Genomic DNA, 72,089 nt, shown 5'->3' with positions numbered 1-72,089 from the left:
TGAAATTTCTTGCAAGGAAACACCAACTAGAAATGCAAGCCAGCAGCTTTTTTCCCCTTCAGAGCTGTCTAAGGAATTGAGAGGTTACTTGACTTGTGCAGGGTGACACAGTCAGTATATGTCAGAGGAAGGACTTGAACCTAGGTCTTCCTGACTTTGAGTAAATCAACAAATCAGACAACTAGCCAATGTACCAATCAACCAACAAGAATTTCTTAAGTCCCTACTATGTGCTAGGCACTATGTTAAACACTGGGAATACAAAAAAAAGGAAACATCTTGGCCTTCAGGGAATTTACATTCTAAAGGGAGGAGACAACACATATTTATAAAAGTTCATACATAACATATATAAAATGAATCACAACTGTCAAATGGTGTAAAATAACAGCACCTACTTCCTAGGTTTTTTTTTTAAGTGAGGCAATTGGGGTTAAGTGACTTGTCCAGGGTCACACAGCTAGTAAGTGTTAAGTGTCTGAGGCCGGATTTGAACTCAGGTCCTCCTGACTCCAGGGCCGGTGCTCTATCCACTGCGCCACCTAGCTGCCCCCTTCCCAGGGTTTTTATAAAAAATAAATCAGATGGGGCAGCTAGGTGGTACAGAGGATAGAGCACTGGCTCTGGATTTAGGAGGACTTGAGTTCAAATCCGGCCTCAGACACTTGACACTAGCTGTGTGACCTTGTGCAAGTCACTTAACCCCCACTGCCTCACACACACACACACACACACACACACACACACACGCACAGACACACACAATCAAAAAACCCCAAATGAGATAATATTTTATTCTTTTCTCTTATTTATTTATCTATCTATCTATCTATCTATCTATCTATCTATCTATCTATCTATCTATCTATCTATCTATTTATTTGCTGGGTAGTGAGGGTTAAGTGACTTGCCCAGAGTCACACAGCTAGTACGTGTCAAGTGTCTGAGTCCAGATTTGAGCTTAAGTCTTCCTGGATCCAGTGCCGGTGTTTTATTCATTGCACCACCTAGCTGCCTGAGATAATATTTTAAAGTGTTTTGTAAACTTTGAAGCACCATATAAATAAATACTCAGGCTGATGCTGATGCTGATGAATAGTTTTGGGAGGGAAGAAACTACCTGCTGGCTTTATGAAAAAAGGGTTTATATAAAAGGTGGCATTTGGAGTATCTTAAAGGAAATCATGGATTTTGAGGGGAAACTAGGAGAAGGGAATTCCAGCATGGTAGGTGGGCAGGACAGCAAGCACAAAGAAACAGAGATGAAGGATGGGATATTGTCTGTAGAGAATAGCAAACAGGCCAGTATGGCTAGAATGTAGAGTATGTGGAAGTAAGTAATATGTAAGAAGTCTGGAAAAATAGCAAATAAGGTTGTCATGACATTGAAATGCCAAATAGAAGAGTTTATAAGGCAGCTAGGTAGTGCAGTAGATAAGGTGCTGGGCCTGGAGTTAGGAAGACCTGAGTTCAAATCTGGCCTCAAACACTTACTAGCTGTGTAACCCTGGGCAAGTTACTTATTCCTTTTTCCCTCAGTTTCTTCATCTGTAAAAGGAAATGGCAACCCCCCACCAATATCTTTACAAAAAATAAAACCTGAAAGGGGTAATGAAGAGTTGGACATGAATGAAACAACTGAACGACAATAGAGGTAATAGGGAATCATTGGAGTTTATTGAGTAGGAGGGTGGTATGGTCTGACTTACACTTTAGGAAAATTACTTTGATCGTTGTATGGCAGATGGATTATAGTGGGGAGTGACTTCAGATAGGGAGATAAAATGATATTCAGGTCAAGTTAATTCAATAGATATTTATTAAATGCCTATTATAATCCAGGCATTATACTAAATTCTAGAAGAATAGTCTAGGTATAAGGTGATAAAACTTGAACTAGGGTAGTGGCTACGTGAATGGAGAGAAGAAAATGTATGATTGACATATGGAGTTAGAAATGTAAAGATTAGCAACTTATTGGCAAGTTGGGCAAGTATAAGTGAGGAATCAGTGAAGGCTCTAAAGTTTTGAAGATAGGTTACCAGAAAAATGGTGGTACCATTGACAGTGATAAGGAAGTTTGGGAGATGGGTAGATTTTGAAAGAAGAATGAGTTCTGTTTGGGATATGTTGAATGTGATATGCCTATTGTCTATCAAGTGTCCAGTAGACAGTAGGTGATGCAGGACTGGAGCATTGGAGAGAGATTAGGTATGAGGGTATTAATGTGTGAGTCATCATTGTAAAGATTTTAATTGAATCCATGGGAGCTGATGATACTACCAATGTATAGAGAAAATGTATAGAGATAAGAGAAGGCCCAGGACACAGCCTTAGAGAGCACCCATAGTTAGTATGTAAAACATGGATGATAAATGAGCAAAGGAGACTGGAAAGTGGTGAGACAGGGATGAGGAGAACCAAGAAATAGAGTCATGTCATTAAAATCCCAGATAGTAGAGAGTCATCAATAGTTTCAAATGCTAAAGAAAGGTCAAAAAGGATAACAACTGAGAAAAGTCCATTTGATTTGACAATTCAGAAGTCATAAACAACTTTGGAGAAAGCAATTTCAGTTCAATTATTCAAGTTAGAGTATTTAGAAGAGAGTGAAAGGACCATCTGGGTCCAGTGGCAAGATATACATCAGGATAACTGGACATGGCCCAGATACAGTGGAAGACCTTGGCCTTTTTCAAAAATGTATATGCACATAGATTTGTAATGTACAAATATACATACACACATATATTTATTGAGAATAAAGACTATTTATATAGAAGTATCTAACACTCCAATAGAGGAATGGAACAGTTAAAAATACCTATAAAAATTTTAGGCAATGATTAAATACATAGGAAAAGTAAAAAAGAATGACTATAAAATTTCAAAAGAAGAGGTATTATTTCTAGCTGTGGAGATCCAGTAAAGCTTCAAGGAAGAGACAGAATCCAAGTTAGGCTCTAAAGAAGGCAAAGGACATCAACAGTCAGAGATGGAGGGAACAGTGTTTTAGGTGTGGGAGATAGCTTACATAAAGTGAAAGAAGTAGGAACTCAGTTTTCCTTGCAAAAGTGAAAGGTGAAGTCATCCATTAAGAGAAAGGGAGAAGGGCTTGAATTGGGAACCTAAAAACAAGGAAGAATGTTTAGAACAGTTGCTGTGGGAAGTATGAGAGAGTTAATCTGAGATGAATTAAAGGATTGTCAAGATAGGTTGAGGATTTAGTTGAGATTAGAGAGTATGGACATATAGTAGACCCATGGATACTTGAGAAAATACTCAGAAGCCCTTGGCAGTTTAGGCACACTTGAGAAGGCATATGGTAGAGACAAACAAATTGGAGAGTAGCATAGTGGGAAAAGCCAAAAGATAAGGGAGAAATGGATTCAATGTTGGATAGAAGTGAATATATGAAATAACTGAATGGTAAAGGTTGTAAAGAGATATGTATGAAGTCAGAACAGGAGTTGTAGATTAGAAAGACATGGAGAAGCTGAATAGACCATTATGAAAATTACAAGCACATTAAGAAGGAATGAAATCATGAAAAAAGTGGAGAAAAGACTGGTCAGAGAAAGGGATTTGAGAGTTCAGGATCTTGAAGGTGGAGCATTTGGGGGTGATGGTGAGGTTGAAAGTGTGACGACCTCTATGGATAATAGAGAGTGGAGGAAAGATGGGTTACAGAAGTTGATGTGATGAAAGATTAGGTTTTTAGAAGACTCATCAACTTGAATATTGGAGTAATTGAGGGTTGTGTTGGTGATTGAGAGGAAAACTATGAGCTAGATACTGAAGTCATTGAGGAAGGTGGAGAAATATCTTGGAAATTAATGGGTAGAAGTGACAAGAATGGGGACGTGGATGGTGTGAACTCTTTAGGAGTAGTGGTTGTTGAGTGATGATGATCAAAGGAAGGTCTGGTAGTGACACAGAAAGGAATATGCCTGTCAGTACCCTGGACAGGGATGATAGACAAGGAGCAGGGTTAGCACTTGACTTGTGACAGCACCAAAATATGCATATATCAAACCTATTTAATTATCCAAAATGTGTGTGTGTGTGTGTGTGTGTGTGTGTGTGTGTGTGTGTGTGTTTAGGTCAAGGAGTTGGGAAAGAAGGAAGAATGTCGCCAGAGATTCAAGGAGGAAAAGTAAGAGTAGATTTCCCTTATTCAATAGGTTTTTAGAAACTGACTGCTATTGTGAAGTTTTATAGTCCTAAGGAATTACATTTGCAAGGGAACTCAGGCCCAGACTTGAGAGTGAGTGCTAGGAAGGGGATAGATGAACTGTTTAGATAACCCAGAAGACTTTCCTGATGGAGATGTATTCCCATGTGTGCTCCCAATTGTCTTCTCATAGATGTCAACCTCTGCATAAGTGACCAGGGCAACAAGATTTGTTTGTTACTTTCTGATTTTGGCATCCAATGTGACTTCCAAAGTTGACAGGAGGATATTTTCTGGACTTAGTTGATTCCTTGATGATAGAAGGATATCTAGTGCTGCATTTTTGATATGACATTTTAATATTGGACTCTCCCTTTTCTTTTTTTTCCTTAATTTTAATTTTAATTTTGGGTGAGGCAATTGGGGTTAAGTGACTTGTCCAGGGTCACACAGTTAGTAAGTGTCAAGTGTCTAAGGCCGAATTTGAACTCAGTTCCTCCTGAATCCAGGACCTGTGCTTTATCCACTGTGCCACCTAGCTGCCCTGGACTCTCCCTTTTCTTGAGTCAATCTTAGATATAACAATACTACAGGTACCATGGATTGTACTTCTCCTCCCTCCTATCTTTACTCATAGTAGATTGTCTGGCTCAGATTCTGAAAATGCTGTATGAGCATCAGGGTGTCACTGAGTACTACTGCAGGAGGACTAGCCCTTTAATATTGGGCTGTGTTGGGATTATCCTCTCCAACCTGTTCCACCAGTCCCCTTGGGAATGCAAATAGCTATAGCCTTATCCTTGCATCAGAATGTTTTTCTAGCATCCCTAATCTTAAAGGTGGCAAAAACAGACATTGGACTTTCTGAGCCAGAGTGAATTAATTTGTAAAACACAATCTCTCACCCTAACAACAGATCAGAGAAAGATAGCTTTTGTGATGGTGAAACTGGATAGAGACACTCTTGAATAGGCAGCGTTTCTGAGGGAAGAAGGAACATCCATTGGGGATATTATAGAAACTACTAATATTAAATCTTAGTATTCTTTGAGTATCCCTCCTGAAGAATGAGTCATCAACTATAGCATTAGGAGCCTGATCTCTAGATATTTGTGATCAGGAAGCTTCAACAATTATGGATCATTTGGGGTTGGAAAGAGGTAACACTGGTGAAAAATTTGGGAAGGAGTAAAGAGTTAATAGAACTTAATGTTCAGCTTAATGATTGGCTTATGGGAGAAGAGGGAAAACTGAGGCTTATGAGTTGTGGGAAAGAACATCTAGGAAATAGGGCTCTGTATTTGCAGACACAATCAGGGGATTGGTGGGTGAGATTTGGTTGATTGGATAGACCTATTCCTTCCAATGACTGCACCAGCAATCTTAGTGAGCATGCCCATGTCCCTTCCTAGCTAGGAAGTTTCACTAGAGACATTCAAAGAGAATCTGGCAGTGCTCCATAGTAAGGCGTGATAGAGAGGAGGAAGGAGGTTATAGAAGGCAGTTATTGTTAGCACTCTGAATGGTGATGATGGAGAGGCTGTGAATTGTGACACATTGACATTTGAAAAGTACATCACTAAGCCACTTCCTGCTGAACAGTACTGTGCTATCATTATATGTAGACTAAGGTGTTTTGAGACAGAGAACTTAGGGGAGAGGAAGAACAGATTTCCCCTCCTGATATTTGGAGAATGGCCCTTATTGTGTTACTTTGTAATCTTTCTTATTGCCTTCAAAAGACAATTCAGATCTAAATGATTGTCTAGAATATGAGAAGGATGTAGTTACACTGCTTACAACTTTGGGGCATTTCCCAGCTGTGGTTGTGATCCCTGTGTAAGCCCAGATGGCAGAAGCAGGACAAGTGGATAGAAGTTGCAAAGGGGCATACTTAGGTTTGATGACAGGGAAAAGAAACTTCATTACAATTAGCACTACCCAAAAGTGAAATGGATTGCCTCAGGAAGTGATAGGTTCCCCCTCATTGGAGGTTTTCAAATAGAGGCTGAATGACCACTTGCTTAGTATGTTCTAGTGGGAAATCCTTTAGGCTAGGGGTTGTTCTAGGTTGCTACTGAGGTACTTTCTAACTCTAAAGTTCTGTTATTCTGGGATTCTGCATTTTCCCCACTGGTAACAACCCTTGGGAAGGTAATTAAGAGAGTCATGTTTAAAACAGGGTTTCTTGTGTTCTGTGACTATATTTGGCTTCTCTCCAAGGCTGGGCACAATATTAAGTGAGCAAATGATGATAATAACTTCCTGAGATAGTCTAAAGTTGCATCTTCTGATACAATTAACTCCATCTACCTTGGGGATGGTTTGTGAGCTCTAATCTTAATGACCCCTCTTGACTTAATTTCAGAACAAGAGAGAAGCATCTAGAACTGAAATGGATGAAGAACAATGTGGTATCTTTAGGAGAAAGAAATGAAAAAAATTGTTCAGATATTTAAAAAATAACTGTATTATCAACAATAGGTACCCCATTTCAGTTTTAATGTGGCTGCACAGCATTTTTTTAGAAATATACATGGGGCAGCTAGATGGTGCAGTGAATAAAGCACCGGCCCTGGATTCAGGAGTACCTGAGTTCAAATCTGGCCTCAGACCCTACTAGCTGTGTGACTCTGGGCAAGCCACTTAACCCCCATTGCCTCACAAAAAAAGAAATATACACATAGGTATACAGTATACATAGAAATGATGTGGGTTGGATTGACTGAAAAAAAGTTTAATTTTTTATTAAGGATCTATTTCTACTCTGCCTATGACTAGTTGTACATGGTGATTCAATGTGGTTATTAAGGTGATAGGAAATATGTGATGGACTATTTTTGGAACTACTGTTTTTCATTATATAGATACAGCCATAGCTACTCTCTACTATGTACCAGAACACTTATTCGAGGACCATCTGGGAAGTACTTAATTTGTCACTAGGGAACAATGAATAAGCCATAATATATCATGAACATGTGGATCAATAACCTTTTCCCCCAGAATTGCAACATAATTCTTAGACCTTTGCCCTTAGTATGTCTCATGTACTTTTACACTTTACTTTGTACCATAATTACTTGTCATCATGTCTTGTCACTATATCTAGGTTGCAAACTTGAGGACAGGAACCATGTTTTAATTATTTTTGTACGTCCCTCACTTCCTCTCACAATGCTTTGCTCATAGTAGGCATTCTATAAACATTGAATCAAATAGAATTAATTAGAGTTTCCAAAGTTAAATCAGCAATACAAAAATAATGTGAATAGACCTAGGCCTCAAACTATTTGGATGATTGAGTCAAGAGAATGAATAATTTGACTTGGTTGTCTTTTCTACCTGAATCCAGCAGACAGTTGCTGAACATCTGCCTTACTTTCTACATGCTTTCTAAGGGAGGTATCCCCTCAATCATAAGGTTAGGGACTAACCATCCATTTATTTTAGTAGAAACAATGAAAGGGACACAGAATGGAAAGCTTCTGGGAGCTGGCAAGAAAAATTAGTATTTGTTGTAGGAATAACATTCTTGCAAACATTTTAGACTTTGTAAGTTTCCTCATGAGCAATCAGATTTTATCTAAATATTGACATGGAAAAGGTCACAAAACTCTACAACTTCAACATAATAATCTCCTGGAGATATGGTTGTGGACCATGGAATCCCATAATCTCAGAAGAATCAAGAATTCCATGATGGAATGGGATCCCATAATTTCAGAAATAAGTGAATATCACCTAAAGGGTAATGGAGAGATACATGAGGGGTTTGTAAATAAGCTGCTACATGCTCTCAGCAATGAACTGCCTGTGAGAAGTGATGTAAAAGAGATCATCAAAGGTATTGCAATACTGGAAATGGAGGTGGACCAGGCATATGGTGAAGATCTGAGATAACAGATGGAAGACCTCAATGTGATCAAATACGTATGAAATATTAAAAGTAGAGAAGGAGGATGATGTCATTGGGTAGATCTTTGGAAGAGCTTTGGAATGTCATGGATAAAAACAGCACAGACAAATGGATACCTTTGCTATCCATACCAATGAAGAGAATGCTCACATCTTTGAGATTACAGATAAATGATGCAGCTAGACTTAATGCCCAAGTACTCTAAAATACTCAAATGGATTTGTGATATTTTCAGTTAGGATGGTACCTTAGGTGATGCAGATTGCCTGTCATCCTTGCTTGTCGCTCCTATGGAACTCTTGTCCCAGTCTTCTCATCAGTTTGCTAAAGAAGCCCACTCACCATGTTGGGGAGAGGGAGATTTACTGTATTTCTCCTGATATCATGATGCTATCAATAGAGAACTGAGGTTGTTTGCCTGTTATCCTTTGCCTTCTTCATAGGACCAGCCCATTTCTTTTCTTCCTTTTTTTTTTAGTGAGTCAATTGGTGTTAAGTGACTTGCCCAGAGTCATACAGCTAGTAAGTATTAAATGTCTGAGGTCGGATTTGAACTCAGGTACTCCTGACTCCAGGGCTGGTGCTCTATCCACTGCACCACCTAGCTGCCCCCCCCCATTTCTTTCAATCATACAATTTTCTGATGACATCCTTTTCTCCAGTTTTTCTTTAAAGATTCTTATTTGTTCCATGTTGCAAACTCTTTACACCCATCACTAGCCTCCCCATTGTTCTCAGTTTGATAAAATTTTCAGTTTCTTAGGGATTGCTCTATTCTATGTCTTATAGCCACATAACACCAGTAGTACATTAGTATATAAAAGGTGGTCTTTTAGGGGGCAGCTAGGTGACACAGTGGATAAAGCATTGGCTCTGAATTCAGGAGGACCTGGGTTCAAATCCAGCCTCAGACACTTGACACTTACTAGCTGTGTGACCCTGGGCAAGTCACTTAAACCCCATTGCCCCACAAAAAAGGTGGTCTTTTGTTTCTGGGTGAATTTTGTGATTTTTTTCTTTCTTTTTTTTTTTTTTTAAGTGAGGCAAGTGGGGTTAAGTGACTTGCCCAGGGTCACACAGCCAGTAAATGTTATGTGTCTGAGGTCGGATTTGAACTCAGGTCCTCCTGACTCCAGGGCCGGTGCTCTATCCAATGTGCCATCTACCTGCCCCAAATTTTGTGATTTTTAAGGGGCTTTTCAGTTTTTGGAAGACAGTCTAGCCCGCTACCCTCTTTCTGTTTAATTCTGGACCCAGCTTACTGTCCATTAGTACTGTCTGGCTTAGAGAAAGAAAGACAAGTTACATAGTTTGGCAATCTCACTATATGCCAAAAAAGATATTTTTCAATCACTTGCTTTTTTCACTGTGATCAATCATGTTAAGTTCTTTTGAGTTGTTATAGCTCTCTTCCAGGTGGCTCTGAAACAGGCTTGATGCAATAAGGATGATTCCATTCCCATACAGCATCTTTGGGAGGACCCTAAAATCCATAGGAAATCTACCTTCACTGTGGACTCTGTGCTGGGTTTCCCCCAGCATGGTGGTGAGCTCCTTGCTAAGCTTATCTCAGTGTTTCTTCTTTTGCCTAAAATTTATGGTTAGAGGATCTTTGAATAGCATAATTTCTGTTATTATATCTTTCAAGGAATCTATAATAATTTTGCTTTATACATACGAGACAACTTGTTAAAAGAGAATCTTTAAGATAGTTTCTGGATTGAATTGTTTCAGAATTGGTGACATATAATTAAACACATACATAGAAAACTAGAATCTATTTCATCAATGAGCAAATACAACGCATGACACAACACTCAACATATATTCCCCTCTGTACTTGACTAATAAATCAAGTGATTTAAAAATTATGAATAAACAATAGTGATCTTGCATTTTCTTTCAGTCAATTATGTAATGGAAAAAATATAGTCTTCTGTGGACTGTCACTATGTTCCCATGTAATACCCTTGTCAAGGATGTCTTCAGTGTGTGTGCAGATAAAAAAATTCATATAGATGGGAAAGTAGGTATATAGGTCAGCAGTTTTGCCATCTCTCACTTGTCCTTTTCGGTATCAATAAATCTGAGTTTTCTCCCATGTTTTTGGTGTTGGCCTCTCCACATATTTTGTTGATTGATATCTTAGTACTCTCACAATTCTATCTCTTCAATGTGTGTATCTCCTTTACATATACTTAGTTTTATCCAGCTTAATTGAGACAAACATGAAATGTGTGCATTCATAATAGCTCAAGTATCTAACATATGTGCACATATACATATACATACACACATCCATCCATCCATCCTATATATGTGAACTTTTTCATTTCTGTTTTTGTTTGCCAATAACACAGCTTATGACTCATCTTTAGCTCTCTAATTCTGTCTCAACAAGAACTTTTAAATATTTAAAATTGGTCAGATGAAAGCTATTTAATGACTGGATCCATCCTGAATTGGTGAGCTATAAATAAGCACAAAAAACTGGAATCCATTTCATTAGTGAGTAAACACAATGCACATCACACAGCAGTCCACATAAATTCCCTGTCAAGCAAGGACTCCAGAAATGCTTGTCTCTGCAAGTAACACCAAGGCTCATAAATTGCTCCACAGAATGAGGAAATATTCAATAAACACAGACAATTAATAACCACAATCCCTAGTGACTGAAACCAAATTCTCAAATATTCTGAGCCCAAAGACTTAGACTTAGGCAACCTGGAGCATTACTGTAGCCCTTCCCCTTGGAAGTACGGCCACAGGACCATCATTTAAATGATGCTTCCTTGCAACTGATATTTCAGTACCTAAATCCTTTTGGAGTCTGCCAAAACCAGACCAGTCCGATGCTTAATTTTACTCTATACTGAATAACATTATAGTGAGAGAGATGTAGCCTACTTCTAGCAGGGATTCTTAATCTTGCATGAACTTAATTATTATTTCAATAATTGGACTTCATTACAATTAATTTCTTTTGTAATTTAATATATTTTCTTTTCTTTTTCTTTTTTTTTTAGTGAGGCAATTGGGATTAAGTGACTTGCCCAGGGTCACACAGCTAGTAAGTGTTAAGTGTCTGAGGCCGGAATTGAACTCAGGTACTCCTGACTCCAGGGCCGGTGCTCTATCCACTGCGCCACCTAGCTGCCCCTAATATATTTTCTTTTATTAATTTGAAACATTTTGAGATTGGGTCCATAGACTTTGCCAAACTGCCAAAGAGTCCATCACACAAAAAAATGATGAGGACCCCTTGTGCCAGAGGAATATCCAATTTAGGAGCTCAACCAGGACAGACAATATCATAGGAAGTGATTCTAAAGTCAAACCAATGAATGACTAAGGGAGTAAATACAGTCCCCTGCATCCTCCCTTCCGCAAACAACCACTTCATTCCTTTATCTGTTTGCCTTTGCTGACTCTGTACAAGGAACACCAAGTAGACCAGTTTGATTGGGGAACATACTACGTTTCAGGTATTAGATTTGAGCCAGCAAAAGTACTACCATATTCATCATTAATCATTCCAATCAAGCGATTTATTGGGTGAAAGATATCAGGCAGGGCCAAGTTCCAAGCTGTGTCCCAGTACCTCTAGGTCCCAGGATTTTCCTTCTAGGAAGTAGAACAGATGCCATGGAAACATCTACCAACCAGGAGATGGTCTGGTGTCATTCAAGACAGCTAACCCTGATAGGGATGACCTAATTAGTTACCTGGTGACCTGGAAGAGTTGTGAGCTTCCTAAACAGTAGAGGGTCAACAGAAATCTTAAATGAATCAGTTCAAAACAGTGAGGAATGGATCTTGGCAATCAAGTATTGTAGGTTACCAATAATACATTTATTAAGTACCTACTATGTGCCAGGAATCTTGGATACAGAGGAAAAAATCAAATAGTTAATTTTCTCAAGGAACTTTTATTCCATGGGAAAGGGGTGGGAACAATACATTCCTAAGCAACCAAGTATAAAATATATACAAAACAACTTAGATCGTGGTGGGGTGTGGGAAGCAGTAACACCTGAAGAGATCAGGAGAGGCCTTGTGTAGGATGGTAGAAATTGGCACTTGAGCTGAATAATGAAGCAAGATAGGGTATCAAAGAGGTGAAGGTGAGGAAGGAGAGAACTCCAGACATGAGGGACAACCTGAACAGAGGTGCTGAATTATGAGATTTGCTGTTGTGTACAAGGAAGACTAAGTAGACCAGTTTGATTGGAGAGCACAAGAAAAAGTAATATATGAAATCATCCTGGAAACAGGTTGGATCCAGTTTGTTAGAGGCTTTAAATAACAAATAAAGGAGTTTGTACTTTATCTTCGTGGCAATAGGGAGCCTTTGAAAATTCTTAAATAGGGGAATAACACACTCAGATCTGTTCTTTAGTAATGCCAATTTGGAAGCTGTGGGGAGGATGGATTTGAGAAGGTATAATATTCAATAGTTCAATACACTGGGTTTATGATAGTTTATGAGGAACTGAATTAAGATGGTGGCTTTGTGAATTGAGAAAAGATATATATATATATATATATATATATATATATATATATATATATATATATATGAGAAACCTTGCGCAGATAGAGTTGACAGGATGTAGCAATTGATTGGACATAGAAAGATGGTGGTTAGGAGAAGTTGGGGAAAAGAATGAATTTTGTTTAGGATACTGGAGTCTGAGATGGAAATTTCCAGCAGTTTCGCAAAGCTAAACTGGGGAATCAGGTATCTATTTAGGACTAGCTTAGGGGAACATCTGAGTCTACAAATATGGAAAGAAACAATTACATCAAAATAAGATGAGGGCAAGGCTAATGATTAATTCAAAGCTAAGATATGGGACAGTCTTTAGAAAACTCATTTAATAGGCCTTAATGACTTATGTTTGTTGGGTCCTTAGGAAAGCTATACTCCCATTGTTTCCTATTCCAGATTATAGATCTAGAGTTGGAAGCAACCTAAGGGGTTATTGAGTCTTACCCCTTCATTGTACAGGTGAGGGAGATGAGGCACAAAGAGATTAAGTGACTTGTCCAGGATCACAAAGCTAGTAGAGTTTGATGTAGCACTTAAACCCAGGTGTCACAGGGAAATTGGTTAGCGTGAGGGTCCTTAGGTATTCCTCTTTAAAGAATTGTACCCTCTTGCACACAAATCTAATTAGAATAAAATAATATTTTATTTGAGCTCTAGAGAAAGGATACCTTTAGAGGAGTCTCAAGGGGAGATAGTTCTAGAGATGTAGTTCTCTGAGATACCTATCTTCCTGAACAGGAGAAAGGCAAAAACTTTTATAGTTGGCAGATGGGGTGATCACCACCTGACAATGGAAAGTTCCCTTTGGGGGTGAGGATAGCTTGAGTGAGGGCTTGAATGAGAGGATTTCTGGAGTTATCTCTGTCCCCTTGGTGCCACTCAGGCAGCAGCTGAACCTAATAGGGTTATCTTCCCAAGGGGTGGGGGAGACTGGCTTCTTTAGGTGTGTCTGTCCTCTCAAGGAGAGTTACCCCCAGACCTGTGTCCTTTAGTTTAGCTTGGCCAGTTTAAATTTTAATAGTCCTAATCCTGGTGTTATGACACCAGGTCTTCTTAACTCTAAGTCCAGGGTTCTATCTTCTCTGTCATACTATTAATATATTATTCTCTTCATCTATTAAATCCCTACTCCTCCTTTAAAGCCCAAATAAAATGCTGCTTCCTCCATGAAGCCTTCCTTCATCCCTGTGAAATAACGCCCTTTCTACCTCTAACTTCACATAACACTTTGTCATGGGGTGCAGAGCACCCCAGAAGTTCTCTGGGGCACATCAAGGAATCTTCTCCTTGAGAACCTAAACCAGAGGACAGATACCCTAGAGAGATAATCGGAACCAGTTTGGACTGAGCTAGCTTTGGGACTTCCACCCTTTATTCTGGTCTCCCTTACCCCTGGGGAGATAAATTTGGGTGTGGCTGTGGCCTTTGTGTCCTGAAGAGAGATCCGTAGCCACCCCTCACCCAATTCCTCTAGTCACTACCAGTGGGGGATGGTCCTCCACTCCTCACCCAATTCCTCCAGCTACCACCAGTGGGGGATGGTTCTCCCTCACTTAAGGAACTTTCCACAGTCAAATGGTCACCCCTCCCCCCATCAGTCCTCTATAAAAGTACCTGTCAGTCTCTTGCTCGAGGAGATTGGTACCTCTGAGCCACGTGCTTTGTGCCTGTCTCCCCATGAGAAGTCAGAGAAGTCCAAGGATTTCTTTCATGGTTTCCCTTCCCTCTCCCATTCCCTTCCTTTGCCCCTAAATAAACTACCATCTTATTTTAACTGCTTTTGTGTGCAAGAGGGTGTAATTCTTTAAAGAGGAATTCTTAAGAACCCCAACCCTTAAGCCAACCCCTAAACCAACCCCATAACCCATCTTCCCCCGCATAACAACTTTATAATTTTACAAATGCAAGACCCTTCACTGTGGATGTTTTATTCCTCTTCTGGAGTGTAAATTCCAAAATAAAGGAACACTTTTATCTAATTTTGCATCTCTCCCAGTACTCTGTATACAGTAGGCGCTTACTAATGTTTATTGTATTACTGTGCTCTGCTTTAGAGAATTGATTTTACTTCAGTATAGTGTTTTCTTTTTCACCAATTTCTGTTCATTGATTTTTCTCAAGGTATGCTTCAAATAGAATATCTTTCATGGAGACTTTCCTTAGAAGTTCCTCAGCCTTGACAGGCACGTATTCTTTGCCTTAGGACTTCTCTGCCCCTAGACAGGCATTCCCATTTGAGTATCCTCATTGATTTATCTAGGTAGTCTCTCACTTTCCCTGGAGCATAGTGTCAACAATCCCACAACCCAGACTTGGAAGACAACCCCCAAATGATTTAATGTATGCAAGGTACTTTGTACCTTGTACTTTGTACTTAGAGTGCTGTTCATCCTTCCTTTTCCCAGAGGAACAATGTCATCATGATGTTGGGGTAAAATAGCTGATGAGTGATGTCTTAATTTGAGAGTAATTGGACTTAAGTGAGGTAGAATTGCAACAAATTGTCAGTCTCACTCTCTCTTCCAGAGTCATCAAAGTCCAATGGCAAGACAAAAATCAAGATTATTGGAGACTCCAAAGGTGGATAAGTAGCCCTGAAAAGGGCTAGGTAAACTCTCCTACAGGAGGTGCTAGTCCTCCTTAATCACCCCTTAAAGTACTATGTAAATTGAGGCTATTTGTATTATCAGTAGGACTGAAAAAGAAAACAAATCCCAACCTCCAAAGGCATGATAATATTGTTTAATGGAACCTATCTGTATTTTAATCCTAGCTCTGTTACTTACAATCCAGGTTATTTTGGGCAAGTCATTTAACTTTTCTGAGCTTCTGTTGCCTTGTTTGTAAATGAAAAAATTAGATTTAGGTGGTCTATCTCTAAATTCCCTTTAAGCTCTAAATTGATGATCCCTAGTTTCAGAGTCCCTCCTTTACAGGATAACAATAATAACAGATAAGTCATTATAATTATATATATATATATATATATGTAATTATAAAGGTTTATAAGACACTTTCCTCAAAATAGTCCTGGGAGGTGGGCAATGTAAGTATTATTCTATTTACTGGTGGGAAAAATATGCCTCAAAAATGTTAAAGGACTTACCCTGGGACACACAGGTATCAGAACGAGGCTTTGAATACAACTCTCTTGGGTCAAATTCTAGAGCTCTTTCAGTTCCAGTGCATTCTTTTCCTCACACGTGTTAGGGCTAATCACAAGACTTATTCAATTGCTATCCATCTTCTTAAGGATCCTGTTGCTAACCAGTAGTGATACTATTGAAGACTGTAAAAGTCTAAGATGGACTGTCACTTTGGAGTCCTTTGTGGGTTTTGTATGTTACCTCTTCCTTTTTAAACTTATGGTGATAGGTGAATGAGCTTTGTTTATTTTTTGCTAAATATGAGAAATGATTTTTAGTAGGCTCTCAGCCCTGACAAAGACTGTAAACTATTTTCTCTCACTATATAAAAGAAGCAAAAAGTCACTGGATTCCACAGGGAAACATTGCCTGGCTCAGGGTACTCTTAATCGGATGTGAATCATGTATGCTTCCTTGAGGTCACTGCTTCAAACCTGACCTGAGGCCATAAGAACCACCCTCTGACAGCTCTCTGGCTACTTCTATCAAATGAGTTATGGGTCTCAGTCCTTTCCCTAGTGGACATGAATCCACTTCAGAACAGCCATTCTGGAGTTACTGCCAGCAAGGGAGTACTAACTTGAAAGGCCAAGGAATAAATGGAAGCCGAGCTTTCTCATCCACCTGTCAAAGCCATTTCCCAGAAGTCACCTGGAGGCCCACTGGGTTAGGGGCCAGGAAAAGAGCGTTAGTTGGTAAAATGATAGAGTCAATAGAATTGGCAGATTTCTTTTCCTTGTTGGTTCTGAGAGGCAGTTTTCTGGAACATAGAATTTCATGGGGCTCTGGAGTTCTGGGAAAGGGATTGTAACACTAGATAGCAGAGAGGAACTGAATTTTGCCAGTTTCATTGTATTCTTCTATGATAAAGCATCTCTGGAATCACATAAATTTAAAAGCCAATGGAAAAACATATGTATATATATTTTCTCTCTGAAGTGAAGCATCAAACTGGGGAAGAACTTGGCTTCTAAATGCAAAGAATATTTCAGGGACTTGCATGCTATGGAGAGAGCAGTCTAGGTCTTAGTAAAGTGCTGCTTTTGCAGTTATATTGTGCCCTTGTTTTTATCATAAAAGTATTTTATTATTTTCCAGTAACATGTAAAGATAGTTTCCAACATTTTTTCATAAGATTTTTAATTCCAAATTTTTCTCCCTCCCTTCCCTCCTCCTTCCCCAAGATAGAAAGCAATCTGATATAGGTTATTTATGTACAATAACATTAAACATATTTCTGCATTAGTCATGTTGTGAAAGAAGAATCAGAACATAAGGGAAAAACCTCAAAAAAGAAACAAAAAACATCAAAACAGTAGAAACAGTATGGTTCAATCTGCATTCAGAATCCATAGTTCTTTTTCTGGATGTGGAGAACATTTTCCATCATGAGTTTTTTGGAATTGTCTTGGATCATTGCACTGCTGAGAAGAGCCAAGTCTCTCACAGTTGATCATCACACAATGTTCTTGTTACTGTGTACAGTGTTCTCCTGGTTCTTTTAACTTCACTTACCATCAGTCCACTTAAGTCTTTCTAGGCTTTTCTGAAATCTGCCTGTTCATCATTTCTTACAGCACAATAGTATTCCATTACATTCATATACCACAACTTGTTCAGCCATTCCCCAATTGATGGACAACCCCTCAATTTCCAATACTTTTCCGCCACAAAGAGAGCTGTTATAAATATTTTTGTACATGTGGGTCCTTTCCCCTTTTCTATGATCCCTTAAGGATACAGACCCAGTAGTGGTATTACTGGGTAAAAGGGTATGCACAGCTTTATAGCCCTTTGGGCATAGTTCCAAATTGCCCTTCAGAGGAGTTGGATCAGTTCTATGTTGTGCCCTTGTGACCAGAAGAGTTGGACTGGGAAAAATTTACACCGAATAGCTGGACTATGAGTGGCTGCCCATATAATCAAATTCAGTTGGCTCCAATCTAGAAAGATAGGAGAAATGTAAGTTGATCAGCAGCACCAGAAACAGTGAAGAAGTTCAAATGACTATGCAACTGATAGTCTGCAAGTCCATAGAGAGACTTATTTAACTCTGTATCAGTTTGTATAAATATTTCTGTGCTTTTTTTGGAAATTATCTATTCATTTCTCAGAGCAAAATAAGTTCCATCACTTTCATATGGCACATATAATCACCACCAAGGATTTACTACAAATATTTTTGTGCATTTAAGGCCATTTCCATTTTCTTTGAGTTCTTTGGGGTACAAACCTGGCAAGAGTAAAATGGGAAACTAACATCCATTGTATACCCTTTCCCAGTAGATTGTCGATATTTTTCCATTCCTTCTAATCAAAAGTTCAAAGTGCTGTTGTCCTCCCCTTCTATCCTTTCTTCCACTCCACTAGAAAGTATTCAAATTGGAGGGGAGCACAAACTTGAATCCTGGCTGTTACTGAAATAACTTCCTCTCTCTAGGCTGGATATTCCTTATCTATTTTTTAAAAGTAAGTTGTAATAGGCTATGTGTAAAGTCTCTTCTTCCAGCTCTAAATCTGTGATCTCATGAGAGTCACATGGCTTGACCAAAAGACTCTCCTAAATAATTTCACCTGCGATTTTAACAACATTGTGAAACCAAAGTTTCAGTTGGGTAGGTCCTGCTCCTTGTTTCTGTATCCTCTCTCATTCCTATTGATCCATTCTTTATTGACTTAGATACCTCCTGGCTTTTCTGCACCTGTGTCATCATTGGAAAGCAGCCCACTCAGAAATAAAAATGACCAGCTGTCAGTGTCTTTTTGCATGGAATTGTATCCCTATCACTGCAGGGGAAAGAACCTCCCCTGTTAAGATTTGTTTACTGGGGGCATAAATGCCATATATTGATCTACACTGGGGTTAAATGAGCATCAAAGTTGGAAAAAGTTATTTAGGACCTGAGTTCATATTCTAATGGGGGAAATAATACATATGTAAAGTTTCAGCTGCAAATCAGATGGAAAGGTCCCATGGTTCTTAGGATGCAGTGGCAAAGCAGATGGTAAATCCTCTTCTTTAATGTCATTTCCAAATCTTATCATTTCTGGGATTAAATCATTTGACAGTGCCAAGGACTTCTGTGGCAAGAAACCCTTTTCTGGGTCTTCAGTAGCAGTGGTTATAGTTTCCAGGCTGCATATTCATAGGGGCCAATTCCCAAGATGACGTCTGAGGGCCTTCGGCTAGAAGAACACTATTCCAAAGACTCTTTAGGTTCAGAATCCTGGACTGTTTCCATTAGGATCTGAGGAAAGATGGTGGTTTGATCTAGATAGAGCATGTTATAGCCTGTCTTTATCTTAGAGTAGTTTTCTGCTTATGCAAAGCTAACTTGCCTGCCTTAAGCCATATTTGGTTGGCATTTGGTGAGGATGGCTAGTCTCTTGTCCATAGGAATTGCTTCTCCATTGCTTCTGTGAGGGCTGGGCTGGAAGCAAAACCAGTGGTATGGGAGTAGCTGCCACTCCAAGACCAGTAGTCTGCGGGTTCCCATGTTCATCTGCACATTGGTGGCAGGTAGTCAGCAGTTGTATAGGTGGTGGTAGTGAGGAAGGTGAGTTCCTTTGGCACAATGATTTCTCCCCTTGATTATGGTTTTTGTTTTTGTTTTTTTGTTTTTGCAGGGCACTGAGGGTTAAGTGATTTACCCAGGGTCACACAGCTAGTAAGTGTGTCAAGTGTCTGAGGCCAGATTTTAACTCGGGTCCTCCTGAATCCAAGGCTGGTGCTTTATCCACTGTGCCAACTAGCTGTCCCCTCTATCCTTGATTATGATTATAAGGGCTGGGCTGGAAACATCTGGTACTTTAGTGGGTACCACTATTCCAAAGCTTTTGAGTTCAGGGTCCTGGGTTGCCTTCATCAGTCTCTGAGGGCAGATGATGGTCAAGGTGATATTGGTAGTTTTGCTTCTCTGGAACATGCTGCCTCCTGTCTCTCCCTCCAATTGTCCTGCTGCTTTAACCAGATGTATCACTTACTGTCACTTGGCAGAAATACATATACAGAGGATCAGAGAAGGCAAAATAAAGCAGAGGCTTACAGAACAATATTCTTTAAGGTCTAGCTCAAATGCCACCACTTCCTTCACTGAAAACCTGCAAAAACACATACTGACAAGGAAGAAGTAATTTTTTCCCCACTGAAGTTTCAAAGTACTTGATTTGTTTCACTCAAATTTTTACCACTGTTGACTTAGTTTTACAGTTATTATATATGTCTCACTTGTTCCTACTCCTTGTGGATAAAGATTTGTCTTATGCTTATTTTTAATCTCCACTATAAATAACATAGTATTTTATGTGTCATGGGGACTAAATAAATATTTGTTTGAATGGCCAAATGATATTGGCTTTGACATTTGGTATCTTCACCACTGAAAATAGGGGACGGATTTATAAGGGGGACATGTCCTTGACTAAGAACAATGATATTCTTTTTTGGACTACACACTCCAAGATTATGTATGAGAGTTAATTAGGTGATGGTGTCACCCATCAATTTGCACAGGAAAACAGAAAATAAGAAATGGGAAATTTTAGAAAGAGGTGTGCAGTGGTGGTAAGGGCATGGCATGGCTTTTCAATGATGCTATCTGATATTGTTGATAGTGGTGGGAAAAAAGTCAACACACATTTATTAAGACTCTACTACAGGCCAGACAAGCTGCTAAATACTGGGAATACAAAAAAAGGCAAAATTCATCACTGTTCTCAAGGAACTTAAAGCCTAATGGAGGAGAAATAATGAAAGCAATTCTATAAGCAAAATATATACAGGATAAGTTGGAGAAATCAAGGGAGAACATTAAAGGAGATTGGTAAAGGGTTTTTTTGCAGAACTTGGGATTTTAGGTGAGATTTGAAGGAAGTCAGGGAGGGCAAGAGATGGATATGAGGAGGGAAAGAATTCTAGGCATGGGAAGAGTCAGCAAAAATGGAGTCAGGAGATACAGTGTTATGGGATGATATGGTTAGACTTGTACCCTAGGAAGATTAATTTGATAGCTGAATAAGTGGAGAATAAAATGGAGTGGGGAAAGACTTATGGCAGAGAGATCAACCAGCAGGCTATTGAAATAATTCAGGTGTGAGGTGATGAGGACCTATACTAAGATGGTAGCAGTGTCAGAGGACAGAAAGGAGTGTGTAAGAGAAGGGGATGTATGTTATGAAAATAAAATCCGCAGGACTTGGCAACAGATTGGATTTTGAGGATTAGAGAGAGTGAGGAATTAAGAATGACATTTAGGTTACAAACCTGAATGACTGGGAGGAAGGTGGTACCCTTGACATTAATAGGGAAGTTGGAAAAGGGGGAAGAATTTTGGAGAAAGATAATAAATTCAATTTTGGGCTTGTTGAATATAAGTTTCCTACAGGACAACCAGTTTGAGATCTTCAACAGACAATTGAAGATATGAGACTGAGGTTATCGGGAAGGTTCAGGCAAAATAAGTAGATTAAGAATTGTTAGTCATGAGAACAAATCCTAAAGTATGAAATAGTTTTAGAGAGAAATTAGTTTGTTTGGTAGGGAGACAGCTGGAAAGAAAGATGTGGTTCCCTTTATGAGTCCTTGTGAGGTTATATTTTTTTTGCAGCCCAGACAAGGGCATAAGGACATATGTCTGATTGGCCCCACAAAGAGGATAGTGAGGAGAGAAAGTGAAGGTACCTTTGGTAGATGACTTTTTCAAGGAATTTAGCCACAAAAGGGAGGAGAGAATTAGGAAAATAGCTAGTGGGGATGGACAGATCAAGTGAGGGTTTTTGAGGATGGGAGAGACCTAAGGATATTTGTAGGCAGTAGGAAACATCCATAGAAAAGGAGAGATTAAAAATAAATGATAGAATGGGGGAAGTATGGAAGGAGCAATCTGCTGGAGAACACAGAATAGAATACGATCATTTATGAAGGTAGTGAGGGTTGCTTGACAAGGAGAAAGGTTATCTCTTCATGTGAGACAAGGAGGAAGGACGAAAAGGTATCTGGCTGATGTGAGAAAAGAAGGGGTGAAGAGGTAGATCTCTGTGAATAGTCTCACTTTTTTTTCAGTGAAAAATGATGCAAGGTTCTCAGCTGAGAGGGTAGGGGGCAAGGCAACCATGGGAGGTTTGAGGAGGATGATATAATTTGGAAGAGCTGATGCGGTCAGTGGGATGTGAGTTAACTAAGCAGATATAAAAGGATTGCATTGCCACAGTGAGGGTCCCAGTGAGATTATGTAACATAAATGTGTAGTGGACCCAGCCAGTTTGTTTTTGTGATTTTCACCAGCTTTGTTCAACAGTGCATGAGTAGGAATGAAGACAGCAGATAGTGGGAATAAGCCAGGTTTGGCAGGGCAAAATCAGCAATAGGACAAGGAGGTAAGGGACTTGAAAGAAGAGGGTAGCATGGGGTCTTATGATCATTTGGTTCCCATGCTGAGAAATCCACTACACCTAATGCTGCTGCTAAGGGCACTTCCTTAAGATATAACCTGCTGTGGTGATGAGCCAGTAGGCTCAGGGATGTGTGAAGCCACCTAAAGTGGAAGCTGTGAAAGTTATTTGAGAAAACGAGTGGTGCAAATGCTCTCTGTTTGACTGAACCCTTTATGTTTACCTTGAATTCCATTTAAAGCAAATGTACTTTTGCCTTGCCTGATACTGTGTACATGTGACTCTGGATGGTTGTCAGGTTGTTGGGGGGAAATAGGTGCTCATAGGCAAGAGAATATGGCTATATCCACACAAGTTCTAGGGACTTTTGTTAACTTTGAGTCAGAATTTAATATATGAAATTTTCATCCTTGATTCTCCTTTTATGCAAGTAATATTTTGATAAAAATGTTTTTTGTTTACTGTCCATATATGAAAATGGAGAGGCAACATGGTATATTATATGAAAAAAACAACCGTTTGAGCTTGGAGTCAAAAGACTGGTATTGAATTCTGCCTCTTCCATCGAAGGGCCAGCCAAATCCAAATTTCACCTCAGTTTTTTATCTATAAAATGGGGGTGTTAATGATTCTCACAATATTTACCTCACAGTATTGCTGTATCAAATAAGGAAATGCATATAAAGCATTTTGTATACCTCAGAAGTATTGAAGTATTATCTTAAAATATTTTAAATTATATTGATGTCTTTTGTTTTTACATTACATTAATTCTGAATATATAGCCCTCCATTTGTAACAAAGATGAAAAACCTAACAGTTCAGCAAAAGTAGTCAACAAATCTACTGCACCTGACAGCATATGCAATAGTAAATGTATTATGATTATTTTAACAACAATTCTCAGTAGTCCTTTGTGCTCCAAAGTGTTTGTTTTCTTCCTTCTATTCTACTGCCCCTCTGCATTTTCAATTCTGAAGATTCATGTTGTTAAAAGGAAAACTTAAGCTGTTGCCCAAGGGTTACTTAGCATAGCACTAAATTATATAGTAGCTTGTTGGCACCAACCATCCTTATATTGGTTCAGGCATTCATGAAGTCTTTATTTCAAGAAGTCCTTCTGTGGGTTTGAAAGCACTGCTTTTAGAGATTCAGCCATCAGTTCAACATGTTCTCACCATGCTGTCCCAACAGACATTAGAAAAAACAGATTTCCCTCTTAAATGCATTTTGAAGTCTGCTTCACCTGTGCTATGAGACCTAGCTTCTTAAAATGTGGGTCATGACCCCATATGGGGTCGCATATCTAAATGTGGGGGGTCATGAAAAATTTGGCAACAGTGAAAGATTATGTATACCTATTTTATATACCCATATATCTGGGGTCATGTAAAAATTTTTTCGGCAAAAAGGGATTGAAAATGGAAAAAGTTTTAAGAAGACCTTCTATGAGAGATAGTAGGGTATAGTGCATAGGATAGTCAAATCAAGTCAAGTTAACAGGTATTTATTAAACACTTAACTATGTACCAGGCATTGTGCTAAGTGCTAGGAATAAAAATCCAAGCAGAAAGACAATCCCTGCCCTCAAGGAATTTATATTTTAGTGGGGGAAGACAGCTAATAAAAGGGAGCTGTAAAGTAGATAAATCAATGAAGGTGCAGGGGAATTATAGGAAAAAAAATACATGAAAGTCAAGAGTGCAGCATGGAGAGCATGAAGATCTGGCTGGCCTGGGCCTTTTACTTAGCATAAAGGTTCTGAGATGAACCAGCCAATCACAGAAAGAGGCCTCAGAAGTAGAAGGTAATTGCTGTTTCTAAGGTCCAGGGGTTGAGTGAGCTTCCAGGATGAAGAAGTTTCTATAGCATGGTAAAGAATGTCAAGGAGAATCAATAGGGCAGTCTGGAGAGGAATGAAGGATAGAGGGCCTGCTTCAAATCAGGAAAAGCTCGGTATCAGTCCTGCCTCTGAAACATTTTAGCTGGGTTACCCTGGGCAGATCACTTGGCCTTCCTCAGTCCCCTAGATAACATTGGAGAATATTTTGTTCTCTAACAGGTAATGTTGCAGAGCAACTGCCAATATGCATGAGGAGTTTTTCCATTCAGAATTCTATTTCCTCAGTGGATGAAATCTCAGATCTGGACTGAAACAAACAAAACACCAGAACAGAGGCAGTATGACCAAAGAATTGAATGCTGAGCTTGGAATCAGGAACACCTGGGTTTGAGTCCCATCTCTGACACTATCAGCGTGATTTTGGGCAATTACCTTCACCTCTGTATGCCTCTGGTAGCTCCCTAAGGGTTTGTTGACCAAGGAGTAGAAGAAGGGCTGCTTCATTGGTAGAGGGAATTCCCATATGAGGAGTCCTGCTGAGAGAATCACAGTTTCTTCATGTTGACATATTTTTCTTATGTGACAAAGTGCACATAAAGAAGAGAAACTGAGGAATGCTTTAGGTAGATCAGCGGAGGAAAAGAGAGCACACATTCTTTGCTAATCAGAAGTGACTTTGAGGAGCATCATAGAGATAGAAGAAATCTTGAAGTTCTACCTAGTTGCTCCAAAAGGGAGCTTGGAGCATATGTAATCCCATCCCCTCATTTTATAGCTGAAGAAAGTGAACTGCATTTTGTTTCATTGTGCCCTTCCATTCCCAGGGACTATTCCACTTGCCCTTCCCACATTCTTTTCTTTTCTTTTTAGGTATGGAATGACCCTGTGCTTCCCCACTCTCCCCAAGAAGCCACTGAAGGGACTAGAAAAAACGGTAGCGGATGATGACTATGGACTTCTGGGGACTAGACTAGTTTAGCACATGTAACACTTGAGTTTAAGAAGGTATCCAAGGACCTCAATTCTATTGAAAAAAAGAGGCATTTTTGAAAGCAGTTTGGGAGTCACTATAAGGCAAAAAGTTTGCCCCGTGCTTTCTGGGTTTGTCCTTATTCAGTCTCCTTACTTTCTGTTTGTATTTCCTGGCCCGTTACGGGTGCACACTGCCACTGACTGACAGAGAAGCCTTGATGTGTACTGTTGTACTCACTGTCCTCCATCCCTTGTACAACAGGTGTATTTCACTCTCCTTTACATATATAGGTCACTGTATGAATGAGATGTAGCTTTAAAAGCAGGGTATGAGCTGTGTTTTTACAAATGGGAACTCTAAAAGGCACTCCTGCTAAATCCTTTTGTAAAGCAAAGAATGTTTTTTTTGTTCTGAATATTCTTCTCCATTCCCTAATAGACTTGTTTCTTTAGTTAGCATTTTTGCTGGTCAGGTCTCTGGAGTATATAGTGCAAAGTGTAACAGTCTGGTCTTGTCATCTCTGTAGGACAGGCTATTGTGTGGCAAGTACAAAGAGTAGTGGGCAAACAGGAGAGCTGGATTCTAGTTTTGGTTCTGCAGCTTATTCACTGTGTGACTTTGGGCAAATCACTTAACCTTTCTGTGTTTCATTTTCCTCATCTGTCAAATGGGAATAATACCGACCGTACCTTGTCCTGGGGTCATGGATAATGGATGTGAAGATCCTCCTCTGTCAAATGGGGATAAAACCTGTCCCACCTCTTCCCAGGGTGACTCATAATGAATGAATGTGAAAGAGCTTTGGAAATCCAAAGTACTAGACAGGCAAGGGATGGTGCTATTATGTTCTGGCTTTTTTATATTTTGCAAAATGGAAAATAGCAGAAACCATTTCAAAAGGTTATGCTTTGTGAGCCCCATAGTCTGTGTTGAAACAAAGGGCAATGGGGTGTTTCTGAAGTGTGGTCTTTTTGCTTTTCCTTCTTTTTGGTGAAAGTGACCCCTGCTTACAACATAAAGGTCCAATTAAATGATGCCATTCACCCAACACATGCAGTTGAAGGAGTTTCTAGTGGGCTCTTGGACACATTAGTTTGACAGGCTATGAAAGGAGGTTGACATTCTCCTGAGCCATGGCAATTATTATTTGCACTTCTTAATGTTAATGAAAAGCATAATTTTAAGACTTTTCCCCCCTGAATTATACCATCTAGAAAAATCAATAGTGCATTTTTATAAAGCCAGCTAGCACATGCCACAGTATAAGAACAGTGGTGTCAAATTCAAATAGAAAGGGGGCCGTTAACAAGTATAACTTATATTGAATTGCTTGAGTTCTTAAGGGGGCGTGGGGAGGGAGGGAGGAAGAGAATTTGGAGCACGAAGTTTTCAAAATCTATGTGCACATTTCTTTATACATGTAACTTGGGGAAAATTCTAAATAAATAAATAAAAGAAAAAAAAGAAATGGGGGTGGGGAGCAGCTAGGTGGCACAGTGGATAAAGCACCAGCCCTGGATTCAGGAGGACCTGAGTTCAAATCCGGCCTCAGACACTTGACACTTACTAGCTGTGTGACCCTGGGCAAGTCACTTAACCCTCATTGCCCTACAAAAATGAATAGATAAAGTAAAAATAAAAAAATTTTATTGTTAAAATGTTAGCGGATGATGACTATGGACTTCTGGGGACTAGACTAGTTTAATGTTAAAAAATAGAAATGGGGCCATTAAACCATATACAAGGATCCTTACTGGCAGTCTATTGACTTAGAAAATTATATTTAAAATATCTATATTCTATTGTATTTTTATTTATTTCATTCAATATTTACTAATTACATTTTAATTTGGCTTTGGCTTCATTTGGTGGTGTTATAGGCCTGATACCTCTGGTACAAGAGGATCCTAAATACTGAGCTGATTCTCTAGTTCTTAGGACAATTTCTGTTGGGTAGTCGTCCTGAAGAAGTTGAGTCTTCAGGGAAAGAGGTCAGTCTAGTGGATCAAGTGCTTGCCTTTGGAGTCGGAAAATCTGAGTTTGATATTTAAGAACCTTACAAATTCATACAAACTTGTGGATTATGTGATTTGGGGAAGCCACATAACTTTTCTTAGCTCTAGTTTCCTCATTTATAAAATGGGTAAAATAATCGCATCAACCTCACATGGGTATTATGAGGATCAGAGGAGATCTGAAACATTTTGTGCTATGCAAATCTAGAAGTACAATATGAATATGATGTATTATTATTATTAGAGGCAGCATTATGTAGTCATTAGAGTGCTGATCTGAAGTCCTGCTTCTGAAACATACTATGTTACTGTGTGACCCTTAACCTCTCATGATTCTAGGAAATTATCTACGACTATAATAAATTGCAGAGGATGTGCTGACCTTCAGAATCAGAGAGGTTTTTCATGGAACAATTTCCTATAGCAAGGAAACCATTGTTCCAGGCACAGTTTCCATTTTATTATTATTGTCATGGGGTCCAGAGTACCCCAGAAGTTCTCTGGGGTACATCAAGGAATCTTCTCTTTGAGAAACTAAACCAGAGGACAGATATGCCTTCGGGACCTCCACACTTCATTCTGGTCTCCCTTACCCCTGGGGAAATAAGATTAGGTGTGGCTGCTTCTTTTGTGTTCTGAGGAGATGGCTTGAGAGATCAGCAGCCACCCCTCACCCAACTCCTCTAGCCACCACCAGAGAGGGATGGTCCTCTCTCACTAAAGGAACTTTCCACAGGCAGATGGTCACTCCCATCAGTCCCCTATAAAAGTACCTCCCAGCCTCCTGCTCGAGGAGATAGGTACCTCAGAGCCACGTGCTTTGTTCCATACCTCTCTCCCTATGTGAAGTCCAAGGATTTCTTTCATGGTTTTCCCTTTCCTTCCCCCTCCCTTCCCTTGCCCCTAAATAAATTATCATCTTATTCTAACTGCTTTTGTGTGCAAGAGGGTGTAATTCTTTAAAGAGGAATTCCTAAGAACCCCATCCCCTTCCCCAAACCCCATATCCCATATTCTCCCCATTCTTGCCCATTATTAAATGAGCAATGAAGTAATTTTAAGAAGTGGATGGGACAGCTAGGTGGTGCAGTGGATGAAGCACCAGCCCTGGATTCAGGAGGACCTGAATTAAAATCCGACCTCAGACACTTGACACTAGCTGTGTGACCCTGGGCAAGTCACTTAACCCTCATTGCCCCGCAAAAAAAGAAAAAAAAAGAAAGAAAAAAGAAAAAAGAGAAGTAGATGACAAAGCAGAGTGAGGGGCTACTTATTACTCATTTCTTCTTATTCTGACTTGGATGATATTTATTTTTCATTTGCACAGAAAACAATGCTTTGTATAAGGGAAGCGGAGAAGGGCTGCTATGGGATATTATGGATAGAATTGAATATTATGGATAGAATTTTAAGCCTCAAACTAAAAGATCTTAGTTTGTTAGTGTTCCTTATCTGTAAAATGGGCCATTGTCCATCTGGATGAAAGGGGTTTAAGGATTTTTAAAAATGTGTTACGTAATGCACAAATCAAATTAAAGCTTAAAAGCTGCCCCAAGATTTTTGGGACAGCCTTTATAGTCTTCCCTCCCTTTTCTCCTGCCCCATGTGACTGTTTTCTTTTACTTCACAATATGTATTCCCATCTTTGCTCAGGTATACTCATATAGCACTGGGTCAAGTGCTTAGGATCTAAGTCTTAATCTTCAAGGTTTTGAACATGTACTTTGTGTTTATAAAGAATAGAAAATAGAGGCAAAGTGTTTTACTGAGTATATACAGCCAGTTATAGAGAATGCTGAGGTAAGGACTCAGATATGTTGAAATTCTTTTAAAAATGTTTTACTGATGCTTTTATATGGAATAGGATTTGATACATTTTTTTTTGGTGAGGCAATTGGGGTTAAGTGACTTGCCCAGGGTCACACAGCTAGTAAGTGTCAAGTATCTGAGGCCGGATTTGAACTCAGGTCCTCCTGAATCCAGGGCCAGTGCTTTATCCACTGTGCCACCTAGCTGCTCCACTGATGCTTTTAAAAAAATGAACATTTATAGATTTAAATCTGGAAGAAATTGTAGAGATCATTTAGTCTAACCCCCTAAATTTACACAGGAAAAAAACAAACCCTGAGGCCCAGAATGATTGTGATTTACCTAAGGTCACATAGGTAGTAAGTGTCAGAGCAGGAATTCAAATTCAGGTTCTGTGTTATCAAGTTCAAAGTTCTTTTCATTGTACCATGATACTTTCTTACCATATTGTAACTTCCCAATAATGAACTAATCCAGGGTGGCTAGGTGGCGCAGTGGATAAAGCCCTGGCCCTGGATTCAGGAATACCTGGGCTCAAATCCGGCCTTAGACACTTGACACTTAATAGCTGTGTAACCCTGGGCAAGTCACTTAATCCCCCTTGCCCAGCAAAAAACCAAAAAAAAAAACCCAAACAAAATCCTACTACTTTAAGGGCAGCTAGGTGGCACAATGCAGGGCAGCTATGTGGCACAGTGGATAGAGCAATGGCCCTGGATTCAGGAGTACCTGAGTTCAAATCTGGCCTCAGACACTTAACACTTACTAGCTGTGTGACCCTGAGCAAGTCACTTAACCCCATTTGCCTCACCACAAAAAAAAAAAGAAAAAAAATAACGAACTAATCCCCTGCAAGAGGACCCTCTCTTATAATTAAGAAATACAGTCATTGTTGAGTCTGTTAAGGGCTAAAATTATAGCTAAACTGTCTAAAATATCTAATGAGGGGTCGCCAGCAAATTATAAGCTTTAGCAAGAGTTAGACTTTTAAGCATTTATTAAGGAGAATAAGAGTTTGGTAAAGAGAGAAGAAAAGGCCTAGATTCCTATCTATTAAAGGGAGAGCACATTTCTAGCTCTGCTCTCCACCAGTCCAAAGGAAAGAGAGTGAGAGCAAGCACCAGTCGCTTCCTTCCTCCTCCCTCTAGCCCGCGTCACTTTCTGACGCCAAAGAAAAGACTCCTGGTCTTGCCCTCAAAGACCTTTGCTTCATGGGCGGAACTCTTCTACAGTAAGCCTCCAGCAGGTGGCATCATTCCAATCGTTACAAGTCATTTTCAGTCATGTCTGACTCTTTATGACTCCATTTGGGGTTTTCTTGGCAGAGATACTGCAATGGTTTGCCATTTCCTTTTCCAGCTCACTTTACAGATGAGAAAACTGAGGCAAACAGGGTTAAGTGAATTTCCCAGGGTCACACAGCTATTAAATGTCTGAGTCCAGATTTGAATTCAGGAAGATGAGTCTAACTCCAGACCTGTCATTCTACCCATTGTATCACCTCGCTGTCCATAGAAATATAGTTAAAGTAGACCAAATTTGACTGACAGCATATATCACATTTCTTAACTATAGTCTACCACATCTCTGCCTAGAGGAGAGGAATATTTCATCATTGGTCCTCTTGAACCAAATAGTCATTGAATTTATTCTGAATTCTGATACCTTTTATTGTTGGATTTTTTTTTTTTGCGGGGCAATGGGGGTTAAGTGACTTGCCCAGGGTCACACAGCTAGTAAGTGTCAAGTGTCTGAGGCCAGATTTGAACTCAGGTATTCCTGAATCCAGGGCCGGTGCTTTATCCACTGCACCACCTAGCTGCCCCCTGGATTTTTTTAAATATTACTGTGTTCATGGTGCATAATTCTCTTGGTTCTACTTTCCTTGCTTTGCATTAGTTCCCACTTCCCATGTCTCTATGATTTCTTTATATTTAGTATTTTGTTGCAATACTACTACTTTATATTCACATACCACAACTCGTTTAGTTTTTCCCCATTAGATAGGCACCCACTTCATTTCCAGTTTTTGACTGAATTAGGATGCTACACTTCTCTTTTGTGGTGTGGTCCACTGAAGCATACCCACTATTCCATATATTTGGTGAACCTTGGAAATCTGGCAGATTCCAGGCTATCCTTGGCTTCTGCTAAGGTCTGGTTTTTACAGAACACTGCCCATTGGGTGTCATCTGTGATCACATAAATGAAACAAATGAAGAAGTGCTCTCTCGAGCTGTCAGTCCACAAAAAGGGAGGGAAGTAGAATACATTGGGTAAGATAACCTGCCCAAAGTAAGTCAGGCAAAATCCCATGAGGCTAGTGGGGAGGGAGAATTTCTGAGGGGTATAGAGGAGGTGATGGTCAAGGAGAATGCTTCCTGCTTTCCATCTCACCTGCAGGAAACATTTAAGACCTTAAAGTGACTCTCACTCAGGGGAATTAGGGAGAAATGCCTCTAAGTTCTTATTCACATTCATGTGAGGGAAAAGGGGGCTTTCTGGGTCCACTTCTCTCTTTTGAAGAAATAACAACCATCTCTAGGATACCTGGGAAGAGATGCCACAGACAAAAAGCTAAAGAATTTACGTATAACTTATTTCATTGTGCATCTCTCCTTTCTCTTTTCCCTCCTTTAATCTTTCCTTTTCACCGGCTATGGAATTTGTAATCATATCCAATTTAAAGAGCAAGAATCCCACCCTTGTACATTAATGCTAATGGAGACACAATCACCTTGTGCTAACTGTAAATATTCCAGAACCAGCTCTGTCCCTGGCCACGTGAGTTATTGAGGAAGAAGCAGCTCCCTGCCAAGGGATTCTAGCACCAAACTTCTAAAGCCTTCTGCAAATAGCAAGTGGCATCATCAACCAAGTCTCTTACCTGATGGAAGGCTTAAATATTATATCATTAAATCGGAGAGGAGACTGGATTGACAGCCTTGGACTAGAGAAAACTTGGGGGGTATAACATGGCACCTGGATACCCGGCTGAGGTCAGCAATGGCTCGCTTGAAACGATTTCATGTGTCAGGAGACCAAGATGCAATTGTTTTAGTGCATGTGTCTCTGGCTCTAACCAACCCTGACAGTTCTGGGTTAGCTCAGTGTGGGACGTTTTTCAGAAAGGCCTCCAGATGGCAGAAGCAATGCATCTTACCTGGGCCCACCCCTCCGTGGCCTCCTACTTCATCCTGCTGCCTCTTCTTTTTTAGCTGCAATTTGCTTTCTTGGCACTGAGTTCTTTAGTAATTACCTTGTTTCCCTTTCCCCCACTCTCCCTAAGCCCCAGAATGCACTCCTCATTATCCTTTAGATTCTCTCTGTTCTTGCAGTTTAATTCAGACTAAAGATACCTTCTAGAGTGTTTCTATTCAGGGGATCAGTTTTCTTTCCCAAAATTTCAAATGTGGTGCAAAGATATGAGTGATGTCATATGTTCTCTGCACCAAGGTTTTCTGTCTGGGAGAGTCTAATTTATTTGGTCTTGACTTAGTTCACTTGCTACCCCTTCAGAAAATCAAACAAAACAATAAGCAGCAAAATTTTATCAAGGAGTCTACTACGTGCACTGGGTTATAAAGATGAATTCCCTGCCACCCCCACCCCCCGCCTCCAATCTCTTCCCTCAGAGATCTTGCATTCTATTCAGGGGGGTATAATATATGCAAAGATACATATAATGAAATATATGTAGTTATGAGGCAAAGGAGAGAATCAGACAAAGGGCCCCAAGAGTTTCTATAGGAGCAAAGAATACTTCTACTTGGGGAACCAGGGAAAGCTTCAAGGAGAAGGTGGTACTTGAACTGTTTCCTGAAGGATGATGAGGCTCTGAAAGGTGGAGATGTGGAAGGACTCCATTGTAGGCTTTCAAATGTAGAAATATGTTGAGTTCTAGTCCATTTTGGCTAAAAGGTAGAATGCATGAAGGAGAGTAATGAGGAATAAAGCTGGAATGGAAGATTCTTACCAGATTGTGGAAGGCTTTACATGCATAAGGCTAAGGGGTTTGCATTTTACTCTGGAAGCAATAGTGAATCACTGAAATTTTTTGAGCCTGGGAACTATGTTGCCACACCTGCACCTTAAATTTGTCAGTGCTGCGGAGGGTAGATTGGTGAGGGGAGACATGCTAAGGAAGGAAACAAATTAGGAGGCTATTGGAAAAGTCCAGGTGAGAGGTAATGAGGGCCTTTATTGGAATAGTGGTTGTGGAGGTGGAGAGAAGTAGGAGGAGAAAAAGTGGCAGATGTGAGAGATGTAACACAGAATCAATGGGACTGGATACTGGTTAGATAGAGGGGGTGAGAGAAAGACAAGTCTCAGATGCCTCTTAACTTTCAAACTATAGTAATTCGGAAGATGGTGCTTTCTAGAACCAGGGGGAATTGGGAAAATAAGGCCCATTTGATGGGTAAGGTTTAGGAGAATGATGATGAGTCTATAGTTTTAGATGTATTGATTTTGGGGTGATGGTGGGAAATCCAGGTGGAGATGTCCATCAGGCAGTTACAGATGCTGAGCTGGAATCTAGGAGAGATTAATCTTTCCTGGGTTGGAGATTTGGGAGTCATTTGTGCTGAAGTAGTACTTAGAGAAGATTCAGACTCTCAGGTATACATTTTCATTTGGAATAGGCCATGGATCTCATAATACATCACTGATGCCAACACACCAGACAGTTTCTTTCTCTCCCCTCCTGTGCCGCCCCCCTCGGCCCTGGACTATTCTATATTTAACAGAAAATGTAGTTGTTCAGCTTTTTCTTCTCCTGTCTCTCAAAATGGAGTATGGTAAAAATCTAGGTTAAAACTTTCTTTTCTATACTTTTTTCCAGTGAAAAGGAAAACTGGAAAATCGAACATGTATTTACTGATCTTGTTCACCAGAAACTCTGTTTGCTCAATTTAATTAAGCTCAACAAACCAATATTATACACTTATTAGATATCTTATAGCCAGTGAATCCCCTCCCTTTCTAACTGTGAAGAACCCTAATGTCTAAGTTCCTCAATTTGCTCAAATCCCATGATTTATTCCTCCATTGCATTTAAACTACACACAGCAATGGCCATTCACTTAATCTCATCCTTACCCACCAATGTTTTACTTCCATGATCAAGACTTCTGCAATTCTCTTATCTAATCACAATCTTCTAGTAGTTTATCTCTTCCTATGCCTTGTTCCTACCAAACCAATTCTACATCCTCATCTTAAACTCTTATCCCTCTGCTTCTTAGCACTTTTCTGGAATATCACCTCTACATACATTCTCTTTCCTTCCTATCCTCAATCTTTTAGTGAATCAACTCAACTTTGTCCTCCATTTGCAAATTCCTTGATCCCTGGTCCTGTCATGGCTTGCTTTTAGTCAAAGTCCAGCCCTGGGTGTGTCTTGCCATCCATTTCCTCTGCTCCTACTCATCTGCAAATTGCAGCAGGGTTATCTTTTTGCTTCTCCCTAATTTATTCACTATCCCACATTCCACATCCGTTGTTTTAAATCTCTTTTGTACACAAGACATGAAACTTCCTCATTCTACTTTCTTAGGTCTTTTCTTCATACTTAAAAATATCCAGACCACTCATTGAGAGCTTCTTCTTCTTCCTTCCTAATCTGACAACCCTTCTTTATCTCACAATCCCTTGACAGCATCCCTCAGCATTGCCTTCTTTAGTCTAGTTTCTGATCAAGATGTGGATTTTCTCAAAAAGGCCATCCTCTTTTTATAAATCCTTCACTTCTCCCTTCCTCTGTTCTGTTTATCTCTTGGTTTCTTTCCTGATGACTATAAACACACCCTAGTAATGTCCCATCTTTAAAAAAACTCTATTTAGATCCCACCTCCCCTAAAAATTACCATTCTATAATCTCTCCTTCCTATCAGAGCCAAATTCCTTGAAAAAGATATCCATACTCAGTGACTCTACTTTCTCTCTTCTTATTTTCTTCCTAACCTATAGCAATTTGACATCATCACTCAACTAGAATTGCTCTCTCCAGTTACCAAAGATCTTTTTTTTTTCTTTTTTTCTTTTTGGTGAGGCAATTAGGGTTAAGTGACTTGCCCAGGGTCACACAGCTTGTAAGCTTTGAACTCAGGTCCTCCTGACTCCAGGGCCGGTGCTCTATCCACTGCGCCACCTAGCTGCCCCCAAAGATCTTTTAATTGTTATATTAATTATATTTTCTCAATCCTTATTCTTGTTGATTTTTCTTTAGCATTTAAAATTGCTGACCACTTTCTTCTTAAGTATACTATCTCTTCTCTGTGTTTTTATGAAAATGGTCCCTCTTCGTACTTACCTTACATTTCTGGCTGCTCCTCAGTGTTCTTTGTATGTCCACAAACATGCCCATTAATTGAGGATGTACCCCAAGGCTCTGCCTTGAATCATCTTCCCCTTTTTCTTTATACTCTCTTACTTGACCTCATTAACTCTTGTGGGTTCAATTATGATCTATATTCTGATGACTATATATCCAGCATTAGTTTTTGGTAGAGTTGCAGTCCTTCATCAATAATTACCTATTGGGTATTTCAAGATAGATGCCCCAAAGAGACTCAACACATCTAAAATAGATGTCATTATCCTTATCTCAAACTCACTCCTTTTCCAAAATTCCCTATTACTGTTGAGGGGACAACTATTTAAAAATTGACTCCAAGTTCACCTCAATGTCCCAAGTTCATAACTTTGGTGTCATCTTTAATGCCTTACACTAAATCATCCTATATATCCAATCAGGTGCCAAGTCTTGTCATCACTGCTTCCACAACATCTCTCACATTTGTCCCTTTCTCTGTTCTCAGGTAGAATCTTAGTTCAGGCCTCCATTAGCTCTTTCCTGGACTATTATAATAAGTTTAGATTTGGTCTCCCTTCTTTATATTTCTCTGAACTTCAATCTATCCTTCATACAGTCACCAAAAAGATTTTCATAAAGCAGAGGTGGGCTAATGTCATCATTCTACCAGATAAACCCCAGTGGCTTTCTTTTACCAATAGGATCAAATAAAGTTTTTTGTTGGGTGTTTAAGTGCCTCTTTTTCTATTTCCAGTTTTACACATTATTCTCCTCTATGCTTTATGTTATCCAGCCATATTGGCCTCTTCATTGCTGAAACATGATACTCTGAATCCTGTCTGTCTGTTTGTCCCCATGCCTGGTATGCATTTCCTTCTTTATTCTCCTTTTAGAATTCATGTTTTTCTTCAAAGCTCAGATTATGTCACTTTCTATAAGAAGTTTTTGCTGAATCTCCCAGTTGCTAATGCTCTACTGCTCCAAACTATCTTGTATATCTTGTGTATTCATTTTATATATATTATGTACATACAGTCTCTCCAAACTAGATTGAAAACTCCTTGAAGGCAGGGGCTTTTCATTTTTGTTTTTATATTCTCAGTGCTTAACAAAGTATCTAGCACATAGTAGGTACTTAATAAATGCTTTTGGATTGATTGATTATGATACAGGGTTTGAAGGAAATATGGCGACTTCCATTGAATTGGGAAATAAGACAAGAGTTGACCTTTGGGTAAAATCAAGTTTCCAGTAGAACCAGGAATTCGGAACGATAGAAATTTCAGTGATGGAGGGTAGTTTGCTCACAGTAGCACTGGGGACAACTAGAAAAGTAGTGGAGAGGGCTTAGTGAGGGACAGGAGCTATGGACCTGGGGAAGAGAAGAATGAGGTGGATTGGGTTGAACATAGTAAAGGGAGACTTAAAAGGAGTGGAAGGATAGGCTCTGCATCCAGGGTCATAACTGTAAATGAGGAAAATATATCAGAAATATTATAATCATCCTAAAAGAACATTTGAAGATCAGAGTCTCAGAGCAGATAGGGACCTCAAAGTCTGTTTAGTTCCTTTCAAGTTTTTAACAAGATTCTTGACTACACCAACCCTGCAAAGAGAATTGAATACTTCCAGTGGGGAGCTTATTACCTCCTAAGGTTTCCTTATTTTCATTTGGATACCTCTAATTTTCAGGAATGGGCAGCTAGGTGGAGTAGTGGATAGCACACTGAACTTGGAATCAGAAAGATTCATCTTCATGAATTCAAATCCAGCCTAAGACACTAGCTGTGTGACCTTGGGCAAGTCACTTAACCCAGTTTGCCTCAATTTCTTCATCTCTGAAATGAACTGGAGAAGGAAATGGCAAACCACTCTAGTATCTTTGCCAAGAAACCCCAAAATAGGGCCAACAAAGAATCAGAGATGACTGAAATGACTCAACAACAATTGTTAGGAAGTGTTTTCTTCCATCAGGTCTAAATCTGCTTCTTTTGGTTCTCTTCCTACTTTCCACTCTTTGCAACTAATTCTGTCCTTTGGGGACAAACAGAACAGATGTAATCCTTTCACATGACAGTTACTTAGATATTTGAAGATATCTATCATGCTATTGTGTCTGCCTTTCCCAACACCCTCCTTTCTCTTTTTTCAGGTTAAACTAGCTAGTTCCAAAATTCCAGTTACATTAGGATGTTGCTGGGGTTTTGCGACTCAGCAAAGTTTGGTTTCACCTAAGTGTGGCCTTACCACTGAACTGTTAGGAGACTTGTGGTTGAGTCTGCACATTTCGTACCTTTGGAACATTAATTATATATGTGTATACACACACATATTTTTCTGGAGTATACAAGAAGGTGGGGTATTGAGCTTAGGGGAGAAGGAAATAGACTCCAATACGAGTCTATCTGTGTCAATACTGATTTTGGGGTAAGAAAGGAAGGATGACCCAGATGGTACTGTCAGTATCCTAAGGCAGCTAAATGGTACAGTGGATAGAGTACAGGGTCTGGAGTTAGGAAGACTTGAGTTCAAATTCAGCCTCAGATATTTCTTAGCTGTGTGATCTTGGGCAAGTGACTTAACCTTGGTCTGCCTCAAATTTCCTCATCTGTAAAATAGGGACTGTTGTCATTTAATTGTGTATGACTCTTTATGATCCCATTTGGGGTTTTCTTGGCAAAGATACTGGAGTGGTTTGCCATTTCCATCTCCAGCTCATTTTACAGTTGAAGAAACTGAGGTAAACAGGGTTAAGTGACCTGCCCAGGGTCACACAGCTAGTGTCTGAGGCTGGATTTAAATTTAGGTCTTCCTGCCTCCAGTCCTGGTGCTCTATCCATTGTGCCACCTAGCTATTATAGTATCTATCTCCCAGGGTTGTTGAAAGAATAAAATTAGATAATATTTGTAAAGTTCTTTGCAAACTTTAAAAGCTCTATGTAAATGCTACCTATTTATTATTATTATTATTGTTATTATTATTATTATTATTATTATTATCCTCTAACTTTTTTGCCCTGGGGCAAAGCCTGAGTAGTCTCAGTCAATTAATTAATCAATCAAGAAAAGCATTTACTAAGTGCTTATTATGTGCCATGCACAGTGCTAGGTATTAGAGACAAAAAGACACAAGCGAAATTGTCCCTTCAAGGACTTTACAGTTTTAGTGGAGGAGACGTGTCCATATAGAAGTATATGCAAAATCTTTTAAAAAGCGCTTTTATGAATGGCACGCTATTTTTACTTTCATAACAATCTAGTTATAGTAGGTTTAGTTTCCCTTAGGTTTGGGACTTGCATAAACTTAAATTGGGGGTAGGGTGAATCCAGGGCTGCTGATACTTGGTATAATTGAGATGAATGCAGATGGTTCCGCTAGCTAATAGGTAAGAGGCAAACTTAAGTACATCTTGCAAAAAGCAAAAACTATTCTTCTGCATCAAAGTTACAGGAGTGGATGACCTGTGCTCTGGGTTAGCTAGCTGCCTTCCTCCTTCCTCTAGGTATGTAATGGATGCTATACTAATTTCTCATCTTCCTGTGAATTCAGAGATAGGGGAAGTTAGGAGAGCCTGGCAAACTTCCTCGGACCACAACTGTTCTCTACAATGCCTTCAGAAAAGGGGCAGTGTAGTTTAATGGCATGGGCATTCAGGAGACCTGGCTTCTATTCCTAGTTCTGTTAAGAATTAGATAAGTTACTTTCTTTCTCTGAGGCTCAGTTTCTTCAATTTCTGTGAAATGAGGGGGGTTGGACTAGATAATTTCTAATATTTCTTCCAACTCCAAGATTCTAAGAGAGTCTATAGATGGTATATTCTGTGTATTCTTTTTTTTTTTTTTTTGCAGGGCAATGAGGGTTAAGTGACTTGCCCATGGTCACACAGCTAATAAATGTCAAGTGTCTGAGTCCAGATTTGAACTCAGGTCCTCCTGAATCCAAGGCTGGCCCCTACAGTGCTTTACTCACTGTGCTACCTAGCTGCCCCCTATCCTGTATATTCTTAAGAGTTTTGCAACTAGTTTCTATTCCTATACGTATTACCCCTTCCAGTGATGCTTCGCCAACTTGAAATTTTGCTTGAAGAATTTTGGGGCCCCAGAGAGTGACTCCTCCTCCTCTTTAAGGTTCTAGGGATAACCCTGAGAGTTTTCTTGTATTGTCTTATACTGTCACTCATACCTCACCACCCCTAATATTAGCCAGTATCCTGTCAACTTTTTAACAAAGGTATTTACTCAGATGACATAGCAAGAACAGTTGTTACAATGACAATGTGTACCTTTCCCCCCTCCCCACCCCCTACTCCTTTCTCCCAAATTGAGAACATAACCTCTATTTAAGGCCTCTGGGAATAGGGGGCTTAAACCTAAAGTCCAAACTTTTTGGAAAACATATGCAAAGAACACATATAACACGGGGAGGGGGCGGTAACTCATAACTTCTGGTTCTTAGGGGTACATTTCTCCCTGTGCAGAGTCCTTATGAAGTTCCCCTTAGGTGGAGTTCTGTGCTGGGCTTCAAGGGTCAGTGCCTTTGGAGAGTCTATGTATAACAACAATTCTTTCATTTTCTTCAGTAGGAGGAGTCATATACCTTGAAGTGGCCTCCTTCCCCAGTGGATGTCTTTCTCTGTTTGTCTGTCTCAGTTCTTGTCCTCTGTGCATCTCTCTCTGTTCCCAAATTGATGCCTTCTCTCCCGCTCTCCCACTGGTACAGCCAATGGTGGAAAAGGGAATATAACACTTCTGAAATCACTTCTTCTCTCCCCCCCCCTCCTTCTTGCATTCTTCTCCAAGGGTCTGCCTCTTTAGGCAGTCTGGAGCCTCCCCAAATTGCATCTTCCTTGATGAATTGACTACTCTTTTCACGGACAGACCTAGAGGTGTATATAATTCTTTCAGCTAATCCCAAGATGTTTTCTGTTTGGAATCATCTGCCTTCATCTCATGGCTAAAAAGCCTGTAATTCTTTCAAATTGATTTAGGACTTGGCCATATATTGTGATGGTGGCTTTTGAAATAGTCCAGGCTAGAAATAAGAAGACAGAAAATTCCTTCCTATGTAGTTTATTCTGTTGCATGTTTGATTAAACTGGGGGTGTCAGCCCATTTTTTTCAGTCATTTTCTTCCTCATTTTTGTTTTCTTCCTTTAAAATGCCTTTAAAAAGGGTTAAATCGGTGAGTGTGTTCTTAGATACAATTCTTTCCTCAGTATACTCAGAGTACACTGGCTATGGAATCAATATATGTGTTCATGACCTGCCTCTGACTCTTACTATGTTGGATAATTCATTTAGTTTTACAGGGCCTCATTTTCCTCATCTTCAAAATAAAGGGGTTTGATTGGATGATCTCTGAAGTTCTATTCTGCTAGGATCTGTGAGCTAATACCAGTTAAGCTCATGTAAGATCTACAAGGAGTCAAGACAGTGGCAAAGAATCATGGGCTTCCATTGTATACTTTCACTAGGCCTTTTTCTTTATACTTGCTTTTTCATTCAAATCAAATCTACACTTCTGTCTGTTTCACTATTTTTATATAACAGATTTGTTGAATTATAGAATTAGACATGATCTATTCTAAAGGGGGTATAGTCCATGCATAGTTTGCAATGACCCATATCTTCTTCCCTTTCCTTGATCTCAAAAGTCCCTTATAACTTTGTGACTCTATATAAATCTCCACCTGATGAAAAATCTTTTGAACAGACTCATTGACTAATGGATAGCCAACTTCTGCTCACATGCTTTGGGTCAAAGGGCACTCACTCTAGGAAGCAGCTTATTCCATTGCTAGGGATTCAATGTATGCTATATGAGGGGGGGGAAGCTGAAAGCATCCAAATACATTGTATTCAAAGTACATCATGCCTTCATTCCTCTCCAAGCTACAATCCAGATTCCCTGCCATGTCCTAAAAACCTTTTCACCCTGGATTCTCAATTGACCTATGAATTTCACACACTGGAAACATCCTGCTGCCTCTCTTTCTGATTGGCTGGTTCCTCCCAGTGTACCTCTATTTCTAGGAGGATGCCCAGGCTGGCCATGGCTTCATTCCTCTTCAGGATGTATTCTTGATGTTCCAGACTTTCTCTATTACACCCCAATTTAGGTACCTTCATCTCTTCTTTCCATGTACCCCTTTTCAGCTTCCTTTAATGTCTTATTTTCCCCCATTAGAATGTTAGCTTCCTGTCAGATATTCCTGAGGGAATATCTTTCTGTCTGCATTTGTATTACTGATGGTTAACAGTACATAGTAAGCACTTAATAAATGCTTGTTGATTTGACATGGGTGTAAAAGAAATGATGTATGTATAAGTCCTCCTTTTTTTTCTTAAAAGAAAATGTGAAACTGGTTCCAGGAGTCAATGGGACAATCCTTTTTTAGGGCTACATTTTGATCAATGGGGTCCTAATGAATTCTTTTTTTGTTTTTGTTTTTGTTTTTGTTTTTGTTTTTTTGCAGGGCAATGGGGGTTAAGTGACTTGCCCATGGTCACACAGCTAGTAAGTGTCAAGTGTCTGAGGCCGGATTTGAACTCAGGTACTCCTGAATCCAGGGCCGGTGCTTTATCCACTGCTCCACCTAGCCGCCCCCCTAATGAATTCTTATTGGAGCAAATCCTTGATGTTCAGACATATAAAAATATGTAAAGGACTCCAGAGCAAGTTGTGAGACCATAGATATTTTAGAACTGTGGACCTCAAACTTTTTAGTCTTAAAATTTTTTTTTGATGATAAATAGCTTTTATTTATGTGGGTTATATTTATTTTTTAAAAAATTTAAATTAAAAAAAAATTTTTGGTGAGGCAATTGGGGTTAAGTGACTTTCCCAGCGTCACACAGCTAGTAAGTGTTAAGTGTCCGAGGCCGTATTTGAACTCAGGTCCTCCTGAATCCAGGACCTATCCACTGCACCACCTAGCTGCCCCGGGTTATATTTATTGATATTTACCACATTAGAAACTAAAATGTCAGTATTATTATGAAAATGATTTTGATGTTACCCCACGAAAGGGTCTCAAAGAACCTTTGGATCACAGTATGAGAACTGCTGTTCTAGAAGAATCTCTTCATTCCTTTATAGTTCTGAAGCTTCTTCAATTGGTGGCAAGAAACAGCTGCTTAATAGCTGCATAGCAACCTTACTCAGCAGTTGACTATAGGCTGTGGAGATGGCTTCACCCACCAGAAAACACAGGGGCAATTAGAAAGACAATGTAATTATCCAGGTTGGAACTGGGTCAGGATCTGGGGTAAGCACCCAGATGCTTATGAAAGTGGTTCTGGGATTTGGAAGTCCCAGGAGCAATCAGTAAGTACTTTGGGGCTAGTATGGTTTTACTTGATACTTGGTCCACAGTAAAACTTCTACAGGACCAGTCCAAGTTTGTGCTGGTATGTGTGTGTGTGTGTGTGGGGGGGGGGGTGGGGTGGGGTAGGGTGACCCTAGGTGTCAAGAAGTGATTTAATCTCTTTTCTGTGGAAAACTGAAAGGAGTCTCTCTCTATTCTAGTCATGCTGTTCAGTTCTATGCTCACTTAGATGCTACTAGGTTCAAAGGTTGTTTGGTATTCAGCTGGGTGATATCAAAAGAAATGTGTATTTCCAGCAGGGCCTAAAAAATCTGAGTCTCTCTGTCTCAGCTGCCCCACCATAGGGCTCTGTGGAAGCCTTCCTTTGTCTATAGCTTCAACAATGTTCCACCGTCATCTTTTTTATATCTGTTCTCAAAATAAGTCATCTTCAGAAATAAGACTTGTAGATAACAAGTCAGTTGTCTTGAGTTTTAACCCAAACTTTGTCTCTCTGTCTTTCTGTTTCTCTCTCTCTCTCTCTCTCTCTCTGTCATCATACAGTAGATAGAGCACTGGACCTGGAGTCAGGAAGACCTGAGTTCAAATCCAGTCTCAGATACATATTAGTTTTGTGATCCTATGCAAATCACCGAACCTCTGTCTGCTTTAGTTTCCTGATTTATAAAAATGGGATAATGGTAGCATCTACCTCCCAAGATTGTTGTGAAGATAAAACAACATAATATTTGTAAAGTGCTTTGCAAATAAAGAAGTGCTGCATATAATATGTATACATAAAGGTATATATATATATATATATACACACACATACATGTATGTATATATGTGTATTTGTCTACCTACTTATCTATCCATCTATCTATCCATCCATCCACCCATCCATCCGTCTGTCTGTCTATCCATCTATTTACCTATCTGACTGGTTCTATGATTTCATTGTAGTAGGGAACTCCTGGTGAGGAATCTCCCTCAATAAATGCAAATTGACATAGCTTAGAGCATTGAGGGGTTAAATGACTTTCTCAGGATTATACAACTGGTTTATCTATCATAGATGGAATTTAGGGCCAAGTCTTCCTTCCTTTAAGGCCAGCTTTTATGTTGAGTTGCTTCTCTTATGTACAGGTTGCCAGCTATAGGTGCATAAAGTAGTGGACTGAATCTAGATTCATCTAGCTTAGGGAAAGGTATCAACTGCCTATACATATACTCACGATCTTTTTTCACACTAAGCCTCTGCACCTCTTATCTTACAAGGATAAGCATTACAGGGTATGTGTTGTCAAAGGTGGTTCATGAGAGGGATTTGGACAGCATAAGCATTGTTCATCTTGGGTGATGTTGTAAAAGTGATATTGTTTATTTCTGAGTATACATTTCCCTTCTTAGTGCCCCCTTTCTCCCTCCTAAAGTCCTTTTATCCTCTCCTCTTCTTCTTTCCCCAACTAGACATAATTCTTGCTCTCAGCTGACTATTAGCTAATCCTTGTTAAAATGTTAACTCATATAAAAGGGCCATCCTAGCTCCTGCTGGTTTATTGATGTACTGGCATAGCTTCATATATTCACTTTTCTTTTTCTCCTAATATACAAAGTGCTTGGTAGGGATTGACAAAGATACAGGATAAGGAGGAGATGATATTGATGATGTGTGGTTTTGCACTGAAATACAAGGACATTTAGAGGAAAAGTTGGTGTTTGGAAAACTATATAGAAGCCAGTATAATATACAATTTCCACTTGCCCAGGTGGATATAAGATTTGGGGGCTTTCTCCTTCTCTGTCCTAGGTTCTGGTAGACAGCATGAGTTGGAAAAGGTTTATCATGTATTTGTTCCTCTTTTTTTTCTTTACGGGGCAATGAGGGTTAAGTGACTTGCCCAGGGTCACACAGCTAGTAAGTGTCAAGTGTTTGAGTCCGGATTTGAACTCAGGTCCTCCTGAATCCAGGGCCAGTGCATTATCCACTGCACCACCTAGCTGCCCTCAGCTTTGTTCCTTTGCTGCTGACATTGGTTGATATACTGCCATGTTGGGGTCCATGGAGAAGGCAGGCCAAATATGCTAGTACCTGGGGAATTAAGAAGGAATCCAAGGGGTAGCTAGGTGGTACAGTAGATAAAGCACTGGCCCTAGGTTCAGGAGGACCTGAGTTCAAATCCAGCCTCAGACACTTGACACTTACTAGCTGTGTGACCCTGGGCAAGTCACTTAACCCTCCTTGCCCTGCAAAAAAAATAATAAAAGAAGGAGTCCAGTGGAGAAGTCCAGGCCCCACTTTGGTATTTACCAACTGCTAGGATGACTATTACCCTTCCCTGTGCAGTTAGGTGAGAAGGGAGGTCTAATATAAGACATTCAACTTTGGACTAGATTTTTCCCATTCTCTTGCTGCTGCTGGGAGACTGAAGAATTAGAAATAATCTGAGAAGGTTTTTTTTTTTTTTCTTCCATGAAGGAGGGTTGGACCTTGGAATAATTGGGATGCTGTACTCTGTGATGCATATCTCTGTTATTCTTAACTTTAGTATGCTATTTTCTAATCTAAATTATAGATTGCTTGACTATGGGACCTCATGCACTGAGGGACTAAATTGACATTCTGGGTCTGGAAAGGAGAGAGTGTAGCCACTAAGTGGGGCAGAGTGTTATGAATGTTTTATAACAATTGAGACCAACTCCTAGACAACAATAATGACAACAGCTAGCATTTATATAGTGCCTACTATGTGCCAAAGATTGTGCTAAGAGTTTTACAACTATTATCTCATTTGATTCTCATAACAGTCCTGGGAGATAGGTATTATTATCATCTCTATTTTATAGTTGAGGAAACAGAAATAAACAGAGGTTAAGTGACTTGCCCAAGGACAACAGCTAGTGTTTATATAGAACTTTTAGGTTGGTAAAGAACTTTACAAATATCTCATTTTACCCTCACAATTCTGGGAGGTAGGTGCTATTATTGTGCCCTTTTTATCATTGTGGAAACTGAGGCAGACAGAAGTTTAGTGATGACTTTCTCAGGGTCATACAGCTGGTTAAGTGTTTGAGAATGGCTTTGACCTTAGGTCTCTTCCTGACTCCAGGTCCAGTGCTTAACCCATTGCACCACCCAGTTGCCTAAAGAGCACAGTAATGTAGTAGAGATGGATGGAATGTTGGATGATGGACAGTCACTAAAGCCCTGACTAGCAAGAGGTCATCAGACAACAATACTATTACATGTACAATTTATGTTTTAGTTGAGAAGAGCTTAAGTGTGACTTTTCTTGGCAATATTTGTGGCTGTACTATTAAAGCCCCCAAGAATGGAAGCTCTAAAGGTGTGATCACAAGTGAGGAGGCTATATTTGGGGGCTGTTTGTTCCACCTGTCTATAAAACCTACTTTATATGGTGGCTTAAACTATGCCCTAGCTTCTTAAACTGTGGGTTGAGACCCTGTATAGTGTTGTGTAACTGATTGTGGGGGTCGTGAAAAATTTAGCCATAGTAAAAGGTTATGCATACCTTTTTTATCTACCTATAGACCTAGGGTTATAGGAAAATTTCTCTGGTGAAAAGGCGTTACAAGTGTAAAAAGTTTAAGAAGCCCTGACCTAGGGGCAGCTAGGTGGCACAGTGGATAGAGCAATGGCCCTGGATTCAGGAGGACCTGAGTTCAGATCTGGCCTCAGACACTTGACACTTACTAGCTGTGTGACCCTGGGCAAGTCACCTAACCCCTATTGCCTCACACACACAAAAAAAGCCCTGACCTATGCTATATAGTGGCTGGGGCTGTACAAAGAGGCAACCTGCAGGTACCTATGTCGGTGAGGCAAGTGTGTCTAGCCTTCCCTCCATTTTCCTCTTCTTGTTTTGTTCCCTCCACTTCTGGGATCCTGACTCAACTATCCTTCTTCATGCAAATGACTGATGGATGGGTGACTTGCAATCAATCTATCCATTCTATAAGCAGTTGTTGAATATCTCTTATGCCAGGACTGGGCTACATGTGGGGAATGCAAAGACAAAAATGAAACAGTCCCTGCCCTTAAGCTTTCGTTCTGTGATGGGAGACAACACACACACACACACACACACACACACACACACACACACACACACATACACACACACACACACACACACACTACATTTAGGCACATAATGTACAAACACATTCGATATATACACATGTAACATGTGTGTTACATAAATTACATAAATAATATATACAAAATCAATACAAGATAATTTTATGGGGAGATGATATCAGCTGGGGATGGGGTTTGGGGAAAGGTCCCATGTAGGAGATGGTATTTGAACTGAGCTTTATAGGAATCTAGGGATTAATGGAATTCAGCGTAGGAAGTGAGTGAATTCCAGGTATAAATGTACAGAGTTGGCATATGGAGAATTGTGTATGAGTACTAGCAAGAAGGCCTATTTGGCTGGACTTTTGTCTACATAAGGAAGTCCATAAATGAAGATCTAGAGTGCTCTTTTGGAAAGTGTCCCACACTGCCTTCAATGTCCTCATGGTAGAATTTGATCCCCAGTAGACTGTGAACCCCTTAAAAGCAAGGACCATTTATTTTGGGTCTTTGATTTTGAGGTTATTTAGTGATGGGTTTTCTACAAAATAAGGGCTTAATAAATGCTTCTTGAATATGGTAATTACAGGGAAGGGGCTACTAGGTGGCATAGAGTATGTACTCAGAGACAGGAATTCTCATCTTCCTGAGTTCAAATCTGGCCTCAGACACTTACTAGTTGTGTGACCCTGGGCAAGTCACTTAACCCTATTTGCCTCAGTTTTCTCATTTGTAAAATGAGCTGGAAAAGAAAATGGCAAACTACTCCAGAATCTCTGCCAAGGAAACCCTAATTAGAGTCATGAAGAGTCAGATAGGACTGAAAAAATAACTGAACAATAATTATAGGGCAAACTTCAATCTGACACTTTTGAGCATTGGCCAGTTAGCAGGATCTGAGGTTTACAGAATAGGGTTGTTTCCTCTATGACTTGAGAGGGGGCAGATTATAGCCATAATTCATGAACAGATGATGCAGAAGCAGGTCCCTTTTCCTCCTCTACAGTAACACACACATACACATACACACAAACACACACACAGACTTCAAACCCTTCAAGAGTAAATCCCAAGAAGTTAATCACTTTCACACAGTGCTGGTAAAGGAGAAAAGGATGCAACCCACAACCTCCATGGATACAAATGTTCCCCTAGATCCATGAACCAGTCTCAAGCTCTTGAGCCATAAATCCATTGCTGTGGCATCACATAATCACTCTTACTTCCCCAGAGCTGAGTTGGCTAGCATAATTACCACTAATTTCCACCTGGCACCCATTCTGACTTCAATAGCCCTGATCTTAATGGGCAGTGCTGAGGAATAACTGCCCCTGGTGGCTAGCCAGCTGGTGCTATGCTGTGTTCTTGCATCTTGGCTATTCATTTCTCATGGTGCCTAGGGGTTGCCCCAACTCTACATTCTTTTCACTGTGATCTTGCGGAGGGAGACAGCTGCCTTCCATTCATGGATTTTCTCTTATTCTCTAGCCTCTTCTGCTGTGATTGCTATTTCTATCTCTTCTCTCCTCACTGGGGATGATTTCCCTTTTTGTTTTACCTGCAGGCCCCCTTTTTTTCTTTCCATCTTGCTAACCCTTCCCTCTCATTGAAATGTTAAACGTAAGGCTGCTACTTCCCACTGCCACCTCTTGGTCATTGATAGAAAGGTTGGCAACTCCTTCTATTGAATGTATCCAAAGGACACATATTTATATTAGGTTGGCATATGGGAATACATTCTGTTCCTAGACAGACACTGCACCTATGTGATAACTCAACTAGGGTGGAAGGCGGCAACTGGGCTGGCAGCCTTCCATGGAAGGAGCCAGCTGCTTTCTCTCTGCCCTCCCAACAGAATTTCTCTTGCTCTTCAAGGAATTCTGAAGAGAAATACAACCTCATTTGAGGAAATTCTCTGACATTTCCAGAAAGCAAGGTAGAATTATGAAAATTTTCTATAAGTTCTGAGAATAGGATCTGTAAATTGATGGTTTCACCTCAACTTCAAAATCAGCTACTGAGTGTAAATGCTATAACTGTAGCATCATATTTGATAATATACTTGATATAGCTTTAATTAAGACACATATGGGAATAATGTGGCAGTAATTTTATATATACCATTGGAGACTGTAGAGTTAGGTACCATTTCATTCATAAAACTACTTGCCTGTATGTTGGAGTTGGGACCACACAGAGAATTATTTTTATGGTCTTTATACAAAAAAGACTACTAGATTTGAAGTCTGAAGAGACCAGCATCTATACACGGCACAGAGCATAGATGTCTGGATCTAAAGTAAGAAAGAATTGAGTTCAAATTGTGCCTTAAACACTTACTAGCTGTGTCACCCATGGCAAGTCACTTGAACGCTGTCTGCCTCAGTTAATTCATCTGTAAAATGGGTAAAGTAACAACATTAGCTCCCCCCCCCCCAGGGTTGTTGTGAAAATCAAATTCTGTAACATTTCCAAAGTGCTATGTAAACCTTAAAATACTATATAAATGCTAGCTGCTGTTGTTGACTTGATGAAGAAATTAGAGCATGATCAAACCAAAATGACAAATTTGCAATGCAAGGGTCAGAGTAAATCATTGCCAACAAATCCCATTTTTCATTTAACTAGGATTCTTTCATCAAGTCACCAGTTCTACAGTCCTACAGGACATTTACTGTCACTGCCATTTTTATAATACCAGAGCAATTACATTTGATGCAGTAGGAAAAGAGTCATTAAGAGATTCATGGAAACTTCTCCAAATACAAAAAGAAAATTGCTTTTAGAATTTGGAACACGGAAGAATAAGGTAAGCATTTCTTGTTGAATTTAAAGATCAAGAAAAGAAGTGCTACAGAATGGAATGACTTCACTAAGCAGGGTGCTAAAGTCTCATAATGCCAGGCCATTAGGCAGTGATATCTCTAGGGAGGTTCAGACCAGTACCAATACTTAAACATCTGTTACTGAAAGGTAGTCAAAGTATCATCCACCTCATAGGTCCATGCACAATTTGTCAATTTCCCACTGGTGCAACCTAACTCTACCCATGGGAAAATTTTTATATAGGTATGGCTTTTGTCAAATATGATGCAACAAGATATAACTAAATGCATTTTTCCTTTGCAGATTTTTAGGATTTTAAATGAATGTGTGTTCAAGTCTCAATATTACTGATGCACCCAATCATTTGTCTGTCATATTAAAACCTGCATTCTGTATGTTGAATTATATATTATCTATTATTCTTTCTATATTATCTCTATTGAGCTACCTTGGTTTCCTTCAAGTTCCAGCTAAGATTTCAACATCTATAAGAAACTTTTATGGACCCCCCTTAATGCTAATCCTTTCCTTCTGTTGATTATTTCTAGTTTATCCTGGATATGGCCTTACTCATCCAATACAATGCTCCACCTTCCAACACCAAATGTTTTACTAGCTCTTTGTCATGCCAGGAAAGGTCTCCCTACTCATCTGTGCCTTTTTATCTTCCCCAGCTTTCTTCAAGTCTCAGCAAAAGTTTGAAGCTCTTAGTTTCAGGTGAAAAAGCAACATATATCTAGCTAATTCAGGGTAATAATAAGAAATAATTTCACCCTAAACCTAGATTTCATGAAACAAGAAATGAAGTTGAGGAGCTAAAATTTAAAGAGGGAAAAGTTGAAGAGTCTGAGGTCATTGAATATTTTCACTTCACCCAAACTCTAGAAAGCAGACTTTATGAAAGTAGAGAAAACACTGAGCTGAGCTTTCCCAATATTCCCCTCCAAACAACTTTAAAATAGTGCCTCAACTTGAATTTTGGAGTGGTCAGAGTGAGACATTCTTTTAGCCCAAGGCAATTTAGGAGCAAAGGAAGAAAATTATGAAAAGACAATTAACAGATTGGTTAAAGAGGTACAAAAATGTTGACCAAATGAAAAAAAGAAATACAAAAAGCTTACTGAAGAAAATAACTATGTTAAAATTAGAATTAGGCAAGTAGAAGCCAGTTACTTTACAAAGCATCAAGAAAAAATGAAAAAGAATAAAAAAATAGAAGAAAATGTGAAATATCTCTTTGGAAAAACGATTGAACTGGAAAATAGATCAAGGGGAGATAATTAAAGTATTATTGTACTACCTGAAAGTCATGATCAAAGAGTCTAGATAACATATTTCAAGGAATTATAAAGGAAAATTACTCTGATATTTTAGAACCAGAGCAGAAAATAGAAAATTAAAGACTCCATTGATCACCACCTCAAAGAGATCCCAAAAGGAAAACTCCCAGGAATACTATAGTCAAATAATAGCTCACAGGTAAAGGAGAAAATATTTCAAGCAGTCAGAAAGAAATAGTTCAAATATCATGGAGCTCCATATAATCAGGATCACATAAAATTTACCAACTACCATGTTAAAGAAGTGGAGGGCTTAGAATATGATATTCTGGAAGATAAAAAAGAGCTGAGATTACAATTAGGAATAACCTATCCAGCAAAGCTGAGCATAATCCTTCAAGGGAAAAATTTATATTTAATGAATTGAGGAGTTTTAAGCATTCCTGATGAAAAGACCAGAGATGAATAGAAAATTTGACTCTCAAATACAATACTAAAGAGAAGCATAAATGGGTAAACATGAAAGAGAAATCATAAGCAAATCAATAAGATTAAACTATTTAGCTTTCTACATGGGAAGATCACTCATGTAACTTTATAACTTTCTCACTATTAAGGCAGTTATATGAATTCTGCATAGAAAGAGTGTGTGGGAGTGAGTTGATCACGTTGGAATAATGTACAAAAATGGATAAGAAAGAAAGAGGGAAGCCTTGGGAAAAGGGGGGAGGAAGAGGAATAATGGGGAAAATTATCTCATATAAAAAAGGCATACAAGGAAGAGCTTTTACAATGGAGGGGAAAATGGTGGGGATGGGGTAGGCAATGCTTAAAATGCATTCACATCTAAATTAGTTCTAAGGGGAACACACACACATAAACACACACATACACTCAATTAACAATAGAAATATATCTTACCCAACAGGGAAGTAGGAGGGGAAGGGAATAAAAGAAAGGGGGGATAATAAAAGGGAGTGTAGATAAAAGCAGGCAGCAGTCAAAAGCAAAACATATTTTAAAGAAAGGACAAGATAAAAAGAAAGAGAGAAGGATAAAAAGAAGAAAGGATGAAGGGAATATATAGTTAATAATCATAATTGTGAATGGGAATGGGATGAATTCACCCATAAAACAGAAGCAGAGAGCAGAATCAATTAGAAACCAGAATCCAACATGTTGCTTACAAGAAACACACTTGAAACAGAGAAAGACACATAGAGTTAAAATAAGGGGTTGGAACAGAATCTATTATGTTTCATATGAAGTAAAAAAAAAAAAAGCAGGGGTAGCAATCATGATCTCAGATAAAGCAAAAGCAAAAATACATGTAATAAAAAGGGATTAGCAGGGAAATAACATCTTGCTTAAAGGTACCATAGGCAATTAAGTCATATCAATAATAAACATATATGTACCAAGTGGTATAGAATCCAAATTTCTTAAAGGAAAAGTTAAGTGAATTACAGGAGGAAATAAACAATAAAACTATACTAGTGTGGGACCTCAACTTTCTCCTCTCAGAACTAGATAAATCAAATTATAAAATAAATAGTAAAATTAAGGAGATGAATTAAATCTTAGAAAAGTTAGATATGATAGACCTCTGGAGAAAACTAAATGGAAATAGAAAGGAGTATACCTTTTTCTCAGCTCTAAGTTGCATTTTCACAAAAATTCTCTACTTATTAGGGCATAAGAATCTTAAAACCAAATGTAGAAAATCAGAAATATTAAATATACCCTTTTCAGACCATAATTCAATAAAATTAAATTCAGTAAAGGTCTATGGAGGCATAGATAAGTAATTAACAGAAAAAAAATAATCTCATCCTAGAAAATGAGTGGGCAAAAGAAGAAATTATAGAAACAATCAATAATTTCATTAAAGAGAATGACAACAATGAGACTGCACTCCAAAATTTGTGGAATGCAGCCAAAGCAGTACTTAGGGGAAAATCTATATCTCTAAATGCATATGTTAATAAAAGAGAGAAAGAGCAGATCAATGAATTGGGTATACAACAATGACAACAACAAAAAAATAGAAAAAGAAAAATTTTAACAATTAAACACCAAAATGGAAATCCTGAAAATCAAAGGAGAGATTAATATAATTGAAAGTAAAAAAACACTGAACCATTAATTTTTTGTCTGTTTTATTTTGCAATACCACAACTACGGAAATAGGTTTTGTATGCTTCATATGTATAAGCAATATCAAATTGCTTGCCTTCTAAAGAAGGGGAGAGTAACAGAGGGAGGGAGAGAATTTGAAACTCAAAATAAAAAAAAATGAATGTTAAAAATGCTTTTACATGGAATTGGAAAACATTTAACAAAATAAATGAAATATATTTAAAAAAGAAAGTATATCTCATAATGAAACCAGTGACAAAAACAACATTGATTTCTTTTTTCTTTTTTCTTTTCTTTTTTTTTTTTTAGTGAGGCAATTGGGGTTAAGTGACTTGCCCAGGGTCACACAGCTAGTAAGTGTTAAGTGTCTGAGGCCGGATTTGAACTCAGGGATTCCTGACTCCAGGTCTGGTGCTCTATCCACTGTGCCACCTAGCTGCCCCAACATTGATTTCTTAAATAATTTTGAAAAGGAAATGATCATACTTAGTCTGGAAATTTAATAGTCTTTTTTTGTTTGTATGAATACAACTACACTACCAAACATACTGAAACAGAATAAGTTTTTAAAAAGCAGGAAATGACATAAACATCATGAAGTAGTAATTCTTCAACAATATTTGACAGAAAGTATAAAAATATTTCAGGACTTGTAGAGCAGAAAATCATGTGGGAACAGGATGAAGTATATATACATCATCACCATCATTCTCTTTTCTCCTGAAGTTGTACTAAGGATACTTTTAGTGAACCTATGTTTATACCCTAATACATTCATTCAAATATAAAGAGAAGTTATTTTATCCATCCATGTAGTAGTCCATATGCTACTAGCAAGATGATGACTTACCCAGGACCATTTTTATCTGAACTCTGTCGAACTCTATAGTCATGATGATGATGATGATATATGTATTTTAAAAAATATCACCACCCTACTTCACAACCTATAAAAATAATAATCATGATTGTAGAAGTTGTCTGGTATGTGGTTATATCACATCAGGCATGTCAGGTACAATCAGGGACAACCAAACAAGTTCCAACCTCTCTACTACTAATTTGTCAACTTAGAATGATCTCTCTGTATCTCTTTTTTCTGTCTCTATTTTTGTCTCTGTAACTCTCTCTGTCTCTGTTTCTCAACTGTTCAAAGGCAGTCTAGGTTATATGCTCTGGAATAATCTCAGAAATTTCTAATATTTCAAAAACTCTAATCAGCTGATGCCTTACAGGCTAAAATTGAAGAAATCTCTTCTTTCATGGAAGAGTTTCCCTTTTCTTAATCTTGAGTTGTGAACTTATAGGCCTTGACAAATCACGATTAATCATCATGTAATTTATTTGTAGTATTAAGTAACACAAAATGCTGATAAAAATTTAAACAATGTATAGAAGGCTGCAATGGAACTTCTGCTGAAGCCACCTCTTTTTTTTCTTTCTTTTTTTTTTTTTAGTGAGGCAACTGGGGTTAAGTGACTTGCCCAGGGTCACACAGCTAGTAAGTGTTAAGTGTCTGAGGCCAGATTTGAACTCAGGTACTCCTGACTCCAGGGCCGGTGCTCTATCCACTGCGCCACCTAGCTGCCCCTGAAGCCATCTCTTTTCAAAGAAAGAGATAGAGATTTAATATCTAGGTAGAATTTTTTAAAATAGTGCTATCTCTGAGAAAGCAGGGTAAAGGCAGGATCTGCTGTCTATTGTGTCTCATCAACAATCCAAATTGCTACAATTGCTGATTCAACCTGGCCTCAGCTCCATGTCACTTGTGCCAGGTTTTAGTTTTCTCTACTTTAGTTTTCTGGTCAGCTTGCCCATTCATATTTGGCCATTTGACGTATAGTACTTCCAAATTTGAACAGAAGTCCTTTCCTTAAGGTCAGTGGAACTCCCACAGCACCCATACCCCTAAAATTAGGTCTCCTGAGTTCTTATGAAGAGTCTAGTCAAAGGATTCCCTATCATGCTTGGAAGTTCCTGCAATGTTTCATTGGTTCTGGGGATTACCTAGGTGAAAGGAAATCTTTCAAAGTCTCTATGATTATGGGGAGACCATCCAAAATCCCTTTGATCCTGATTCTTAGCAATGTGTAGCTACTTATTAAAGCTTATATTCACCAAGAAAAAAAAAAGAACTGTGGAGTATAGATGCTGAATGAACCATACTATTTCTTTTGTTTTTGGTGCTGTTGTTTTTCTATTTTGAGGTTTTTCATCATTGCTCTGATTATTCTCTTATAACATGACTAATGCAAAAATAGGATTAATGTTATTATGTATATATATATATATATATATATATATATATATATATATATATATATATATATATATATATATATAAAACCTATATCAGATTACCTGCTGTCTAGGGGAGGGGGGAGGGAGGGGAGGGGAGGGAGGGAGAAAAATCTGAAGTTGTAAAGCTTGTATAGGCAAAGGTTGAGAACTATCTTTACATGTAACAGGAAAATAATAAAATACTTTATTAATTAAAAAAAACTTATATTCAAATAGAGTATAATGTTGCAAAAATCCTTTACTAGTACTATATGAATAAATGCTAGAAAGTACTCTGTGGCCATGTAAAGATAATTGAAATCAGACTTGGGCATTTTCTTTTTCTTTGAACCTGAGATATCTGCTCTCTTCCACTGGAAGGACAAGGGGATGAGGGAGAAAGAAAGGAAATCAAATCAATTTCCAACATAATTAGTTAGGATTATAGAATCTTATAGGTGGAATAAGATTTGAAAGATTTTGTAATTCAACCTCCTCTGGAATTCAGGAAGAGTCTAGGCAACAGTTAGATGGTATAGTGGATAGAGTGTTGCACCTGGAGTCAGGAAGATATGAATTTAAATCTGGCCTTAGACACTTAGTGGCTGTGTGACCCTGGGGCAAGTCACTTAACCCCATTTGCCTTGGTTTCCTCATCTGTAAAATGAACTGGAGAAGGAAATGACAAAGTACACTAATATCTTTGCCCCCAAATAGGGTCGTGAAGAGTTGGACATGACTGGAAAATGACTGAAGGACAACTAGGCAACATCCCTGTTGGACCTAGGCTCTGAACACTTCCAATGTTGGGAAATATCTCATGAGTTAGCCCATTCTATTCCTGAGTGGCTCTTGTTATTAGAAAATTATGCTTTATTTTGGATTGAAACCTTTTTTGTAATATTCACTAAACTGACCTTAGTTCTATCTTCTGGAGCTACACAGAATAAGAATCCTTTTTCCTTTAAATGACAGCAATTCAGACGATTTAAGACAGCTGGTGGATTCCCTCCCTCAAATTCCTCTCTTCTCTAGGCTAAATATCCCTCTAACTGCAAACTCCTGGCCTCTGACGTCCTTAACTGGCAAGATTACTAAATGCCAGGAGACTTTCCATGGAATTACCCATGAGAAGTGTAGCAGTCATAGAATAGGAGACATTTCTTTGCTTATCAGAATGACAGGAAGGGAAAAACACTAGCCATTTAATGAGACTGAAAGCCAAGAGCATCTGTTCCAGGGAGATATGAGCAGGGTTTGCTGATTTGACAGAGATTGAGTGCACTTGTGAACTTTTTCCCCCCTTGGAAATCAGAATAGCAAACAGCATGATTTTAGTTTGTGTTGATAGAAAGCTGCCTGACTCAGTGCTGTCTAGAGTCTTTGGTCAAATGTGAGTATTTACATTGATTTGTCAGAGATGATCAGCAATTTTTATGCAGATGTTAGGGATGTGTCACTCCTGCTTTGTTGCTTGGGAATTTGCTTCTCATAGGGGGTAATGAGAAGCCTGAAGGTGAGGAGCAGGTGGAAAGAGAGAAAAGGTATAATAGGGAAAATTTTGGGTTGGTATGTGTTAGATGTGGAAAGATGCAGGATTGCCTGAAATAGACAGCACTTGTAAATGAGTCATTAGCTTACTGCTGGTAGCTGACTAGTTCTTCTATGGTTGAGGTTTCTAGGGCGAAGGCTGGCTCGATGTGCAGGCAGAGTGGGGTGGGGGTGCCTACTTGTGATTTTCCTAAGTGGTGACAATTTCTAAGTGCTCATGATTTCCACTTGAAGAGAGAGGGCTGCTGAGTCTTGACCTTCCAGTGATTATATAATGGTGAGCATTTCTGTCTCTCTAACTGATGGCCCAAGGACAGATAGATAGTCAGGCTTTTGTAGCTGCTAGAAGGTCTGGGACTTTGTGAATTAATTCACTTTATATTCATTCAATAAACTTTTATTAAGGGTCTACTATGTGTTGTGGTATAACTGTCCTCAAAAGAGTTGTAGCCTGGGCTTTAAAAAGTCATAATCTCTTTTTTTTCCATGTTGGTTATTTTCACTGTTGCTACTCTAGACAGGCCTAAAAAATCCAATTAATTAATTTCAGCAAATTCTCTAGGGCAAAATTTTCAAAGGGTAGCCTACCTATTCATATATGTAATTTTACACCTGTAATTATGAAATGGGAAGCACAGTTATTACATCCTTCTTGTTTTGTGTATTTAAGAGGGAAATGGCTTTCATAATAAGCAACTTGGGGGCCAAATTACCTGTGAAGTAACGTGGGTCTGATAAGAGCCCTTTAAAGATTTGACCCTAAACTAGAAATGAGCTTTGGTCTGATGCCTTTGGAATAATAGCACACAGTGCCTTTCTTCCAAGGATTTAAAGCACTTGAGAGACGCTGGGACCCCATTTGGTAAATGACTGTTCCAGAACATTGCTAAGTGCTACCTTTATGACCTGAAAGCCCTGGCTTGGCTCTGCCCATCACTCTAAGGAGTGGCTTCTATCCTATCTCAATGTCTTAGTCCTGTTAAAGTCCCCAAGTAAATGGGAAAAGGGCATTATAACTTGCATTTGGTAGATGGGAAAGTCATAATAATATCTTTGCCATCCTATAATGCTTCATGCTTTTAAAAGGACTTCTGCAAAATTATCTCATTTGAGCCTAACAACAAACCACTGCGGCCCTTTTGCAAGAAGCTTTCCAGTCCCAAAGGGCTGATGTTTACTTTATGGAATTTGTTATATCTCTGGTGATGACCTTTCCCTCCACTCTAAAAATGTGGGGAAATGGCTACCTGACGCTACCTGACACTATGTTGGTGACAACTCCCCTTGTAAACACTGAGCTCATAAAATTAAAGGAGGAAAGTTTTATTGAAAGAGAAAAAAATAAAAGAGTTCTCAGAAAAGAAATTCTCCAATGGGGAATTTTCCCCATCTATAAAATAAAGGGGTTGGACTAAATGGGCACTAAGGTCAATTCCAGCCCTAAATCTATAAGCAGACCTTCCCTGAAGGACTATTTCGCATCCTAATCTCTTTTAGTTCTGGACAGGCAGGAATCCCAGCAGGACTCTCCTCATGGCATTCCTTCTGTGCAGTTTTTAACCAGTGGTATTAGGCTTTGCTTGCCATCATGGATCCTTCTACAATACCATATAGGGCTCTAAAGGTGTTGTTTTCTGGTCTTCTTTCTGAGATCATAAATAACTCTCAGGGTCAAGTCTTGCTCAAACAATCCTTCAATCAACCAATCAGAATATTATTAATCGTCTATTATGTGCCAGGGACCGTGAGAGGCACTGGGGATAAAAAACAAACAAACCAAGCTGTACAGTCCCTGTCTACATGACATTTCCATTCTAGTAGTGGTGTGTAATGTGATCATAGATAAGTTCATATAGGACCTACATAGGATGTTCCAGAGGCCTTACTGAAGTTTTAAACTGCTAAGAGCTTATATAAAGCATAAGGTAAATTTGCAATTTTTTGGGGGGGGGCATTAACAAGGAAGGGAATCAGGAAAGGTCCCTTGAAGGAGGCTGGGCACTTTAACCAAGCCTTGAATCAAACTAGAGACATAGAGGCAGAAGTGAGGAAGAAAAGTGTCCCAGAAATTGGGTATAGTCTGTGCAAAGGTGTGGAGTTGAGAAATGGAATGTCACGTATAAGTAGGCCAATTTGACCACAGCATAGGATGTGTGAGGGGGAATCATGTGTAATAAGCCTGAAAATATAAGTTGGAATCAGATTGTGAAGGGCTTTAAATGCCAAATAGGAGTTTGTGTTTTAATCTAAAGGCATAGGGAACCACTGAAGCTTCCTGAATGAAAGGATGACATGATTAGACCTGAGCTTTAGGAATGTAATTTTGGCAGCTGAGTAGAGGAGAGATTGGAAAGGAAAGACAATGTAGGGAGACCAATTAGGGCTATTGCAGTAGTCCAAGTAAGAGTTGATGAGTAACTCTATGTACGAGATTTAGTCTGTGCTGAGTTTTATCCTCACCTACTACAGAGAATAATGTCTCTAGGGTGTTTAAGATCTGTCAGGAAGCACAGTTCTCTCTTCTCAGCAGCTGGAGTGAAATTAAGGACTTGATCTCTTTCAGACTACTCCCATCTGTTACTTCTGTTGCTGACCTTTCCGTCACTGAATTTGTTCAGGGAGCAAGAATCCCACTACTCTCCATCTTTAGAAGAGACTCAATTATCCATGAAAGATTTTATTTATTAAAATTAAAATTAAATTAAATTGGGGGCAGCTAGGTGGTGCAGTGGACTAAGCACCAGCCCTGGATTCAGGAGGACCTGAGTTCAAAAACAAGCCTCAGACACTTGACACTGACTAGCTGTGAGACCCTGGGGATGTCACTTAACTCCCATTGCCCCGCAAAAACAAAACAAAACAAAACAAATTAAATCAAATTTCCCTTCAGGAAGGGATTTCCCCTTCCTGAGTACTCTTCATTCGTTCATAGGCCAAGAACGAAAGGAAAAAAAGAATCCCAAAGAATCTTTCTGGGTGGTATTTTTCAAATAACTGTTGGCTCTTACCAGTCCCACATGAGGTTGGGAAATAGCAAAGGCTCTGTTCCAGAAGAATAACTACCCCATGAGATTAATGGTATTCCCATTTCATAGATAGGAAGCTGAAGCACAGAGAAGTTAGAAGAATTGTAAAACATTACTAAATTAGTACTGGAGCAATCAGCAATGGGGACAGGATTAGTAGCTTGTTCCCTTAATTTTCTACTCAAACTTTGAATTTTCATTTGTGATTCAATTTTGAGATACCCGAAAGCTTATTAGAAAGTGTTTCCCTTCCTGAGAACAGGTAAACAGATTTTGTCTCAATAATATTGTAGGATATCTATGAGTTGAACTATATGGCCACTGAGCTTTATTCCAATTCTCAAATTCTGTGATTCTTTGAAAAACAATCTGTGTGCAGAAGGGGCTAGCCAATGGGCTGCCTTTCCACCTGCATGTTCTTATCCAAGGCAATAAGCACTCTTTATTCACTTTTTCTTTTTATTTGGATTGCCTGTGATGGACTTGGAGGCATGAAGATTTGAACTGATATCTGGCACCTGACACTTCTCAGCCTGGTGACCCTGGAAAAGTCACTTAACCTCTTATTGTCTCAGTTTCCTCATTTGTAAAATAGGATAATACTAACCCACTCCCAGGGTTGTTGTAAGGACAAAAATAAGATAATATTTATAAAATGTATTGAAAACCTTAAAGTAATATGTAAATTATAGTTATAATAATAATTATTATTAGTTTTTGTATGATCTTTATCTCCAAAGATATTCTGCTTTCACCTACTCTTTCACCTTACACCTACTTTGCGTTACAGATGTCATCCCTTCATAATAATTCCCACCTGTGCCTTCTGTCTACTATAGTTCTATAGCCTTTTGGGCATAGTTCCAAATTACTTTCCAGAATGCTTGAATCTTTTCACCACTTCACTAACAGTGGATTAGCATCCCAGCTTTCCCACATCCCTTCCAACATTCAATATTTTCTGTTTTTGTTATATTTGCCACTCTCATAGGTGTGAGGTGATATCTCATAGCTGTTTTAATTTGCACTTCTCTGATCAATCATGATGTAGAACATTTTTTCATATGATTATAAATAGCTTTCATTTATTTTTCTGAAAACTGCCTGTTGATACCCTTTGACCATTTATCAAATGGAAAATGACTTGTATTTTTATAAATTTGACACAGTTCTCTATATATTTGTGAAATGAGGCCTTTATCAGAGATATTTGTTTCAAAAATTCTTTCCCAGTTTTCTACTTCCCTTGTAATCTTGGTTACATTAGGTTTATTTGTGCAAAAGCTTTTTAATTTTATATAATCAAAATGATCTTTTTTACATTTAATTCTATTCTCTACATCTTCTTTAGTCCTAAATTCTTCCCTTGCCCATAAATCTGACAGATAAACAATTCCATGCTCCCTTAATTTGCTTATGGTATTATCCTTTATCTGTAAATCATGTACCCATTTTGACCTTATTTTAGCATATTGTGTGAGATGTTGATCTATACTTAGTTTCTGCCATACTGTTTTCCAGTTTTCCCAGCATTTTTTGTTAAACAATGAGTTTTCATTCCAAAGGCTTGGATCCAGGCATCTCAAAGTTATTTGAATTTTCAAAACATACTAACAGAACTAAGTAGAAAATAGCTTACTACAAGTGCTAACAAGGGCAGCTAGATGGTGCAGTGGATAGACTGCCAGGCCTGGAGTCAGGAAGATTCATCTTCTTGAGTTCAAATCTGGCCTCAAGACACTTATTAGCAAGTCACTTAACCCTATTTGCCTCAGTTTCCTCATTTATAAAATGAGATGGAGAAGGAACTTGTAAACCACTTCAAGTACCTGTGCCAAGAAAACCCTAAATGGGGTCATGAAGAGTCAGGTTAAATACTGAAGACATACAAAAAATTGAGACATTTGAGGAGCTTATACATCCAAATAGAGAGAGAGAGAGACAATAGGAGGATTCAGCTTACAGGGCAAACGTTAAGGTTCTATGGTCTTTTGTATTCAGATACTGGGTAGGTCTCAAGGCCCTTGCATCCTTAGGGTACAGTGGCAAGTTAGATGGTAATACTTGGAGGTTTGTAAGAAACAACTGCACTAAAGATGGTAAGACAGAGGGGTTCTCCCTTTTACTGGTAGAACTGTAGTTTATGACTCTGCTCATTAAAGTTAGTGAGCAGTCATGTCTTCTCTACAAACAGGGGCCTGGGACAACGAACATTTGTACAGAGAAATCCCAGTAGGAACTGGATGGGGGGAAGGAATAGGAGAAAAGACCTCAAAAGCCTGTTTAGCTCTGCCCTCTAGTACAACATAGGATCTGGGTAAGCAGCAGCAGCAGCAGCAACAACAACAATAAAAAATAACTAACATTTATTTGGCAATTACTATGTGCCAGGCACTAGGCTAAATGCTTTACAATTATTATTTCCTTTGATCCTCAAAACAACCTTTCAGGTAGGTGCTATTATCATCCCCATTTTACAGATGAGGAAACTGAAGCAAACAGAAGTTGTTAGTTGTCCAGAGTCACATAACTTGTAAGTGCCCAAGGCCAGATTTGAATCTAGGTCTTCCTGGCTCCAGGCTCAGTGTTCCATCCACTGTGCCACCTAGCTGCCTCTTTATGGTCTACAAAGTTCCCTTCCTACTAAATGCCAATAACATGAAGACCACACATAGAAAATAGCAAATAAACCCATTTATTTTAGTCAAAAATGAACAGAAATCAGATAAATTATATGGATATTACTATACTAGCAACATACAAAACAAATGAGCTCTCCTGCTGGGAGCACAACATCTCAGCTCAACCAATAGAAAGATTTACGGATCTCATCCGAGGGGAATTCCTCAAAGGCCCTTGTTTTTTAATATTTAGCTGGGGTTAAAGGCATAATTGAGGTACTAACACCTCTACATATTGGCTTCTTTCCAATTTCTTTCTTTCCCTTCAGGGACTTCTCCCTGAAGAGAATCTGGAATGTATATATTCTCTTTCAAAACTGGAAGATCGGGGGCAGCTAGGTGGCACAGTGGATAAAGCACTGGCCTTGGATTCAGGAGGACCTGAGTTCAAATCCAGCCTCAGACACTTGACACTAGCTGTGTGACCCTGGGCAAGTCACTTAACCCTCACTGCCCTGCAAAAAAAAAAAACCAAAAAAAACCCTGGAAGATCTCTGTTCTCCCAAGCTCTAGCCAACTCTGTCCCTCAAACAGGTACTGAGCATCTAGTAATCAATCTCCACAAATAAGGAACGTCTTAGGTAAATGGGTATGAGTCCCTGATTACATTTATTGATACAGAGAAAATTTCTATTTTTTATATTTATTTTAATTTCTATTAATTTCTATTAATTTTAATTTTTTAAAGATTGCCCATCTTTGAAGTATAGGAGCTACTAAAGGGTCCCATCTCACTAATGATTAACCCTAGAGCTTTGACCTTCTTTGTTTGTGATCAGTACTATTTTTTGCCAACTTAGGAAGCTCCATTTTTGACCTTCCTACTCCTCTTGTCATTTTGATGATGGACTTAGTGTGGACACACAGTCAGCTTTATATCTACTATAACTCAGAACACCTGGGCTGAAGATGCACACAACTGAAGATATCTGCAACTAAAGAGATCCACTGAATTGAAGAGATTCACAACTTCAGCCTCCGTGTGGGCATTTGTGTTTTAAGAATGCCTTAAAATGCCTTATTTTAAAGGAATGGGTCTAATAATAGAAATTTCTGGTAGGCTGGAGTGTGAAGAGGTAGACATTTTTGAATTCAATTGAGTAAGCATTTATTGAGCTTATTAAGTATTTATGGTGTTCAAGGCAATAAGAAGTATTGCAAAGAGAGCTGTTTTTGGAGGCAGGAATTCAAGTCCTGGGTTCAAGTCCTGTGAGACTCTAGGCAAGTCACTTAACTACTCAGTGCCCCATACAACTCTTTAAGACAAGTTGTTGCAGAGAAGGTGCTGACTTGTATTGGTTCAGGGACTTGGTCATCAGGAGCTTCCTATACCTTCAAAATCTTAAATAGCCAGTTAAAAAATTTCAAGGCACTATCCCGAAAAAGGTAGTTACAAAGAAAAAGACAAAGAAAAGAGCAAAAAAGGAACAATCCCTTTTTCTCAAGGATCTTGCCTTTTAGTGGGGGGGCGGATTTTGGGAACCTTTTACATCTATCACAACTATGTCTCCTGCCTACAGCAATAGGATGCCACATTCAAATGGTCCATCTTTACTTGGTAGATCCTGGAGGCAGGCTTGTTCCTAACATTACTTCTTCATAAGCACTGGAGTGTCAGGCCTTAGCACTCCCTGTATCTCTCATTAAGTAGAAATCATGTGCCCTTAGAAAATGTCAAGATGCCCCTTGAAAATGAAAAGGATTTGAGTGAGTTTGCCTTCTGAATGAAAGGCAGATGTAGGAATTCACAGACGACTGCTCCTCTCTCCTCCCCTCCCAAGGGTGACCTTTCTACCCCACTACCTCCTCCAGATACTTGTTTCAAGTGGCCCTGGAGGCTGAGTTCCTGCTTTGTTCTTTCAGCATTTGCTGACTGGGAGAGCAGGTGTTAGAAGTAATTCCAATGCTCTGTCCTTGTGGGCAGTCACTTGAAGCTTTAGCCATCAGGGTAGGGCTGACTTAGCTGTTCTGGCAGATTAGATTTTAGAATACTAATATTTATTCCCTGGGGACAAAGAATAAATTCTACTTAGCACCCAGGAAAGCAAATTTTAAAACTCCTTTCCTCTTCCATTCCCCTCCATCTTTCTTTTTGGCTGTGCAGTGGCTTCCTGGGGTCAGGAAGTTGTGTTGGCATAATGAATTTTGTCATGGTCCTTTTGAAGGGATTCCTGTCATTCCACTCCCACTATAGATGTGTGCCTGACTGGGAAATTATATTGCTTTTTAATATTGGCTTAATCGAGAAGCCAAATCATGGCTTACATAATGATTCTTCTGTCTTCAGTTTCCTATTTTCTTCACATAATAGGCTCAGTTAATAGCCAATAATCATAGCTCTTCCTGAAAGAAGTGGAGTCAAGCTGTGATGAAGGGTTATTCCATCAAGTTTAGGTGATCTTTCAAAGTCATATTAGGTATGCAATTCTGGAAATCTTTGAGGTTTCTGCACCAAACAAAATACATTCTTAAGTTTCATCTTGGTGGAGAATATCCTCAGGGGTAATTTGTTGAGATGAACATATTTGTTGTACACTCCCTGATTGAGCTGCAGAGATAGTATATCTATGGGACATTCTTGGTGAAACAAAGACCCCAAACATTTATATAAAGACCACCAAGTGACCCCTGAGTAGAAAAAGGCCCATAAAAGGAGGTCCCCCTATATAGGAAGCAATATTTTATTCAGGAGATGCTCAATAACTATTTGTTGATTTGTTTGTAGATTGAAAGATGTATGTGCCACAATGCCATACTGAGAAACCTCTAGCATAGGCCCTTCTTGTTGGTTACTCCTTCCCCAGATATACCATTTTATGGTATTTGTGTATCTATCTATCTGCACATATATACATATATACCCACCGACCACATATATAGGTATATGTGTGTGTGATACATATACATATATATACATATATATATATATGTGTGTGTGTGTGTGTGTGCACACACATATACCTACACACACACACACACAACATATATGTATATATATATATATATATACTGTGAGATTTAAAATTGGATATTAGATGATAAATCTCCCCTCTTTAACCTTTCCCTTAATTTATCTCCCAGACTAGTAAATGGAAGAAGCTTCTGGTTTTCTAGTTAGAGCTTTTATTGTATGGTAGTCACAAGGTGATGTTGATTAGAAGGATAGGAAAGTAGAAATACAATACAAATCGTCTTAAGTCTAAGCTTAGTCTATATTCCGTATAAAACTCACCAAAAGCCGAAGGCCACCTTTGGGGAAAGAGAGAGACCGTGTCAAGCGCGTGCTGCTGCTAACCGAGAGCCGGGCCCAGTCGAACTCTCATCAGCATCAGCCTGTGCAGCGCAGTCAGGAGACCAGCAGAGCAGGAAAAAGTCCCACTTCCATTCTCTCCTTGCCTTTTAAGCTCGCACCCCGGAAGTGGAGTGCTAGCAGGCAGTCTGACGTGCGCAGCAGGCGGACTGGCATGCATAGCTCATGCCATTGGTCTCCTCCCCGAAAGGGTGGTCCTTAAAAAAAACTGGCGTCTTTCAGTTATCCTAACCAACTGTTAAAAAACTTTCATATTTTTTTACCACAATACTATGGTGTATATATATGTGTGTGTGTATATATATATATAAATAAAATGATATATATTATTAATAACTGGACTCTCTTTAGAATTCTCCTTTTTTTCACCTGCCACTTTGCTTCCTTCACTGTCCTTTATGTATTGTCTTCCCCTATTAAAATATCAGCCCCTTGAGAATAAATGCTGTCTTGCTCACTTGTATTTGTATCCTTAGCATTTAGCACATTGCCTGGTACACAATACGTACTTAATAAATGCTTGCTTACTCTGTCTCTGTCTCTCTCTAATTATTTGGCTTCATCATATACTAGTTTGTATGGTCTTGGAGACAGGAAGAACTGGGTTAAATTTCTCTCCCAGATTAGCTGTGTGGACCTGGAAAATTACTTAATCTCTGGGCCTCAGTTTCCTTGCTTGTAAAGTGAAGGGGTTGGATTAAATGACCTCTAAAATGCCATCCATCTCTAAATTCATGATTTTTAAGTTATGCTTATTTGTATACATGTCTTTTCCCTCCTTTAGATTTTAAGCTCTTTGAGGACATGGACTGTTATTTTTCATAATTGTATAGCTGGTCTACAGTAAAGTGCCCAGAATTTACTAGGTTTTTAATGTGTATTTATCAAATTGAATTGAAAAAGAAAGGGATGAGCATTTTTCACAGTACTTGCAGAATTCTATCTAAAGTAGCATTAGGAAGAGAGATTTATCCACTTCTAGGCAATTAACAGCTGATACTTGTATATTTTTATGGTTCTGGAAAAGTTATTTGTAATTTTTGTCCCTGCTTACCATTCACTACTTAGTCATAGTTCTATGTCTTAAGACATCTTAGAGTAAGAAGGGATCTTAGAACTCATTTCATCAAAACTTTTCCTCTTGCATGTGAGAATTCAGATGATTGACCCAAAGTCACACAACTAGTGATAAAATGCTAGCATCAGGACTTTAACCAAAATAGCTTGTCTTTGTGTTCCATGATTTTCCCAAAGTTCAATCTTGTGCTTCCTTATCAGTGTCTTTTGTTTAATTTCATTTTGATTAAAAAAATTCCTTATGCTTTTCTTATTGCATTCCCATGATACTTCCTTCTGTCTGTTACCATTTTAGGAAAAGAGGTTGCAGACTAGACCTATGATTTTACTGCCATTGGAAACTCTTAGATGAGGAAAATCCCTCTATTAATGTAGGAAAGCAAAATTGTCTGCAGCTTATAGTGTTAAAGTGTTGAAAGGGTCACTGATAGGTAAAACACTTTCTTCTTGGAATTTACAATCCACATCTATACAGCACATATGTTGTATCCCCCTAGTGCTACTCTCTGAACTCCCAGTGCATTGACTATTTGAATTCCCATAGGATGACTACATTCTGTTCCCTTCAGAGTATTAAGAGTAGTCCTGATGAGTTTTGACTTCTGGTACTATTGCTCATGAGCCACTTCTGTACAATCTGGTGAGCTTTCTATTATCAATTAACTAGTTCATATCAATTGTTTTTACAAAGGGATGTTTAATAAAAAGGTATAGCAGCAGAAGTTACAAAACTTCTCTAAACCTTCTATACTCTCCCCTTGCACATATACTATTTCTGTGGAAAATGGGCATAAAGGTAGTGAAACACATGTGTAGAGAACATTTAGGACTGAGGGATCCTTCATAATTCCTGATCCTGGGAGTCCTTCTCTCTTTTGGAAGAGTCCCCTCAAAGTTTGCTTCTGCTTATATATTAACTGATGGATAAGATGTTCCCTTGCCCAGTAGACCTAACTCTTTGCAGGATGGATGTCTCAATTGATGGGTTAATTAATTGCTGGCCAACATATAGGCCACTCCTCAGGGATAGTTTCTCTCTGGTTTCAGATACTGCTGCTACCACTTCCACTTGACAAAGGGATCCGGATGATACTTCCAATTTCTAGAAGCTCATAAGGATTACTATGTCAGGCATTGTGCTAAACAATGGGAATTTAAAAAAAAAATTGAAAGAAAGATAGTTCCTGTCCTCAAGATGTACACCTTCTAATGAGAAAAGAGGAAGCATAAGAGGGAACTGAAAAGGCGAAGAAAAGTTGCATGGTGGCAAAGTTAAGAAAGGCAGGCTAGGAGGGGAATGAACAAAGCATAGCTATCCTTGTTCCAGCCCCAGAAAGAGGCTCTTTATACATGGCTTTCTAAAGGAACTCACCAATAGAAGAAATGGGCTGACATGTCACAGGGATATTCCAGGGTTCAGAGGTTCCAGGTACTGAGAAACATTCTAGGGTAAGAAGGTAGCTAACATATAGTGGTGAAATCCAGAGAATCAGAAGCACAACTGGGAAGGGAAATAAAACATAGCCAGCTGGAGGCTATCACCAAAATGGACCCCCCCCTCCCAAACTACAAAGGAACTCACCAATGGGAAAAGGAGGTTGGCATGATGAAAGGATGTTTCAGAGTGAGATGGCCCTAGGTCATGAAGGAAGTTCCAATGTGAGAAGGCAGCTTAATAATGATGGCAAAGTCCAGAGGTCACAACCTGATTATCCAGTTCTGGATACTTCAGATCAGGAAGGAAGAAACACAAAGGAAATAGGCACCATGCACTGAGCAACACATGGTCCCAAGAAGGGAGATAAGGTAGGCATAGCTACTACTCCTTCTAAGACCTAGAGGAACTTCTCTTCTTCAAAAGAAAACCACTAGAGAAGAGAATGGGAGAGTGAAGGGTTGCCTCCAAGAATCTTTTGTTATGTAACCCTAGTTCTTGACTCATAATTGGAAGATCCTTCATAACCCCAATACTGGTTACTCGTGGTTTAAAGTAGGCTCATCACTTGTAAGCATGGATCTTCTTGCTTACCCGAAAATGTGAATGACTCCCTGCTGGTGGAGAGTGAGGAAACAAGCATTTATTAAGCGCTTACTATGTGTGAAATATTAGGCAAATATTTCATTGAATCCTCACAACCCTGGTGATGGCATTCCATTTTACAGTTGAGAAAACTGTGGCAGACAGAGGTTAAATGATTTGTCCAGGGTCCCACAGATAATATGCATCTGAAGTTGGATTTAAACTCAGATCTTCCTGACTCCTGTACTAGACAACCACCAAGGTCATTTACAGTTTGAAATCTGTACTTCCCATATGCGTGCTTATTTTAGTGGGTCTAGTTTTATGATTGTAGTCAACTGTTATTAAAACATTAATCTCATAAGAAAGTAGGCTTACCAAACCTCCACATGTTTGATTCAAATCAGGGAGGGAATATTGCACTTGTTCTGTACAGCTCACCAGGAAGTCCCCCATTATACATCTATTGTCTTGCTTTCACTTCCTTAGAAGAGAATAGGTACTTGGGTAGGATTTGTTGCTTGAATATTTGTTTAATCATTTTTCCTCTGAAAGCTTGTTTCTTCCCTCTCTGGGCAAGGGAGAGTAGAGTGTCTAGGTAAAAACTTCCTGATTGCCAGCTCCTGAGAGCCTTAGCTTTGATGATCTACAATGGTAGCTTTTTGTGCACAATAATAGTAACTCATATTGTACTACTATAGATGTGGCAAAATTCTTTGCTCACAACCATTCCATGAGGTAAATAGTATGAGTTACTTTACAGAATTGGAAATAGGCTTAATGAAATTCCACAGCTTGCCCACAATCAGAGTTAGTGAGTGACAAACATAGGACTCAAATTCAGGTCTCTTGACTCTCCACATCTAGGACTTTCCCCATTATAACTATGTGAAGACACATTTTCTTTAGAGGCAGACAGTGTGGCATAGGTTGAAATCAATTGTCTTGTGTTTGAACATGTGCTAGATTTATTTGAAAACTGTATCATCTTTTCCATTTTATAAACCCATTACCATAAAAGCTAGTATATTCAGCCTTCTTTTAGCTAGAATTCTCTGTTAACTGGATTTTTTTACTAAATTGTGATGCCTTCTCAATTGAAATTCAATTATTACCTGGCATTTCTGCTAAAATTATAGTGCAGTTATAATCAGTATGTAAAATGGCAATGCTGAGGTCCCAAAAGTTTCTGAAGTGCCTTCAGGATCATCATATAAACATTAAAATATGCTCACTCTGATTTTTAATATAAAGTGCATTTATTAAAATTATCATTCTGAATAGGCCACTGCTGATGTCTTGTGGTATGGAGGTGACGCTGGGTTCTGAAAGGCTGTATTAGTAGAGTATAAATTCTGAGACATTCCCCTAAGGTAGAAAGATTTTTAATGTGGATCTGGGGATGAACTATATGTCTTTTAATCAAAGAACAGTCTAGAAAGATCAAGGAAGACTTATCAGGGAGCTGGCTAACAAATAATGTTTTTTATTGACTTCAGGAACTCAAGAAACCTTTTAAGATATGGATAGAGTATTATATATGCAGGTGAAAGCAAGCTTTACAACTTGGCAAAGATACTTCCACACTTCAATGATTTGTAATTGCAATAACAGATCCAGATTGCAATCCTTCCATGCCTTGGTGGATATGGAAAACTTGAAAAGGGAAGAAAAGAGAAAAGAGGAGAGATCTGGGTTTCAATTCCTTCTCTTTAGTGACACAATCCTTGGAAAAGTTTTCTCAGTTGTAAAGTGGAGATAGTACTATTTATTGTGTTCTTGCAGGACAGGTACAAAGACCAAATGAAATAATTTATGTAAATGGGTCTATAAAGTTTAACACACTATATTAATGTCAGTTCTTTTTATTTCATGGATTGTGTAGCCAATCTTTTTATCACTTGATAACCAATCTTTTGGTGATGAGATGCTCAGAACTTGATTTAAGATGGTCCTTAACCAACAGTCCATTGTTATTTTTATACTTGAAGGCTTTCTATCTTGGTAGGACCTTGCATAGCTTACATTCTCTTACATAGTCCTCAAAATTCCAGTATCATCATCATGCTGCCATGAGATAATGGGGTAGGAGTTCAGTGGAAGATAATCATGACTATTGATTTTTATTCTTTAAAAAGTATTAATATGTTCCTGCTGTATACAGTAACTTCATAGATAGTATAGAATAGTGAGTAGTGGCTAGGTCTTGGAGTCAGGATGACTTTAAGTATGATCTTATATATATATATATGTGTGTGTGTGTGTGTGTGTGTGTATATGTATATATATAATTTTGATACATATCATTCAGTCTCTCTCTATATACCTATATCTGTATTTGTTCCTGTGCTTGTACTTGTACCTGTACCTGTACCTATACACATACACACAAACATACACATTTACATTTACATATCCACATATGGATGTGGACATCCATATCCATATCTATATCCATATCCATATCCACATCCACATCCACATCCGCATCCACATCCACATCCACATCCACATCCACATCCATATCCATATCCACATCCACATCCACATCCACATCCATATCCATATATGCTGAATGATTGTAGGCACTTTAACTTCTTACAGCCACAGACAACTCTCTCTGATTCTAAATTGCAGAACACTTGTTAACCTGTGTTAGTAGAGTGAGGTTCTTCACCAGAAGCTCCTTATACTAATGAAACCACAGGTTTGATCTCCCTTCCATGGTGAACTACATTAATTGAAGATTTTGATTAACTAGAGCTTTCTATTCTCTGATAAGGTCAAAGAATTCTCTGTGTTGTTTAAAAAGTTATTCCTTCAGTTGTCTCTCTCTAACGACATGGCTAGACAGTAGACTTAAGCAAATAAAGATCTTCTATGTAGCAATCCTGGCTAGCTAGATGGAAAGAGAACAAAAATATTTGATCTATACATATACATCCATATTCATAATACATATATATCACCCAGCTCTGTCCTAGATAGACTAGGAGGCCGAATGCATGGAACAGTACCCTTTTAGCTAGAATTATCCAAACTAGATCATGACATTTTCAGCTTTCTTTAAATTACACTGGAGATGGCCAGAAGCCAATGTTCTGTTAATAATTCCACAAATGAACAAGGTGAGTATAATTCCTGGGGCCCCTAAGCTGCAGATGTTGGAGTCCCTGCTGAGTCACCAGCTGGTGCTGCCTTCTCTCAGCTGGGCCAACTATTAGTTCTCTTCTTTTTTATTGGCACTTCAAATGATGGGGCATCTCTATGTGTCTTCCATCTGGAACTATTCAAACTTGCTGTCATATGGGTTAGAGAGAAGAACCCAGAATCCAGGAACAAGGTGC

This window comes from Dromiciops gliroides, chromosome 2 (genome assembly GCF_019393635.1).
Source record: "Dromiciops gliroides isolate mDroGli1 chromosome 2, mDroGli1.pri, whole genome shotgun sequence".
In the NCBI taxonomy this organism is placed as follows: Eukaryota; Metazoa; Chordata; class Mammalia; order Microbiotheria; family Microbiotheriidae; genus Dromiciops; species Dromiciops gliroides.
The sequence above is the reverse complement of the archived record's forward strand: the minus strand, read 5'-3'. Positions refer to the sequence as shown.